Source organism: Zingiber officinale, chromosome 1A (genome assembly GCF_018446385.1).
Source record: "Zingiber officinale cultivar Zhangliang chromosome 1A, Zo_v1.1, whole genome shotgun sequence".
Taxonomy (NCBI): domain Eukaryota; kingdom Viridiplantae; phylum Streptophyta; class Magnoliopsida; order Zingiberales; family Zingiberaceae; genus Zingiber; species Zingiber officinale.
In genome coordinates, this window is record NC_055987.1 from 145,513,241 (window position 1) to 145,571,794 (window position 58,554).

Consider the following 58,554-nt stretch of genomic DNA (forward strand, 5'->3'; position numbering starts at 1 on the left):
GTTGCAAACATAATCCCACATTAAAAACACATGGGAAAGATCATGAGTTTATAAGAGAAAGATATCTCCATTTGGCATGAGGGCTTTTGGGGAGAGCCCAAGAGCAAAACCATGAGGGCTTAGGCCCAAAGTGGACAATATCATACCATTATGGAGATATCTAAATTCTTTTCGATCCTACAGTTAATATACATAAAATTCTCCGTTCAGATAATCAGACAACAAATGAGTTAGCTAAATTGGTCTCTATCATAATTCCTTGGAATTTGGATAAGCCTATGAAGCAATCATTATTGGTAGTTTGCATTGAGAGGCAGGTCGATTTAGAATTACAAAGCAATTGGAGGGCGCCAATTATTTTATTCTTACAACAAGGTATTCTACCAACTGATAGAGAGTAAGCACAAGTATTTAAGAAGAGAGTTGGCCGGTTCACTATGGTTTGGGACTAGCTTTATAAAAGAGCCTTCTCTTGTTCTTTACTTAAGTGCATTGGGCCAGATGATACACAGTATATTTTACAAGAAGTGCATCAAGGCTTTTGTAGTAATCATGTAGGAGGTCAATCTCTTGTCAGGAAAATATTATTGGCAAAATATTTTTGGCCCACTTTACAAGTTGATGCTGCTCAACTCTTGAAAACATGTTTATCTTGTCAGAAGCATCAGAATATTTCTTATCATCCCACTAAATTACCGGAGACCTCTATTGTATGTTGTGCTTTTGATCAATGGGGTATGGATATAATGGGATCATTTCCTAAGGCACTTGTTTAGAGGAGAATTTTATTGGTAGCTATGGATTATTTTTCAAAATGGGTGGAAGCTGAATCATTGGCCAGAATTACTGAACAAGCAATTATCAAATTCTTATGGAAACATATTATTTATAGATTTGACATCCCACATAAGCTAGTTTTTGATAATGGAAGGCAGTTTCAAGGTAGAAAAATTCAAGAATGGTGTTCGGGATATGGTATTACCCAGACGTTCACCTCTATGGCTTATTCACATAGTAATGGGCAAGCCAAGGTAACGAACATGGAGATTATCATATGACTCAAAACTAAATTAGATCATGTTGAAGGAAGTTGGGTGGATAAATTACCCAGCGTGTTATGGGAATATCATATTGTAGGACCGTTGGCAGCCGGCTAAAGGGGGGTGAATAGCCTTGACAAATAAAAAGAACCTTTCTCAAATTTACGACTTAATTAATCTAACACTTGCATAAATAAAATAAATGACTGAAAGAAAAGAGCCATGAAAGGGTTACTTGGTTGCAACCGGGGAGCTTGTTAATCCAAGGAAGTTGGAGCTCAGTAAATAATCTCCTTCAAGTGGAGAAGCCTCTTACAACAGTTGAAGTACTCAATTACAAAATAAAACAAAACTAGAATGAATCACAAGTGTTATTCAGAATCTCTTTAACCAGGGTTGTATTTATAGTCCTGGTCGGGGCGCCTGGAATGAGATAGAATTCTATCCCCGATGCAACGGTTAAACGCCATGTTGATTTGGGTAAAGTTTGGATTCCGGGCGCCCGGATGGTCCGGGCGCTCAAACCAGGAAAGTCAACACAATTAACATTTTTCGTCCGGGTCTTCCACTCCAGTTCCGCTCGCCTCAGTCCGGGTCTTCCGCTCTGGCTCCACTCGCTTGGGTGATTTCAGTCATCCGAAATAGGGTCACCCGAACACAACTTCTAGCCTTCTCGAGCAACCTTCCGCTCCAGCTTCTCGTCCCTCGGAAAGGTCACGCGCATCCTTCTCGTCCGCTCGCGTACTCTTCTGCAGCACCTCATCCCTCAGACGCACCGAGCCCATCAGCTCTCTCCCGTGTTGTCCTTCTCGCTAGCTGCGTCTTTTGCTCGACTTCCTGTGGTCATAAGTTCCTGCACACTTAGACACAAGGTTAAACCCAACAGGACCTAACTTAACTTGTTTGATCACATCAAAACTACCTTGGGGTTCCAACACACACAACTCTTCGAGAATCAACAAGTATAACTCCTTTTCATCCAGTTTATGGTGAGGAGGTCATAATTCAAATCGAAATTGGCATGGAATCCGATCGGAGACACTTATATGACAAAGATAATGCTGGTCGGTACGGTATCTTATGGAGCTCAACTTGATAGAAGAAGTACGAGACAAGGCAGCAGCTCAGCTTATTATCATATCGTCAAAAAATGAGATAAAATTATAATAAAAGGGTTATTCCTAGATTCTTTCAGGTGGGTGATTTAGGCTGGAAACGAATCAAGCCGGTCGGAGATGTTAATAAGCTGGACCCACAATGGGGAGAACCCTATAAGGTGGTACAAAAGCTCATCTCTGGTTCTTACTATTTAGAAGATGTTGAAGGCCGGAGATTAGATAGACCTTGGAGTGCCAATCATCTATAAGCTTATAGAGCTTGACAAGTACACTTGTAACTTACTTTTGTATTTTACTCAATATATTTAATGAAAAGTGTAGGCAAAATTATTAAAGTCGATGGATCGCGTCAGATGGCTAGAGACTTTATACTTTACAGTCAATTGGTCGCGTCAGACGACCGAAACCTTTAAACCTTATAGTCGATCGGTCTCATCAGACGATCGGAGATTTTAAACCTCACAGTCGATCGATCGCGATAAACAAACAGATGGCTGGAGACTTCAAACTCTACATAGTTAGTTTAAAGTCGAACCATGACTTTAAATCATATTCATTCCAGATATCATGAAATGTTTATAAATATCCGGTCTGTTTATTTTGTTCAGTATCATAGATCCGATCCATTTATTATTTAGTCCAGAAATTCATTATGGAGGTTGTTTATATAAATATATGATCTGTTTATTTCGCTCGACATCACAGATCCAATCGATTTATTATTCAGCCCAGGGATTCATCAATGAAATGTTCACAAATAGCCAGTCTATTTATTTTGCTCGGAACCATATGTCCAACCGGTGTATTATTCAGTCTGAGAATTCATTATACATTACTCATATATATCCGGTCTGTTTATCTCGCTCAGCATTATATGTCCGTCCGATTCATTATTTAGCTCAGAAATTTATTATAAAATACTCATATATATTCGGTATGTTCATTTCGCTCGGTATTATATGTCTGGTCAAAGTTATTATTCTGTTTGGAAACTCATACATAATATTCAATCAGAGAATCCAGTATGAAGAGCCAAGTGATTTTGTTCGATGTTATTCCTTCAATTGGTATATGAAGCAAGTGGGAGTATATTGGTGGTTCTGAAGATATGCAAGGATACAAAAAGGAAACAGGTTTCGTTGTTGTTGCGTGATAAGATAATCCTTAGCCTTCACTTCTTCGATTGCGAGGGACAGGGAAATTCATGTTTCCCTTTTAAAAGGATCATGACTTGGGTCTGACTCTCTATATCCAAATAGGCTTTTATCTTCAACGCTGTCTCAGCACGGACCCGAGATTTAGTGGCCAGCTAACATTCTTCAATTTTCCTTCGAAGAGAACATTAAAAGTCCTTCTCCTGTAGCGCCTCTGTGAGGGCTATGTCCTTCTGAGCGAGCAATTGAGCCATATGATCCAGCCGCTGATGAAGTTATTATAGTACATCAACCTCGAAGTTTGACACCATGAGCAGTGGATTTTAGTCAAATAAAGGGGATGAATATAACTATGGGTGTTGGGTCATCCTCTTTTAAAGGGAGAGTTGGAAAGTTAAATCTTCTGAAAAATTAAGTCACCCCTTTCCCGAGGTTGATAGTGTTGGGACCGAAAAGTAGCTAGAGGAGGGGGGTGAATAGCTCGTCGCGTGCACGTTGCTCGGCGTTGCTTGTTTCTTCAAAAATGCGCAGCGGAAAATACAGAAACAAATCACACAACGCTAACAAGGTTGGTTTACTTGGTATCCACCTCACAAGAGGTGACTAGTCCAAGGATCCACACCTACACACACACCCTCCACTAATAAAACTCTCTTTTATGGTAACTACCAAGGGTGGAGAAGCCCTACAAGACTCAATACAAGAAGAAAGGGAAAGGTAATGAAATACAAGCTTACAAGCTTACAATGAGAGCAAAAACCCTAACCCTAGTTTCTTCTTCTTGCTTTGATCCGCCTCTTGACTTGGAAGAGCCTTCAAGAACTGGCGATCTCGAGCTTGAGAAGAGCTGTGAAGAAGCTGGTGAAGATCTGAAATGAATCGGTGAAGATCTGCCGAAGGAAATGAACGCCTGCGGCTTAAATCGACGCTAACGATCAAATCCCGATCGATTGGAATGCTCCCAATCGATCGGGGAGGCTTTGGATCGATCCACGGATCGATCCAGTGCTTATCGGCGGATCGATCCACGGATCGATCCAGCCCTTATCGCTGAGGGCCCCCAATCGATCCATCGATCGATTGGGACCTGGATCGATCCACCGATCGATCCGGAGCGAGTGTGGACTCACCGGATCGATCGGCCGATCGATCCAGATCTTCTGGATCGATCCACGGATCGATCCAGATCTCTGGATCGATCCACGGATCAATCCAAACTGCTGGATCGATCCCGGATCAATCCACGGATCAATCGGCTGATCAATCCAGATCTTGGTTTTTACCCAAAACCAAGTACAAAGCCCCCTAAATCAACATCTAGTCAACCATGACTTGTTGGTACATAAGACCTAGCATGCGGTCACCCTTGACCAGCTAGGACTCTCTCACCAAGTGTCTGGTCAATCCCTTTGACCCACTTGGACTTTTCTCTTCTTGCCAAGTATCCGGTCAATCCCTAAGACCTACTTGGACTTTTCTTCCTCGTGCCAAGTATCCGGTCAATCCCTTTGACCTACTTGGATTCTCACCAGATGTCTGGTCAACCTTGACCCCTCTGGATTTCTCCTGCCTGGCTTCACTCACCAGGACTTTCCCAATTGCCTAGCTTCACTCACTAGGTCTTTCACCTGGCTTCACTCACCAGGATTTTCCTCCTGCCTAGCTTCACTCACTAGGACTTCCCAATTGCCTAGCTTCACTCACTAGGTCTTTCACCTGGCTTCACTCACCAGGATTTTCCCTTCTGCCTAGCTTCACTCACTAGGACTTTCACTTGGCTTCACTCACCAGGATTTTCCCTTCTGCATAGCTTCACTCACTAGGACTTCCTAGTCAAGTATCCGGTCAACCTTGACCTACTTGCCTCTTTTTCATCCAACCTGATCAGACCCTGATCAGAGGGGAATTACACCCCCAAATGCAGAACTGCATTGTCAAACATCGAAACTCAAACCAAGACTCAAGCTTGGTCAACCAGGTCAGCCTTAACCTGAGGGATATTGCACCAACAATCTCCCCCTTTTTGATGTTTGACAATACCAACACTATCACTTACAATACCACATGTAAGTTAGGCTAATCCCATAGCCTAAACCTGCTTCATGCCACTGGGCAATGAATACATAAGTTAAGCCCTTCATTCTCCCCCTAAGAGGGCAAACTCCCTCTAGGTAATGAAATCCTAACTTACTCCCTTTCATTCTCCCCATATTGGCACACATCAAACCATGCCCCATTTTTGGGCACACATCAACAAATTCACTTGTTGAAAACTCTCCCCCTGAAGAGTTGCTCATCATTGTTCACAACTTCACTCGTTGTGATCAACACGATAATGAAGGTCTCATACCCTTCATTATCCTTAACCCTACATTCTCCCCCAATGTAGGCAAATGCCCATCCTTGAGCATTATCCACTTGAAGCCACTTGAATAATGAGGATATCCACTCCCCATTAAAATTCAAACGCTCAACCTTGAGCATGTTCTTAACGGAAGGTTAACCACCTTCCAAGGTTCATGAAAAATAATTTTCATGTCTTTAAAGAGCCCCTCCCCCTAAAGACATGATGGTAACTTCTGTCATTGCACCAACAATGACTTGGAATCCTTAAAACTTTAGGAAACCCAATTTTAGAAGTTTTGAGGTTCAAATATTCAAAATTTGAAACAAACCTCAACCTAAACTTCAACTTAGCCTTCCTTAACCAATCCATCCTTCTTTTCCACACGAAAACACCCTTTTTATGTATACAAATGTATTTTCAGGGGTTTGGAATGGTTACCTAGACTAAAATAGGTTTAAAGATGCTGAAATCAGACCTTCCCAGCCAAAATCAGCATCTTCGATCGATTGGAGTTGGGTTCCAATCGATTGAACCCTGCTGAATCGATCCATTGATCGATTCAGTCTTCTTGGATCGATCGGCTGATCGATCCAGCGAGCTTCTGCTCGCTAGAATTGCCTTCTGAATCGATCCACTGATCGATTCAGACACTCCAATCGATCCATGGATCGATTCGAGCTCTGATAGTTGCTGAATTTCAAATTCAGCCAACTTCAGAAACCCCTAGAAAATTCTACAAAAATCTAAAAATCATGAAATTTCGTGTAGACATTATTTAGGGCATACTTTATCATGGAAAAATAGTTTTCTATGAAAATACATCATATTTTCAAAGATTGACACAAACTTGAGAACTTGCAAAAACTTTAGTGTTTTCTTTAAGTTTGTGTATAACTATTCAATGGTGATTACTATCAAAAGATAGCCTTCACCAAGGTTTTCCAAAATTATTTTTAAAAACATTTTCAAAACCAATATCCCACCATGTTCCTTGGGCTTAATGCACATGACTTGTACATTAGCTTTCCCAATGATGGGAAAACACATAACTATGTGTTTTGATGAACTTAAAACTCAAAGAAATGCACTAAATCAACATGTTGAGTTTTGTTCATCGTCCTAACATCTCACTTGTATCTATTGTGGACAAAACACATACAAGTCATCTTATAGGTCTTTGTGAGATGTAAACTTTGGTTTTGCCCTATTCTAGGGATCATGCTTATCTATCTATGCATTTTAGAGATATTAGACATCCACCTAGGATGTCACTTGTTAATAAGTGTTGTTAAATGCCATTTGTCCTTAATTACAAGGAATTAAACTTAATGCATGATTATGTTATGGCATACATAAAAAGGAAATAATTTTCAAAAGAAAATATCCTATAACTACATGATGTATGAATGTCATGACATGGTATTTTTGAATTTTTCATAATAAAACATGAATGCAAAAATAGACATGATGTCATGGCATATGATGGGCAAACAATCATGGCAAGGTTTAGCATAAATAAAATATACCTAGATTTCCTTTTTAAGTATCCTTAACCACTTAGCTAACTCAAAATATACTACTTGTTTTAACTTAAAACGTTAAACCTAGATTACCCTAAATGCTTCAAAGAAATGACAAAACCTAAATTGACATTTCTATTTCTCTTGATTTGTTTATGCCACTTAAAAATTAAGCATATCCTCAAATGTTTGCATATTCCATTTTTCCTCAAGAGTAATCACATAAATCAAGGTCCGGATTGCCTTAAATTTCTAAGAGAATACCAAAATCCCAACTTGGTATTTCTCTAGGTTTTCCCAATTTATGCCATTTTAAGATAAAATTAATTTTTCCACCATTATGCACATTTTACTCTTTCAAGGAGTAAATAATAATTCCATTTCATTTTCAAAGGTTAACAAAAACCTTGAAAATGCTCCTTGAGTGTCAATTTCCTCTAAGTTGGGTTAACTACCCTTCTAATCGGAGTTGACACTTTCTAACCCATCTATGGGGTAGAGAAGATGCTCCTAAGAACCCAACACCTATTTGTGCTCCTTGGATCCTTTAGGTACTCACTAGGGATAACTTCCCTAGATACCTTCCTAGTGACCTTGTTGGGCTTCTTAGAAGCCTTGGTCACATTTTCTAAGTCAACTCTAGGGATAGCCTCCCTTGTGACCTTGTTAGTGACTTTCTTAGACTTCTTAGAAGTCTTAGTCACTTTGGTTGCAAATATACTTCTAGGGATATCTTCCCTTGTATCCTTGACTTGACCTCTAGACTTAGGGTTTGTTCCATAACTATATGGAACCCTATGATAACTAGGCACATCATTTTTTGCTTTGGTTTTATATCCCAAACCTCTATGGTCATTTGATGGCTTTTGTACCCCTAAACCTAGGTTATGCTCATTTTGCCCTAATAGGATATTTTCCAATCTTTTTAGGGTCTTTTCTAATTTATCAAGTCTTGACCTCAAGACTTGATTTTCCCTCACTAAGTCCTTAGTATTTGATTTTTCATTTGATCCATGAGCATTTTTATTCTTGGGCTTGTATCTATTATCCTTAGTGTTCTTGCCCAAATGTCTATCTACCTTCCTAACCTTAGGTTGGGTAGTCTTGGCATGTAGGGCCACATGCTTTTCCTTAATGCCCTCATGCTTTCTATTCTTATGGTAAATTGCATTAAAATGATAAAAATTAGAACTATCATGCTTTTTACCATAACGTAAAGGGGTAGGCTCAATAAATGTTACCTTCTTCTTTACCTTGGAGGCTCCCCCTTGACTAGTGCCTCCTTGAGCCTTGACCATCTTCTTCCCCTTGGGGCATTGACTTCGGTAATGCCCTTTTTGTTGACACAAGAAGCACACAATGTGCTCCTTGCTCTTCTTTGTCCCGGGTGGTCTCCTTGGGCTTCTCCTTGTCACTTGACCCTTCTTCTTGGCCAAGTTGGGACATTTGCTCTTGTAGTGCCCACTTTTTCTACACTCAAAACATATTATATGATTTTTATTTTTAATTGAAACATTCATACCTTCTTGTGTAGGGATGGCACTTGCTCCTCCATTTGATATTTCTTGAATTTTGGAGGTGGCACCATCTTCTTCTTCTTCACTTGACCCGGATGTGGAGGCCTCTTCTTGCTCCGGGTTCATTGATCTACACTCCCCCTCAATCCTAGAGGTGGAGGCTTCATCATCTTGTACATGGAACAAGGAGTATGCTTCCTCCTTGTTCTCTTCATTGCACTCCCTTGAAGATGAAGCTTCTTCTTGGACTTCTTCTTCGGAGGTTGAGCATCTCTCAACCTCGGAGTCCTCCTCTTGGTCTTGCTCCAAAGAGTCACCCTCTCTGGATTCTTCTTGCTCTTGTACAGTGGAGGGGATCTCTTCATGAAGCTTGGCCAATTTACACCATAATTCCTTTGCATCTTTAAATTCTCCAATTTTGCAAAGGATGGTGCTTGGCAATAAATTGACCAAAAGCTTGGTCACTTTGTCATTTGCCTCGCACCTTTGGACTTGCTCTTGGCTCCACTTGCTCCTCTTGAGAACTTTGCCCTTTGAGTTTGTTGGAGTCTTGAAGCCTTCCATAAGAGCAAACCATTGCTCTATCTCCATCATAAGAAAATTTTCGATTCTTGATTTCCAAGAATCGAAGCTCGTGGAAGTGTATGGTGGAGCCACCCTCGTGTCGAATCCGAGCCCATCTCGGAATTCCATTGTAGAAGTTGAGCTTTTGAATTTCTTTGACTTTGACAATTTTGCTTCAACTTCTTCACCCTCTAGCTCTTCTTGTTATGCTTGACCCTTCCGGCGATGATTCCGGTGAAGAGCGGCCTCGCTCTGATACCACTTGTTGGGACCGAAAAGTAGCTAGAGGGGGGGTGAATAGCTCGTCGCGTGCTCGTTGCTCGGCGTTGCTTGTTTCTTCAAAGATGCGCAGCGGAAAATACAGAAACAAACCACACAACGCTAACAAGGTTGGTTTACTTGGTATCCACCTCACAAGAGGTGACTAGTCCAAGGATCCACACCTACACACACACCCTCCACTAATAAAACTCTCCTTTATGGTAACTACCAAGGGCGGAGAAGCCCTACAAGACTCAATACAAGAAGAAAGGGAAAGGTAATGAAATACAAGCTTACAAGCTTACAATGAGAGCAAAAACCCTAACCCTAGTTTCTTCTTCTTGCTTTAATCCGCCTCTTGACTTGGAAGAACCTCCAAGAGCCTTCAAGAACTGGCGATCTTGAGCTTGAGAAGAGCTGTGAAGAAGCTGGTGAAGATCTGAAATGAATCGGTGAAGATATGCCGATGGAAATGAACGCCTGCGGCTTAAATCGACGCTAACGGTCGAATCCCGATCGATTGGAATGCTCCCAATCGATCGGGGAGGCTTTGGATCGATCCACGGATCGATCCAGAGCGCCTCTGTGCTCTGGAAAAACGCCTGGATCGATCCACGGATCGATCCAGCGCTTATCGCGCGAAGCAGCAGCGTCCCAATCGATCCACTGATCGATTGGGACCTCTAGATCGATCCACCGATCGATCCAGAGCGGTTCTGTTCGCGGGGACTCACCGGATCGATCGGTCGATCGATCCAAATCTTCTGGATCGATCCACTGATCGATCCAGATCTGCTGGATCGATCCACGGATCAATCCAAATCTGCTGGATCGATCCACGGATCAATCCAAATCTGCTGGATCAATCGGCTGATCAATCCAGATCTTGGTTTTTGCCCAAAACCAAGTAGAAAGCTCCCTAAACCAACATCTAGTCAACCATGACTTGTTGGTACATAAGACCTAGCATGCGGTCACCCTTGACCAGCTAGGACTCTCTCACCAAGTGTCTGGTCAATCCCTTTGACCCACTTGGACTTTTCTCTTCTTGCCAAGTATCCGGTCAATCCCTAAGACCTACTTGGACTTTTCTTCCTCGTGCCAAGTATCCGGTCAATCCCTTTGACCTACTTGGATTCTCACCAGATGTCTGGTCAACCTTGACCCCTCTGGATTTCTCCTGCTTGGCTTCACTCACCAGGACTTTCCCAATTGCCTAGCTTCACTCACTAGGTCTTTCACCTAGCTTCACTCACCAGGATTTTCCTCCTGCCTAGCTTCACTCACTAGGACTTCCCAATTGCCTAGCTTCACTCACTAGGTCTTTCACCTGGCTTCACTCACCAGGATTTTTCCTTCTGCCTAGCTTCACTCACTAGGACTTTCACCTGGCTTCACTCACCAGGATTTTCCCTTCTGCCTAGCTTCACTCACTAGGACTTCCTAGTCAAGTATCCGGTCAACCTTGACCTACTTGCCTCTTTTTCATCCAACCTGATCAGACCCTGATCAGAGGGGAATTGCACCAGACAATCTCCCCAAATGCAGAACTGCATTGTCAAACATCGAAACTCAAACCAAGACTCAAGCTTGGTCAACCAGGTCAGCCTTGACCTGAGGGATATTGCACCAACAGATAGAGTAAATGATGAATGAATCGACTACACTTCTGAGGGTCTTGGGAAAGAAGTAGCATTTATAGTCACAAAGGAGGAGTGAGTGAAACTAGAACTTGATTCTAGTCAGTCGGTTATACCTTCTTCGACTAGACTTGAAGGGGAGGCTAGTGATATGAGTTGTAGAGAGTGAGTTCAGGAGAAAACATAGATATTAAAGTCAAAGTGAGGTGGTAGTCAAGGTTGTTAGGATGTATACTAAAAGCCTACCTTTTTGTATGAACATTTATTGAATGAACATTTATTTTGTAATAAGAATCACATTAGTCAAATGTCTACATTTATGTTAAATGTAGTTGTCCATTTAATTTATATTATAGATAACATGATATATAATGTCACACAGAATATCATGTTATCAGTTCCTTATAAATTATAAATAGTATGTCACAACCAAGATGGATTGGACAAATCATTGGAATAGTTGTAGTGTAATTTGGTATTAGTTTATCTTGACTATAAAATTATACTAGTACATTATGTGTGTATTGAGTAGGACCATTTGAGGTTGTTCCTTTTATACTGACTGCATAAAAGAACAGAACCTCTGTTATTATGGATGTGCACACTCTTAATCCCGATATAATAACAAGTACATATACTTAGTATTTATTTCTTTAATTTATCAATGGGTGAGATTTATTCGTTAAATCAATAGGTCCGATAAGTTGGGAAATAATATTATTTATATAGTGTGTTGTTAATTATAGAAGGAAACTATGTCCTAGTTATCTAGGTTGATGATGCCCCCTTGAGGAGTTCATAAGGATTGTCATGTAAATCATGCAAGTGGACTTAGCCCGACATGACAATAGGGTTGAGTGGTACTACTCTTGAAGCTAGATATTAATTGAGTTGTCAGTAACTCATTTAATTAATGGGCATTCGATATCTTAAACACAGGGAGACTAATGCACTCATAATAAGAAGGAGCCCATAATGTAATATAGGATTGGTGCGGTAGTTTAATAATAACTCTTTAGTGGTATGATTTATTATTGATGAACTTGAGTTGGGTGTTCGAGGCGAACACAGGAAGCTCAAGTTCATCAGAAGGTCATAACAAATTCCTCCTCTCGGTCCTGTTGTAGCCTCTATAAAGCCTTATATCCATCAAATCTACTTCTTACCCAAGTAATGAGTCGAACACATCCTTGCTTAGTGCAAGGGGTTGGCCAAGCATTAACTTGGAGCCCAAGAAGTGGCTGGCCAAAGCATGGCTTAGTGCCCAAGCTGTTAGGATCTTAGATGGCTAGAGGGGGGGTGAATAGCCTCTTTAAAAACTTAAGCAGAGAGTTCTACACAGAAACTAGTTAGCGCAGCGGAATAAGCAAACTAAAACAAAACGAAAACCAGCACACAAACACTGATACACAGATTTACGAGGTTCGGGGATAACTTGCCCCTACTCCTCGGCGTGTCCGTAAGGTGGACGACTCCTTGATCTTCGGTAGATCGCACCCCGGAAGAATTCCGGCTAAAGATCCTCCTTCTAGGTGGAGTAACCTTCCCACAAAGTCTCAAGAAATATCTAAGTTAAAGCACGAGACTTACAGAAGCTCGGTGGCAAAGGAGAATAAAAATGCTTACAACCACGCAAGGATCAGTAGCAGAACAGAGATCGCAGTTCACTCGAGAGCTCAAGAACTTCGCACAACAGCACAGACTTTTCTTTCAGGCTTTCTTGTTGTTGTTCTGTTCTCTCCTCTCGCTGTTTTCTATTGCTTCTCAAACCTGATCTCTGCTGTCACCGATCTGGTCCAAAACTGCGCAAATCAGCGCTGCAGCCAATCCCTCTTCCTCCTTACCTGGTTCTCTGAACTCACACCAATGATATCACAGTCCTGCCATCTTCCGAGCTCGAACCAATCCGCAGGAGTCAAGCGATCGCGGATCACGCAGATCCGTTGATGCCTCGAAATGCACCATGTGAAACCAAGAAAGACCATTTGTCGCATTCCTCTTATGAACTTAATTTGAAATTAGGCTTGGAATGATACCGTAACCTGCAAACTCAAAAGCTAACAGGCAGAGGATTATATCACATAAATGAATGAGGTATATCAAAAGCAATGAAGGAATCGCTGATACAACAAATCGAGTGTGGATCGGTCACCGATCGATCCATTGGACCGATCAGCAACAGCCTGATCGGTCTGAGATTATTCTGATCGGTCGCAGGACCGATCAGATTGAGTGTGGATCGGTCCACGCACCGATCCACCCCTTTTCTCTCTCGCGAGACTCTTCTCCCGATCGGTCTCACGACCGATCGATTACTCGTGCTCGAGTGTTTTCGATCGGTCCGCACCGATCGATTTCACTCGATGTGCACCGGTGTCATCCGATCGGTCATCGACCGATCCATGGAACTCGTCACCGGATCGGTCCGCCGACCGATCCATGCAGATTCATATGGATCGGTCTACCGACCGATCCAATGTGCCATGGAATGTCCACTTAGGACCCTCTCTGACCTAATTCGGAGAACGAGCTACCGTGCCCTCTCCGAGTCCATCAGGTCCAGAGAACGAGCTACCGAGCCCTCTCTGACTTCGCATGCCAAGTTTCCTTCTTGGACTTTTCAACACCAGATGTCCGATCACCCTTGATCCATCTGGATTTTCCCTTGCCTGACTTCCTCACCAGGATTTGTACCTAGCTTCACTCACTAGGGTTTTCACCTGGCTTCACTCACCAGGATTTCCAATCTGCCTGGCTTCACTCACCAGGACTTTCCAACTGCCTAACATCCCAGCTAGGACTTTCTCAATCAGGTCAACCAAGTCAACCTTGATTAGTAATCAATCTGAGTTAAATATCTGATACAAACTTAAATCAGTGTTAACAGCAAAATAACATCCAGGTCAGACTGTATCAACACAAGCTAGGGGCCGACCACTAGGATTAAAAGGGGATTTTATTTTTATTAAAATCTTTTCTTTCATAGTCATTCACATGGTTTTAAAAGAGAGTTTTAAATTTTAAAATCTTTCCTTTTATAGCTATCTACAAAGAATTAAAAGAGAGATTTTAATTTTGTTAAAATCTTTCCTTATTTGTAGTGTTTAAAAGAGAGATTTTATTTTTGATAAAACTTTCCTTTTTGTAACCATGATTTAAAAGAAAAGTTTTAATTTTAATCTTTCCTTTTTTGTACTCATCTACAATGTTTAAAAGAAAGAGATTAATTTTAAAACTTTCCTTTTGTTACCATCATAATAGGAAATTTAAAAGAGAGATATTTTAATTGTTATTAAAATTTCCTTTTATGTCATGGCCAAAAATTATAAAAGAGAGATAGAGGGTGCCTTATGGGAGACACACATCTCTTAATTCTCTTGCTCCATAAGGGTCGGCTCTTCCTCTTCCTATTCTATTTCTTGGTGGCCGGCACTCTCTCTTTTTCTCTTCTTTTTCTTTTTGCTTCCTTAGGGTCGGCGGCACATCAAGTGGTATCTCCTTGGTGGTCGGTTGCTTGGAGAGGAAGAAGAAGAGTAAGAATTTTTCTATTTTAGTTTTCCTTAGTGGTCGGATTTCTTAGAGAAGAAGAAGTCGTTTGGGTGGATTTCATCTTGGTAGATCGTCGCCCACACGACGTCTAAGAGAAGAAGAGGAATACAAGAGAAGGTCAAGAGGTCTTTAGCTACGAAGAAAGGTATAACTAATTAATTGTTTCCGCTTCAAATTAATTAGTTTGTGTTCTTTGTATGGATCCTGAAATACCAACACAAGAGGCTAGCGATTTCATGTTTCGGTTTTGTGTTTCGATTTAGTGTTTTGATCTTATGCTTCTATTGAGATCTTTGTAATTAAACCTAGGGTTACTGTAAGAAGTTTAAATATCCAATTCCTTTGAAAAGCTTTGTCTAGGAAGTGATGAATGATCTCATACCCAAGAAGGTCGAGTGTCTCGTCATGTTTAACCTGGAAGTCAATCCTTGAAATAGATATTTAATCAACTTTTGTAACATGGGATGAACTTGGATTAATAATGTTAAGTATCGTTTGCAATCCAAGTTTTAACTACTGAAGAACACATGAGTTGAACTTGAAGTAAAAAATGTTAAGTTCCGTTTCCAATTCAAGTTTAACTCATGAGGAACACATAGGTTATTAGGAAAGTTCTGTGCTTGTATAAATTTTTGTACAGGGGAAGCAGAATGGAATTCCGAGTAGCATCCAACAAAGGTTAGGACAAGGCTAAGCCCGGGTAAGCTTAAGGGTACTCAATCTTATAAAACTCTTAGCATACGATCAGTCGGGTGAAGGTCGAGCGAACGTAAGGTTGTTTGTGTGTGTTCGACTTTGCAAAGCCCAGGCAAGCTTAAGGGTACTCGGCCTTATAAAACTCTTAGCATATGATCTGTTGGGTGAAGGCCGAGAGAACATAAGACTTCCTGTATGCGCTCGACCGGGCAAATCCAAGCGAGCTTAAAGGTACTCAGCCTTATAAAACTCTCAGCAAACAATAGGCTTAATGACCGGTCAAAATATATTTAACAAAAAATATTCTCAATATACAACCGGCTTAATGACCGATCGAGATATATTCAATAGAAGGTATTCTCAATATATGACTGACTTAATAACTGACCGAGATATATTCAACAAAAGGTATGCTCAATACATGATCGGCTTAATCACTGACCGAGATATATTCAACAAAAGATATTCTCAATATATGACCGGCTTATTGACCAACCGAGATACATTCAGCAGACAACAGTCGACAACATTAGAACAACCTAGCAAATGATTACGAAGCTCTCCGTTAGTAAGGTACGCAAACATTGACATCTAAAGTCCTACTTTCTTGCACTTTTGCTACCATTTTTCTTCAACTTTTCAAGAGAAGAGACTAACTTGAGCGTCGGAGAGTCTAGCCAGGGATTCCCACCCCGATCTTAGGTCACTAACGCTTTGTTGGCTAGTCTGACTGTGCGTAGGATCGTTAAGGAGTTTCCTTCAGATCTCAAGAAGCTTATTGTTCGTCGATCAACCATCCATCGGAGCTAGCGCACCATCTCATCGCCTTCAGGCAAGATCAGTCGCTAACATATTTGTGACGAATTATTATGATTTGTCACAAAAAAAACTATTTGCGACGAATTATTAAAATTCGTCGTAAACTTAATTATACATTAGCGATGAATTTAAGAAATTTGTCGCAAATATGTTAGCTATGAATTAAAATCGCAGCTAAACTCTTAAGTTTCGTCGCAAAAATATACAAAAAAAAACCTAAATCCTCCCTTCTTCTTCGCTGTTTCTTTGCGCGATCTGGTCTACGGCGATTCTCCTCCGCTGTTTCTTGCTCTAACAATTCTCTCCTCCGTGCTAGTGTCCTCATCGGATTTTGCTTCGACAATCTATGCTAGTGTCCTCATTGGCTTGCTCCGACGATTCTCCTCCATGATAGTGTCTTTTGCTCTGACAATTCTCAAGTCATCATTACTCCTTTTCCCCTTTGGCTGATACTGTTATATATGTTTAAACACAAGAAAGGCATTGAAAATGACAAGAGTGATGTTTAACAAATTCAATTGAGCCTTGTGTGAAAGTGAACTTCTTTATCTATTTGACATCAATTGTGGGTTGGTAGATTCTTCCTTTTGCTTTTTAATACTCTAGATAGATTAGTTTCCTCTAGATATATAACTTAAGTTTATTGTAAGTTTTTTGTTTATGTGGTCTCCTAGGTCTAGATTTATACCAACTACCTATTGTGATACAAAATCATATTTCATTTTAATCACCCAAATTTTTTGTGGTTTGCTTATGCATAGAAGGATAGTCTACAATTGTAGAAGAGAGCCACCTTTTGGGAGAGCCTTACAAACCTTAGGCATTACCCTCTCCTATGTATTTAGGAGAGTTTCACAAATATTTTTTCTATCATTTAAGCTCATTTTTTATCTTGTTTATCCATTTAGTATCCCAATAGACACAAGGAGTCTTTTGTCTCTCTCTTGGCCTATTAACTAGTACCTCTTCTTTTCTCTGTATCCTTCCAATTTTATTAGATGTCTCCATGTTCACTTTTGTCAGTTTGGCTTAGGTGATGATACCTTTTTACTCTTTTTGCCTTCGGACTTCAAATCTTTGAGTCCAATTTTTTTTTTTTCCTTTGTTGACTTCAACGCTTAGATGATAATTTTATGGTTATTTTGATGTTATTAATTAATTTTAAGATTATTTTATTAATAATATGAAAATTTTATATTTAATTAGGTTATAAATATGCATAAAAGTTGAATAATGATTGAAAATCGGATTGAGCCTGAATATATAAATGGGTTAAATAAGTTTTTAAAGGTGACAAAGAATTATATGATAAGTTTGAATTTATCCAAAATTTGTTGTCTATGTCGAAGGTGTGCAATTTGTTTAAATATGAGTTGGATTATGTTTGAGGACATCTTTATAGGTAGGGATTTGATAAATTATATAAAATTTGGAACTTTCACAGAGAAACTGCTACTTCATCTATTAATATAAATATTGTCAATGAAGAGGAACATGATTGCGATTTTAAACAAGATGATTTTAAAGATATGTTTATTGATTTAAGAAATGCAGAAAATATCAATACTAGTGGACCTCAATTAAATGATATTAATGTAGATGATATTAGAGTAAGTTATACCTCAATGTTTGAAGAAGCACAAAAAGAATTGTATCACACTTGTACTAATTTTTCTGCATTCAGTTTTTTGGTAAGTTAATGCATGTAAAGGTGTTAAATGGGTGGAGCAATAAATCTTTTGATATGTTACTTTAGTTATTGCAAGAGGCATTTCCCAAACCGAATGTGATTCCAAACTCTCATTATGAAAAAAAAATGTTACAAGAGTTAGGATTAATATATGAGAAGATACATGCATGTAAAATGATTGCATATTATTTTGGGGTAAGTACGAGAATAAAGATATATGTCCAGTGTGCAAGGAGCTGAGATACAAGTATAATGAGATGAATAAGGAAAAGAATGCTCAGAAAATTCTTCTATATTTTCTATTAAAGCCCAAACTTAAGCGGTTGTTTGTTGCCAAACATACAGCAAAAAATATGAGATGACATAAAGAAAAGAGGGTTGAAAATATTGTGTATTAAGACACCTAGCAGATAGTGAATCATGAAAAGAATTTGACACTTCACATGAAATATTTGCTAGTGATCCACGAAATATTCGCTTAAGGTTGACTACTAATAGTTTTAATCCATTTGGAAACATGTCAAATGCTTATAGTATGTGTCCTGTCATACTTGTGAATTATAATTTACCACCATGGAAAATGATGAAGTCATCATACTTGATAATGTCTCTTTTAATTCCTAAGCCTAAATCATCTTGGAACGAGATAGATGTGACTTATGACCTTTGATCAACGAACTAAATGTGCTATGGGATGATGAGGTGGAAACATGTGATGCATCAGCTAAACAAGTATTTCAATTACATACTGTTGTGATGTAGATCATTCATAACTTTCCAGCATATGAAATAGTATCTGGATGGAGCACAAAGAGTTATAAAGCATGTTCAGTATGTCTTGATGAAACTAAATCTCATAGATTACGGAATAATATATGCTACACATGTCACCGTAACCACTCTGATATATCATAACTTTTTTTACAACGAACTATGATTGTTTAGCGATGAAAATAAATCGTAGCAAAGTGTTTAGCGACGAAATATGAGTATTTCGTCGCTAAAATGAGGATTTTAACAACGAAATATGAGTATTTCGTCACTAAAATGGAGGGTTTAGCGACGAAATATGAGTATTTCATCCCTAAACCGTAATGTTAGCGACGAAATACTCATATTTGGTCGCAATAATTTTATTTAGCAACGAGTAGTTTCACGTCGCTAAAATATTAGTAACACATTATATAATTTCATAAATATATGTGTTAATATTTGTTAACCACGAAAACATATGTATTAGCAACGAAAAATGTATCGCTAAATATCTATGTTCTTGTAGTGCATGTCCTCATTTTCGTCTTGTGGTTTCAATTTAGTTTGTCCTTAATTCGTTATCAATGTGACAAATTAGTTCTTTTAATATGTTTGTCGATCATCTTAAGTCGTCGTTGCGGCGTGAAATCGAGATTTGAGGTGATCGATTGAGTTGAATATCACGAATCGAGATGGTTTTGGACTTGTTGTATTCGTGGAGTTTGACAATTTGCAGTCGTAGGAGTTTGACTGCTCTGCCAATCTACTCCACATTCATGTTTCAACTTGCTTTAGTATTTATTAGACAGAAACGTCTCCATCGAAATATCGATCCCAGTTCAGAGATTCATTTCGATGTTTGTAGGCTTTATTATTATTTTTGGTTTTCTATTTATTTATTTATTTATAATTCAGGTATTTAATTAATTTTGAAGATGAATGAACTAACCCTACGAATCAGCTATTCATGTTAAACACGTCGTGTGAATGCGGCTCGCGTGTCCTCACACAACGCTCACAATGTGACTGTGAGCAGTACACGCATTCCTATTCGCTGGATGATCTGTCTGCATCTGATGCTAGCTTAAGATCGGCTGACCAAAATAATCACGTTGATGTTTGTGTTTCTGCGTTTCGTTTCCTGTGGAATTTTGTTTTATTATAATTTCGGATCTTTTTAATTATTATTTTACCATTACATTACGCTTATTATAAATTATTTTTAATTCTATGATATTATAATAGGTTGTTACTCAGATACTCACGATTCGATCCTTCTAGGTTGATCAACTCGTGCGCTTTCTAATTTATCCTAATGACTAATGAGAAATTTTTATAAACCATGCCAACAACCTCAGAAATAATCAAATTAGGTTAAGTGAAATTATTATTATTTTTTATCATTCTTTTTTTTGTGTGTGTGTGTGTTGTTGTTGTTAGAGTTAATTAGGGCATTTACCTTTTTTTTTTTAATCTCTAATATGTCATCTAAATTTATCGCTCTTGAACGGTAAATTTTAAATCTTATCTTCATAACCGTTTGAGTTTTTTAATTTTTTTATTTTATAAATTTTAAAAAAAAATCACTGAGATGCCCTAGATGACTGGCGACAGCCGTGGCGGATCTAGGAAGTAGTGGAGGTGTGCTTGAGCATCCTCTTACTTTTGAAAAATTCCACTAGTATACTATAATCTGAGGAGCAACGAGAAGAAAGATAAACTTGAGCTCTCTTTTTTTAGCACCCTCATCTTTTTTTTATTTAGATCCACCACTAGGCGGCAGCCATCATTAATTGTCCTACTCCAAATTTGCTTTCTGAGAAAAATTCAATGGAAGCTGGGGCGTTCCATGTTCCATCCCAAATGCAAAGTTAGATTCCTAGTCCCCATTAATGAAGTCAGTTGGCCCACTCAGTTAATTCAAATGACTCACCTTGACATGCCATTTGTAATAATACTCTCTATGCAAATTAAATTAGTAAGATTAAATTTATTATCAAAAATTGAGTTCCACTCAAGATGCACGTGTAAGACTTACATGAAGCCTAGATTAGCCAAATTGTCATTTTCTTTGATAGAAAGGAGCACTACACCCTCGGAATTTCAATATCGTTCATCAAATAATTATAGCTCCCCCATTCATCTTGAAAGTGCCATTGCAAAATGCAAAAACTATATGCGTACTAAAAGAAATGACAAGACTATATGCTAATAATTGTAAGATTATCCTAAAAATTATAGAGGAAAATTACCCCCTAAAGAAAATTACCCTCTTAAACCCTTCGTTCTTATAGATTATCTCTCAAATTTCAAATACTAATCTCTTCTATTGAGCCCTGATGTTTTGTAAGAGTTTCAACACGTTAAAAGTTCATTAGTATTTAAAATTTAAGATGTTCATATTTTAGATAATGATTGTTGATAAACTGCATGCATTTAAACGAGTCAATGTCATTTTTGAAAGATAGACTCGACATTTGACTCAATCGTATCTTTTTTTATTATGCTCAAAGGATGTCCATATATTTTTATAATGGTATAATATTATCTATTTTGGATCTAAGTCCTCATAACTTTACTTTTGGACTCTCCCTAAAAGACCCCATGTCAATGGAAATATCATGCATCCTTTTAATCTGATAATATTTACCAAATCTTTTTTAATGTGAGATTTTAATTGAACCCCAACAATCCTCCCTTCAAACGAAGGATCATAATTAGTCTTATGGTTCGGGCATCCCCACGAGCATCTTGTCATACTAACATGCTCTAGACCTCCCCGCAAATATCCACCCGGTCACCTTGACCTACTTCGGGCCTCCCCACGAGCATTCGGTCACCTTGACCTACTCCGGGCCTCCTCGCGAGCATTCGATCACCTTGACCTGCTTCAGGCCTCCCTGCGAGCATCCGGTCACTCCTGACCTACTCGCCTCCCCCGAGCATCTGGTCACACTGACCTGCTCCAGGCCTCCCCGCAAGCATTTGGTTACCCTGACCTCCTCCGGACCTCCCCGCGAATATCCGGTCACCCTGACCTGCTTCGGGGCCTTTCCCATAAGCATCCGGTCATCCTGACTTGTTCCGGGCTATTCATGAACATCCGGTCACCTTGACCTGCTTCGGGTCTCCCTACGAGCATCCGATCACTTTGACATGCTCCAGGCCTCCCCGCGAGTATCCGATCACCATGACCTGCTTCGGAGCCTTTCCAATAAGCATCCAGTAATCATGACCTATTCCGGGTCTCCCCGTAAGCAGCTTGATCCGGTCAATATGGATTTACTTCGGGCCTATCCATGAACATTCGGTCACCCTGACCTACTCGCCTCCTTGTAAATATCCGGTCACCTTGATCTACTCCAGATCTCCCCGCAAGCATCCAGTCATCTTGACCTGCTCCGAGCCCACCCTCAACTTCGTTCAAGGTCACCCCACATGACATCTAGTCCGGACCATGACTCTGATACCATTTGTTGTGCTCAAACGATGTCCACATATCTCCACAATGACATGATATTGTCCACTTTGTGCTTAAATCCTCATGGCTTTGTTCTTGGGTTCTCCCCAAAAGATCTCATGTCAATGGAGATATCATGTATCTTTTTAATCCCATGATCTTTATCAAATTTTTGTTTACGTGAAACTTTGATTGACCCCAACACTCCTTAGAGGGATAACTAGATGTTAAATTAGCGATGACTAGATAATATCCAAAAACTAACGCAGAGTCCATACCTGCAGATACTCAAAGATCAACACGGTGTGCATTTTCTCGTTCCAGTGATTTCAATTCGATGTTGACAAAAGCTGGATCAAACTGTAGCAGCAAGTCGCCGTCCACATTTTGAATTTACAGTTCGGTTTTGTGGGCCTTGCACTTCACAAGGCAGATATAAAGTTAAAGTTAGCAGAACGCACGAGGCTTCAACTGTAAATCGTAATCTCACCACTTGGCTGCCTTCCATAAAGTATTACATTTCTCCAAATTGCGAGAAAAAAACAGAAGTTTTTGGGTGTTAGCTCATGTTTCTCTGCTTATAAGCTCTTCTCGTATGAACTGAACTGGTCCAGGTAGAATGCAGAGCAGCTTGGAGGTGATGCAATCTAATAAGGTAGTCTTCTTTTCTTTTCATCCTTCTTTTACTTGTTTTGGTCGATTCAGTTATTTGGTGAGCCTGGATTGCATTATTGGGAGCTGGTTACAGAAATTGAATGCCTTGTCTGTTTGCATACGGTCAGCTCAAGCTTCGGTTCCAAGCGACGACCATTGATATATATAGAGAAGACTGTTTTGCTCAACCAACCATATGAATGAATGCCGCACTGGACCGCAGCTGCATTACCGTTCGTCCATTGGAGGAGTTTGCTAAACCACTGAGGTATTGAAGTCCGAGGCCAAGAATTACTAAGATCTCGTCGGGTTCCTGAGCTTTCTTTTTTTTTTTCTGTTGCTGAATCTGAATAAGGTAGTTGCTTGACATAATTACTGTGCTCGAAGGCATGCGAGCTTTTGGATTTGATGTTAGAATACTTTGTCCCAGGATTACGGCTCCAGTCGCTGCTGTTAGCTACATGGATCAGAGGGTGGGTTGGGGCAATCCAACAGCCACAAAGTCCAACCTTGATGCTTCGTTTCTGAGCTGCTCCAGCATTGAGATCCAAGCAATCATGTCATATTCAGATTCTGAGCTGATGGAATCAGGCACAGTGTGGAGTGATGGTCTTCTTTCTCAACCCTGTGCTGCTTATTTCCCACTTGTTGGGAGGCCGGAGGAGAATTTAATCAATGATGAAGAGGTGATCTCTGCTATCTTTTCCGGCGGCGGCGGCCGCGACAGCTTTTGCAACTTGAGTTGCAGCGGTGAGTCCGAGATAAACCATGGCTGCTCCCTGGACCAGCATCAGTTCAGCAGAAATGAGGCGGCCTCTCAGTTCTCCCTCAATCCTCCTCCAAGATCGAATTTTGACGCGAGGAGAAGGTTGGGGGAGCGTTTCCTAGAGAAGGATAGTCTTCAGGTTGTCGCTTCAAGGAACCGGAAGAGGCCGAGGTCGGAGAAGCACTCGGGGTGTATGACGATAAGCTTCGACGGAGAGAGCGGCCGCGAGTCAGACGCCGAGGTGAAGGAGATGATCTACCGGGCGGCGGCGCTGCGGCCGGTGAGTCTGGGCGCGGAGGAGGCGGTGGACAGGCCGAAGAGGAAGAACGTGAAGGTATCGAGCGACCCGCAGACGGTGGCTGCGAGGCACCGGCGTGAGAGGATCAGCGAGCGGCTGAGGGTGCTGCAGAGGCTGGTGCCCGGGGGAAACAAATTGGACACCGCAACCATGCTCGACGAGGCCGCAAACTACCTCAAGTTCCTAAAATCGCAGGTAAGAGTCCTAGAAACCCTAGGCAATCCGTCGAACACCGACGGCGCCACTTCCGCAGCCGCCGCCGCCGCCCCCGCTTCGATGCGGCCCTCTTTTCCACTATCTCTGAACCACCAGGCTCGCTCTGAACCAAGCTTCCACTTTGCAACGACCTAATCCAACCATCCTAAAACCCTAATTAATTACATGATCGTCTTCACCATTAGCTTGGGGATTAGGGCTCAAATCTTATCCTCCGTCAATCTTCCTGATCAAAATTCTGCAATAAAAGTTCAGCTTTTCTAGGCACCATAGCCACCTTTCCCTCTCCACAATAAAGCAATCCTGGCCTTTCTTTCAGAATTAACAAAACTGTGAAAGAGTTCAGGGCATGGAAAAAGTTCCAACTCAATTCGCAATTCCAGACACACTTTGGATCTCTCATTTCCTATTTCTTCAAAAACTGCGGACTCTCGTACAATTCAGAAGAGCGAATTCTGTAGGAACTAGTTCCAAAGCTGAATTTGAAGGCACAAAGTTCAAAGATGTTCAAGTTTAAAAATCGTTGGCAGCCATCGACAGTAATTCTCAGGGATGAAGCCCAAGATCATCACTCACTCTGTTACACAACGACCTCTGGGTTGATTGCATGTACATTTCAAGCAAATGGGAAATTCTAATTAATATCTGAGAGAAGGAATGTCAAATGTGGGCTGCTAGTTAGCTAGCTAGGGACAGACAATGGTCTTTGTTAGCTCTTGGTATCTTATCTCATCCTATCTCTATTCAAAAAAGGTGGCTTTTGTTATCCGGATTGGCTTCTTCTGTTTAATAATATGTTGCTGGCTTATTTAGATAGTTTTTCTTGTTGCTATTATTAACTGTAAGTGTTCAAACAGTCAGTCACAAGAAACAAATAAACACCAAAACTGGGGGTTGCATGTGTGTTGAATAAGGCAGGTAAAAATTGGAACTGCTACTGGGCATTCGACACTGCCAGAATACAAGATTTTATAGGCTGAATTACCTGGATCCGAATATAGAAGAAGCCAACAAAGATCTTCATGTGATACAACTGACTCAAATGGCAAACACTAAGGTTCGATAGGCCCAAATAACAGATTATGTCCATATGATCGATCACCTCTCCAATATAGTAGAATGTTTGCTATATGAAATGCTTTTGATTTATGTGATACTCTGGAACTCAAAGAAATAGGCCTTTAGTTAAAAAGGATCCTTGAATTAGATAGTTTTAGAATGAATTATTATAAAAATACGTTAACATGAGTTGGTATTATTAATCTACGAAGATGAGACACTAGGAATTCCAACTTACCAATAATGCATAGCAATTCATCAACGGATCATAAATGGGCCATGATGGGCCAAAATATGGAACTCAAACATCCCCAGTTGACCCATTTATCTACAAGTTTTATTATAATCAAGTTGATGCGTTTTATCGTCCATCCTTTGAGTATAACTTTTTAAGTTCAATTAGAGCTAATTCAATGTATCAAATAATGAATAAATTTGAACTACAAGAGGAAGTTTTGACTGTCGACGTATGAATCTCCCTGAAATCGCTCTTGGCAGTTAGATCCCTCAAATTGTTGATTAATTTGGATTTGATCGTGCAAATGCAATAGTTAGTCTGTATCCAGAGATCGCATGCATAAGTCAAGGGCGGCGTTGAGTTCATTCACAACGAATCAGAGCACTAAAAGAGGAGACCAACAAAACGCAGCGGCCGGTAGAGAAGAATAGGTGAATCAATGATGAACTAGAGACGAATACATGCAATAATGGAATATCTACAGTCCCACACCATCACAAACTAAATCGCGACCCCCAAAACCACACCCGACAAAGCATCGAAAACCCCCCCATTTCTCAACAGCAATGCCTCAACAAAGAACCTGACACGTACGTACGAGCGTAGGTAGTATACATCTAGATCACAAAATCCGGAGCGATCTGAGGAACGCTCGCGCTCCTCCACGGATCCGTCAATGGCGGAGGGATCCGGAGAGGAGGCCGACGGCGGCGGCGAGGAGAGCGACGACGAGCGGAGGAGCGACGGCTCCGGCGCCGGAGGTGGGGCTGGGCGAGGGAGCGTCGGCCGCGTAGGAGCCGCTGGCGAGAAGAGCGACGGCGACGGAGCAGATCGCTAGGGATCTGGATCGGAAGGAAGCCATGTCTCCGCGGCGAGATCTGAGGCGAGGGTTTTGGGGATTTGGAGGAAGAGGGTGGTTTATAGTGGGCGAGGAGACAGGCAGCTGGCAGTAGGGCCGACGACAACTGTCAAAGGTGAAACGTCGCTTTACCCGGTTAAGGTGAGAGTTTCGTTAATCTGATAGATTAGATGCTAATTAATTTATAAGAATGTTTTAACATGAGATGAGAATGTTTATGGAGGTAGCCAATTGGAATAGGGATCATTAGTTTCGTCAATCATGAAAATTGAAATGGGAAAGATTACTTAGTTGTCATACCACTACCAACCTAACATGGGCACCATTAATACATTATTTGAGAATTTTATACACATTACTTAGAGTGAAAGCAAGTAATATGAAAGTCCATTAAAATGTGAATAAGTTATGTTTCAGATTTAAATATTATCTATCTAATATATAAAAAAAGTATGGAGAGTGGAGAGGGCCAATAATTGAATGCACATTGCATGTTGGTTGTTTGGGCCACAACTTTGATTGTTTAGTGTCTTATGCTAAGTTCAAAGAGCTGTATGATATTATATTTGGAAGGAAATCATCACTCCCCATTAAATATTTAAATACTTGGAGTTTTAATTCATTAATTGAGTTCTATAGATAATTATTGGGATCGGACAATTAGTGAGGTTGTCAAAACCTTGGCAATGATGTTTCCTTTCAATTGGTGGCCAAAGAACACTTGTGAACAGAATGGATGGTTTATGATGCAATATTATTTTGAGTTTTAGTAGCCTGGTCGCTCTTATATTGAGATATTCCTAGAGGGTTTGATCAGATCTCAAGCCTTGCAATCCCTTTTGTTCAACACTTTTGTGCGAGCATAGCTTTGGGTTATTTGGTTAGAACTGAATGCTGAGATTTTTGAAGAAGGTGATCATCAAAGCCACAATCTTGAACATCTTTGGGGCATGGTAGTTAAGAATCTTGGGTGCAATACACTATGTTCACCCATATCCGCAAGTTGATAGCAACTCAGAGACAGTGACGTCGATGTCTAATAAGAGTACTGGTTAGGAAGAACTGGACTAAGACTCAACGATTAATCTTAAGAAGCCTTTTCAGTTAAAGTTGTGTTTGTCTTTTGCTCTTTGCTTAATATCATCGTTGATTTCCTCTTTTTGATCTTCGAATTGCATCACTATTATCGTGCATTTTATTTTGATTTTGATTTAAAATAAGATATGAATATATTTACATAGAGCGATATATAAATCATGGTCAATGTGCTCATCAATTATTTGGCATAGTATCCATCTTTCTTGGCGTCCTGTACGTATATCTCAACAATAAAGATTGTACTTTGGTGCACAACTTGGAATAATGAAACCTGTGTGTGCAAGACACGAAACGTTATTAAAGAGATAAATAAGAGTTGGGCTGTTAGGAATTAACCAGTTTTGTATCTTTTTCTCAGTCAAAACACAAGCACGATTGATCTGAATGAAAAGTACCTTAACTGGTTGGGCGTATCTCAGGTATCTGTTCTATGAGTTTCCCTAGATTCAAGGAGGATTTCATCAGTAGGGGATCAGACCAATCATTTGGGGAGACAACTGAGTCAATCATGAATGTTATGGTGGTGCTACAAGAAAATGAGAACTGATCTCTCTACATCAAAACTTGCGCACATTTGCTCTGAGTGACTGAAAGTGAGCGGAAATAAAATCGTAATCGGGAAGCTTTGGATGAACATGAGAAGACTTGTTGAAAGAGGATTCACGTGAAGTTGATTTCATAACTGAACTTGGCGTAGAAGATTTCTCATTTTCTTTAATGGAAGGCTGCCTCGACTCACCTTGAGACCGCTCGGAACGATCCCTAACCACAGACTGTCCAGTCTGTGACTGTTTCAGTGGAGGTTCTTGGACGAATGAGTATGATTGTTGAGGCTTGGAACTCTTTTCATCCTGTAAATCTCTGGAGTGTTTTATTTTAGCAGAGGAAAAATCACTTGCATAATTTAGTAGAGAGGTCTTTGACTCCTTCACTGGTTCTGAGATGTCTGGGACTTTATCTTCTTTAGCAACTGATGGTGTGGGCCTCAGTCTTCGAGAAAGCTTAACAATATTGTTGTTACCTGTTACAGATGCAGCTTGTGGCTCCGGCTCTTCTGCCTGTTTGTGATCAAAATTAGAGTCATAATATGCTCTCCCATGCGAATTCTGACTGTTGATCCACTGATTTACAACTTCAGAGTTAGTTGATTTCTGTGTGGAAGGGGAAATGTTTAACTTCTGATTTCTGGAGGTTGAAATACTGCCTCTTGACCCTCTAACCTCGGCAGTATCAGTTTGCTTTGCCCCCTTTTCTATGCTTATAGTTTTCGCTGGTGATCTTAAATTAGATTCCTTGTACCCCTTCCGTTCTTGTTGTTGGAGATGTGTTTTGAGAACTGGATGATTCAAATTTTCAGAACTTCTGGACTGAGAATAAATTGATCTTCCTGTTGATGCAGGATCATCTGATGACCTATTTGCAAGCTGCTCTTCACTACCAAGGCTAGTGTTCACATTGGTCCTTGAAGCTCTAAATTTCGTCCGGAAAGCATCTGTATGCAAAATTTCACTTGTTCTTTCCTCAGTCGTGACTTCAATACTTGTTGAAAATTCAGATGTACTGATGGTAATTTCTTCATCATTGAGAGAAATATCATCTGAATCCATTGTTGCCCTGGATGAAGCTACAATTATGTTTCCTACATTAGGTGGACGAGTGTAACCTTTGTTCCTGACTCCACTAGACAATCTGCGGATGTTCAAGATTCCACTTTCATATCCTTCATCTGATAAATTAGCATTCACTGATTCTTCTGTCCATCCTCTCCCTGTATCATTAGATTGAGATTTGCCAAGACTTCGAGTTTGGTGGTGCACACTGAGACCAGATCTGCAATCCTTATCATTAGAACCTCTTTTCACTTCAAGATTTTTCTCATTATGAAAAGCATCTTGTTGGTGCTTGCTTGCATCAAGTGCAAAAGTATCGTCCATGAGATGCGCTCCATGAGTAGGTAGTGCTGCTAGGAAACCTTTACTTGAGCTGTTGTTGGTGTCTATGAAATTTCTGGATCGCACATGTCCAAAAAGAATTGGATACTCCATCTCATCATCACTCTCAGAACTTGGTTCATCAGAGTCATATTTTGGCGAATCATATTTTGGTGGCACATTGCCATCAGAATATGAGTGAAGTTCATCCTTCTCTATCTTTTCTGAATGATCAGTTTCGTCGGGCTGTGACGTGATTTCACTATTCCGAGCATCATTCTCCTTATGGCTCCAAGAATCCATGTTTGACAAGTGACTAGAAGGTCCATAACTTTGTTGCGGCAAAAATGAATCCAACAAGTTGCTCTCACTTCGCCTCCAGTGATCATCATTATCACTATTGTCGTCATCATAATGTACAGCAGAAGAATCAACTTCACTTTTATCATCAACAGTAGCAGAATGCAATGAAGAAGGAAACATGCTAGGTCCATGTTCATAGTTCATACTGCCATCATCATCAACATTATCAGGATCATTATCAAAATTGAATGCAGGTCCTGGATCTGAAATGCTTTCTCCTGCATAATGATATGGTTTGGCATTATCTTCATGGAAATTATTCCCTGATGGCACATTAACAATCGGCGAGCTACTGAACTGAGCCTTCTCTGACATCAGATTTTCCCTAGAGGTGGTATAACTCTTTAAGGTTTGATCTTTAGTTAATTTGCTTGTTTGTATCAAGTCATCCTTGTGCAGATCTGGTGCCTTTGGGTTCACAGAATGAGAATCCTTTCGACTAGTATCCTTGGAGGCTTTTAAATGTGAAGTGTAATTGCTCTCCACATGAGAGCTTTTCATTGACTGAGGTCGTCCATTTTTGACAACATATGCTGATTGTTCATATGATCCACCTGAAGATTGTCTAGAAACATTCCCACGGCTTGCTAACTTGGCAGCAGCTCTAGCTGCCATGCTAGCCCTTTCAGCGGATTCAGCAGCCGCCTCAGCAGCAGCAGTTGCATCCTTAAACTCCATCTTCCAATTTGAGCTATGGAAGGAAGCACTCTCTTCCTTGTCAAGGGTTGATTTGACCACTAAGACACAAGAAAAACATCTCATTTATCAAACAATAATTGCTTTTGAAGAGAATACCAAGGGCAAAACTGATCTCATTAAAACGTGTATTGCACAAACAAGTTTAGGCATGTACTGAAATGCTAGTATGGGTTAAATTCATGAAGGAAAACTTACAATACCTTGTGGTTGGGCTGCCATATTATACCGAGAGGCTGCTGATTCATTTTTTTGGCTTCCAACAAAAGAGGTTTTAACGTCAGAGGATTTAATTTCCACTCTTTCCACGCTACTGAAAGAGGATGGTCCACTCTGTTCAGGAACAGATTCATTAAGCTTAGACTTAATTGCATCCTTAGGCTTACAGTAAATGAATGAAAAGCCAATGAACATAATTTACCAGCAGGTCATCCTTAGGTTTCTGAACTTCCTCTTCAAATGTTTTTGATTCCCATTTAATGCCATGTTCCTTAGCAACTTCATTCAGGACTTTAACCTTTGTCTGAATATCAGGTGCATTTGCTGATAGTTTCTCGACCATCTGAATTGAATGCATAAGCAATATTAGCTACTCAAAAAAATAAGATGGATGTTGGTAGCCACCAAATGTAAAAGGGAGAAAGAGATAAAGAGGAGACACTGCCATCTTGTATTTTCTATTAACAAAGATAATGAATTGAACCTTACCACACGGCTAACTCCACAGTCTGGTCGAATTTCAAGAGCAGCCTTAACAAAATCTTTACCATACTTTGCTGTAAAATGTTTGTTAATATCCTTAAGTTCTGGAATATCTGCACATCTCGGGGATGCAAATATTACACTAGTTACTGCTTCCTTCACGTCTATGGGGCAGCTCCTACAAGATGAGCATTTTGCAAGGTTTGAACAATGTCAAGGATGGCCTCTTCGAATAATTATTGTTATTATCAGAAATCTAGTATATAGCTTCGGTAACCAATGAAGAAAAGCATTATAAATCTGCAACAAAAGACAAACAAAACGCTTTTGCTTAAAGAAACAAAACAAATCATTAGGTTCCTAAATCAAAAGGTGAAATCTAGAAGCATACTTTGAGATTTTATATTAATGATGTGATCTTAGTTGTTATTTATCATCCTCGTCATCATCATCACCAAGTTGTGCACATCCTGAGCATTTCAAGTCTACACGGATCCACATTGAACTCTACGCAAGAATGTACCAGTACTCTAGTAACAGGTATTTGCAGTAACTATGAAAAAGAGATTCTATTCAATTTCTGCTTCTCTCAGATTATGATGTAAGTGATGTAAAAATACTTATTTGGAGTGTTAAGAGGCAGCACAAACTTAATTGGAAGAAGTATTTAAACCAATGAGACTCTGAAATTGATTTAAATTTTAAAGGATAATTCATAGTTGTCAATACCAGCTTAGGTCAGCTCTGGGTTTGAATTAAAACATTCCAGATTTTGACTTGACATGCATTTAAATTAGAAAAGTTTATTCACTTAAACAACAAAGAAGCATATTGGGGATTAGGGCATCAAAGAAGCATAGCTGCTAAGTTACATACTTCTGTGCCTCGATTATGGGCAACCTTGAAACAATGATCTCGCAGTATATCTCAATGAGCTCATACGCTGACAAAGTCTTTTGTTCCCTAATAACATGTTCAACCTGTAAGAATTTCAAAGATCAGCATGGTCAAAATACTATTTATTTGAAATTAGGGAGCTGATAACTGATAAGTGAGAATAATCGTAGGGACATGTTGATTTTGAAATGTATAGGGGAAAAGGAAAGGACCCGTAACCGAGCGGTTTGTTCCTGCCCAGTCTCCAAGATTTGAGCCAAATCCTGTCGCATCTGTTTCAGCAACAACTCCTCCTTGTTCCTTAGCAGCTTTATCCGAGATGCCACCAGCTTGAGAGACGTCTTGCTGCAAGGAAAGAGGAAAAAAAAATCGAGAAGGCAAACGCTAATGCAACCACCAAAAAATCCCATTCAGACTGAAAAGGCGCTCACCATTTCTGCGGGTCGAATCTATTGGAAAGCATCTCCGGAATTCTGGACCGGCGGCTCTTCATCTTTCCGCTGCCAGAATGAATGCCCAGGTAGCTGAGATCAAAAAAATCCACCGGATTGAAGGATTCTCAACGTGTTTGGCGTAGTCGAGCAGCCTCCTCTGTCTCGTTTCCGATGGGAGACAGATAAATCGAAGCAAGATGACGCTGCGTGACGAAACTACCCCCAACCCCGAAAAGGAAAAAAAAAAGCAACATGGCAGGGGTATCCTGCTTGAACGTAACCGCAACTACCTCGAGGGCCCACGTATTTTTTGGGATCCACTTCGATGGTTACGACCGAGGGATTTCAATCCGACGCCAGCCGGAGAAGGTTTGTTTGTTTATTTGTTTGTTTGTGATCCAAAAATGTGGCGGCCTCTTCGAAGAGACAACGAAGCAAAGGAAGACTTTAGGGAACTAATCAGGAAGTTGAGCGAGACAAATGCTGTCGAGCGGGGGCCAAAAGTCATTTCAGCTTTAAAGAGCGCGCTCGGTAAGAAAAGGGGTACGAAATAGACGCTTCCGTCGGAGTGAGAGAAGGTATTCGTTCTCAGGAACCAACGCTTTTTTTTATTTGCGTGTCAACGGGGATCTGAACCTAGCTCCAATAATTCGGATCCAGTTGTTTTATTGGCAAGAGATGTTTTAGTCAGCGGAAACCCAAAGGATTCCCACTACGTGTTTTAGCCAACTTATTTTCAGTTTTACTCCAAGATACCATAATCATATAATATGATCGTGTCACAAAATTAGAAAGATAGGTAGTTGAAAATATGACTATTACATTGATTGAATATAGACTTCATTTCATTGTACAATACAAGAAATGTTAATATTGAGTCGGAAAAAAAGTTGTTGATATTAGTCTTCCGATACTCAAGAAATCACCGAAGAGGGAAGAAGACGGAACAATAGTGAACACAAGTGTGAATAATGAATAATATGTATCTTTGCCAGTGCATGAACCCCCCTTTATATGGTGCCCAGTAGGCGACGTGCACGCTCCTCAAGGCATGGGCATGTTCTCCAATTTGTCCTATAAAAGGACCTGTTAAGAAAGTACCTTTGACATCATACCTTAACAGAGCATGTATATCCCTGACAAGAGAGTAGAAGTTTCCGTCATACGATCCGCCTGTTGACCATGTCTTGTGTCAGCGATACTATCTCCCAGAAAGATATTAAGAGGTACATTAATGATCCCTCAACTCGACCAAGCAAGATAGCCGCTCGGCTGGGAACTCCTCTACTCGGTCAGACTCAGATGCTCTTCCATGCGATGACTCGACTCGGTAGCTTGTTTCCGCCCAACCAGACTAACGCTACAGTCGTCCCAACGTTCCTCTGCTCCATGATGAGCGCTTGATGATCTTCACTGTACGAGCGTTCTGTTTGGACCAACCTTTGTCGGTTAGACGGTTCATGCTCAATTGGTCATTGCAGGAGAGCTCCCTTGGGTGAGCCCGTTGGTTTTCTAGCATTGACCTCCTTGACTTTGACTTCCACGTCGACTTCTAGCTCTGTCCTTTGACCTATACTTAGTGGGCCCCCTTTATCATCGCATCACAAGCTTTCCCTTCAAGTCTAGTCGAAGGAGGTTGCAAATCTGATTGACTAGACAAGTAGCATCTTTGGTGGCCTCCATGTCCGATCGGACCTTCTTTATCCTCAAGCTCCTGATCGGATCACATATCTTCGCCGTTCAGTTTCATTTTCCTGACCTGGGTGTGTAGCTGCCACTTGGATGATACCTCATAAGGCTGGTGGTGGATCAGCTGCTTGGCTATATTATAGTCAGATATCTGTGCTGATCTGGATGGTTGACGACAACACTTAGTGAATTTTTCTACACTTTCTCGGATGAGCACCCAATAATAGTGGCTGACATCATCTCAATTTCTAGAATATCATGTAAATCTTTAATTATTATACCCGAGCACGCCGCCTATATGCTTGCTAATAAAGTCCCATTAATGCTTTCCCGTAACCGGCTGCGACATGCCCCACTCACTGCCACTGCACGCTCGACGTGACAGGCGGATATCCGCTGATGATATGACAAATGCCTTTTCAAATTCTACGGTAAGATCTTATCCTGATTTTGAGCAATCCTTGATCGGATGGCTCGGAGCGATCGACCGCGAGATTTATAAAATCTCATTTGCTCGTCGTCTCCTTCACATTGCCTTCCGCTTTCGTTTTCATTTTTTAGCACGCTCTGTGACGCTTCTCCTCCTCATCTTCGCCGACGACTTTTCTCAGTAAGGTTCTTCTTTCTTTTCTTCATTGAATCCATGCATCACTTCTTCTCAATTTCTTTGTTTTCGATGGCCTATTCTCCGTAACCTCCTGTGTCCGTCCCTGGAGTTTGGTACACTTCCACCGAGTCTAAATTTAATAGGGATGAGATAGACCAGATGAAATCTAGCTATCATTTCCCCTCTGATTATCAGATAGTCATTCCCTCTGCCTATGACCGGCTTTATGAGCCTCTAGCCGACTTCCTGCCCTTCTTTAAGGATCAGTTTTGTGTCGGTCTTCGATTTCTCCTTCATCCTTTCTTTTTTGTCGTCTGTAAATATTTTCATATTTCCCTGCACCAACTGGTACTGAACTCCTTTAGGTTGTTGTTGAGGGTAGTCGTGTCGTTTAGTCTGCATGACATTCCCTTAACAACTCGGGTATTCCATTAATTTTATTATCCTAAATTGTCCGAGCCAGAGACTTTTTTATTTCAAGCTCAAGTGGACTTTGTCTTTTTTGACAAGATGTCTTCCTCCAATAAGCACTGCAGTGAGCATTATTCTTTTGTTCGCTTTCCCATTTGCCTAGACTTCCCGACCAGCTGGCAGATAGAAGTGATGAAGCCTCTGTCACTGAGCAGATACCGAAGCCGGTTAGACTATCTCCAGACAACCACTAGTTTGGCCGATCAGAAGTATCACATCCACCGGCTGTTGTTGGAGAGCGTCTTATACGTGTTCGAAGTGAGCCCGATCTGAACATGGCTGCCGTCCAGCCTAGGTATTCTATTTCTTCTTCACATTTTTGAATCTAACTAATATTTCTTCTTTTCTTGCAACTCAAATCATGCTAAGGGCACGTCTAAGCTCAAAAGCAGGCTTGCGGACGTCGAAATCAATGCTGCGGGCATGACCAAGCTGGAGAGTCGTGGCCTATAGCCGATCACCCACTCCGACGATCCGCTCGACGAGGCTGGAGGGACACACACATTGGCCAGTGAGGGTGGAGCGAGTAAGACTATGGCTAGCGATGCCACGGTTGCTACAGTAGATCTGCCTCCCGAACGACCTTCCATGTTACCTATTGTGATGCCCCCAGAGTCGGCCACATCAGGCAAGCCTCTGATACGACCCAAGAGGCATCGCAGGGAAGCTTCTTTCCGACCGACTACTTCCGCCTTGCAGACCCCCGCATGTACTGGTTCATGCCTCTCCTCCGAGTAGGGTGAAACTTCATCACCAGCCTTTCTTGAGCCGATGGACGTCGCGATCCCTACATCCATGCCATCCGACCGGACACCATCTCTGTCTACGTTGTCGTTGGGGACTATCTGTACACCGCCATCGCATTCATGCCACCGCACTCCTCCCCAGCAGCACAAGTATCCATCATCCGACCATCCCCAATGCCCAAGTCCACGGGCAAAGCAACTTCTAAGCCCTCTGGTCTGAGCGGCCAGAGGTATATAACAGTCATTATCCACTTGCCCACTAATGAGTGGCACCACCCAGATGACGCTGAGGCTCGTTCCCTCGATCATCAAATTCGGATCCAAGGATCACTAGCACAAGTGTGGGTCGATGCTAGGGCCCACGCGGTGGTCATCTCCCCGGGAGAGCTCACGGACAACCATATTCGGATGGCCACTGGAGTATGTATATTGCTTCTAGATTTACTTGCTTGTACTCCGCTCGACACTTACAATCTTATTGCTACCGCAGTATTAGGTCGAGTGCTTGGTAATGTGCTAAAGGCTAGTATTTTAGGAGCATGAAGTCCAGCAGCTTCGCGCCCCGAGCGATGTCTCTTGTGCCTCCCGTGCTCATTTTAAAACAGCTGCTTGCCGAGACGGCTTAGCTAAAGGTCGATCTGCAAAAGAGCTCTGAGCTCCTACAAGCAGAGAGGAGCAAGAGTGTCGAGCATGCCTCACAGTTAGAGCGGCTCAACAAGCAGGTCAGCTCCTTTGAGTCCAAAATCAACTCCACCAATACTAGGAAGATTCGAGCCATCGAAGACTTGGAGATTAAGAATAAAGAGGCTTGTGTCTTGGCTCAAAATCTGAAAGAGGCTGAGGCTGCTTTGATCACCGAGTGGGAGAGTAGATCAGATGAACAAGCCTCAGTGAATGTCCAGCTCACCACCAAGGATGTCGAACTGGCGTCGTTAAGGACCGGGTTGGAGGCATCCCAATCAGCCTTCAAGATCTATCAAGAGGGGGAGATCAGTCGGTTCGAGGTTCTCAAATGTGATTATCTCTACTCAAACCCCTTCAACGATCAGCTCATAGACCGAGCGCTCTGCCTCTTCAACTTCGGCATTGATGGGACCCTCGACCAGCTAAACGGTGGCGGCTATCTCCCTACCGCAGTGACCAACAAGATTATCAATCGAGAGAAGCTAACCGAGCCGCTGCAAGACGACGTGCTGGATTATCTCGAGTGACCTCCCCTTTCTGCTTCGCATGCCTCCTTGTGTGCTACCTCTAGATGTTATGTGTAAAATTTTTCAAGTATTAATGAATGAAGGCCCATTCGGCGGTTCTTCTTTCAGTCAGATTCTGCAAGTGTTAATGAATGCATCGTTGTTCGGCTCAAGTGGGGCTACGTACCACTTAGCGTTTTGCGAAAATATTCTAAGTATAATTCTCTATCATCCTGATCATAAATGTAACTGGTTGCTGAGATGTCCCAATGATCACTTTAGCGTGGTCGAACAACCATATTTTAGCAAATAACTGTCACCCTGAGCCTTAGCTTAGCTTCTTATCCGCTTTATTCTTGGCTTGTATAGTCATCGATCAGCTTTATTTATTGTAGGCTCGAGTTTATAGTCACCGCTCGGCTGTTGTTGGCGTAGACTCGGGTTTAAAGCCGTCGCTTGACTATTTTTGGTGTAGACTCAGGCTTATAGTCATCGATCGACTGTTGACATAGATAAGGATTTATAGTCGACACTCGACTGTTGTTGGCATAAACTCAAATTTATAGTTGTCGCTTGGCTGTTGATGAAAACAAGGGTTTATAATCGTCGCTCAACTATTGATGTAGATAAGGATTTATAGTCGCCGCTCGACTATTGATGTAGACAAAGGTTTATAGTCGTCGCTCGACTGTTGACGTAGACAAAGTTTTATAGTTACCGCTTGACTGTTGACGAAGACAAGGGTTTAAAATCATCGCTCGACTGTTGACAACACTCAACTGTTGACATAGACAAGGGTTTATAGTCGCCGCTTGATTGTTGACATAGACAAGGATTTATAGTCACCGCTCAAATTTTAACTTGATCGATCGGTACAAGTCTTGAAAACTTGTGAATTTTATTCATTGTTCACCTGCATTCACAGAACTCATGCTTATACAATCTTATCTAAATTTAACTACGCACCTCTCACCCGGTCCTATAAGGCTGGAGATGGTTTGCGCTCCAAGGTCGCTCTAGCCTTCTCCCATCCTTGTCATACAGGTAATAGACTCCCAAGCGAAGCTTCTGAATGACTTTATAGGGTCCTCCCCATGGAGCCTCTTGCTTGGTGGCGTCACCGACTAGCTTCACCCTTTTCCACACCAAGTCACCGACCTAGAAAGACCTAGAGATCACCCTCAGTTGTAGTTGTGCTTCATGCGCTGCTTGATGCCATCAACCTGACGATAGCCTTACCTAGTGCTAGGATGGATTTGGACTTCCTCCTTTTCCTCATAGACCAGCGCAGGAGACTAGACTTCCTCCTTTTCCTCATAAACCAGCGCATGAGGTTCCTCTATGATGGCGTTCACCTTCAAATGTCGAATCTTCAGTGTTGCCCTCCCCTCTGTCTTGACCATCTCGACGTAACATCGCCGAGCGACCAAATGGTCACCTTTGACTTCACCTATCTCATTGTCCGCCTGGAACTTTATTTACTGGTAGAAGATGGACACCATCGCTCAGAACTCATTGAGGGCTGGTCGCCCCAATATGACACTGTAGGCGGACAGTGCGTCTACCACAATGAAGTTTGTGGTCCTTGTCCTCTTGAGCGGTTCTTCTCCGAGCGATATGGTAAGTCGGGCTTGGCCTATTAACAATACTTCATTGCCTGTAAACCCATAGAGCGGGGTCGTTATGGGCTGCAGTTCACTTTGGTCGATTTGCAGCTAGTCGAGTGCCCTTTTAAATATTATATTCACAGAGTTACATGTATCAACAAAAGTATGATGAATAGTATAATTAGCTATCACCGCATGAATGATCAAGGCGTCATCGTGCGGGATCTCTACTCCCTCCAAGTCTCGGGAGACGAAGCTAATCTCGGGTCCCTCGACCTTCTCCTTGCTGCATCCAACGACATGTATTTCTAGTCGACGGGTGTGTGCTTCCTCTCTTGATTGGAATCACCACCTGTCTGTTGGAGCAATCTAGGTGCCATAGGTTTTGATGTTTGGACAAAGGTTTAAGTTAGGTTTATTGTTGTATTTGATATGCATTGTGAGTGTGCAGGATACAGGTACAACAAGGAAAGTCCAAGTGTGATCTTGGCAAAGGAGGAAAGTCCAAGGATAAGTCTTGGCGGTGTAAGTCCAAGTATGTAGTCTTGGCAGTGTAAGTCCAAGTATGTAGTCTTGGCAACATAAGTCCAAGTGTGACTTGACAATGGATGAAGTCCCGGAGGCGCGACCTCTTGGCAAAGGAAGACCCGACAATAATGACAAGACCGATGGAAGTTCCAGAAGGCAAGACGTGAAGGATGGGGAGGCATCCGAGGGACGCAAGGCTGATGAAGGAGGCTAGAAGGCTAAGTCTAGGTTGGTCGGGCAAGAACGAGTGCTAAGTGAATGTACTCGAGGTAAAATCCTAAAATTAGGGTTTACTGTAGCAGTACTGTAGCGTTACTGTAGCAGTCGACTAATGACTGTAGCAGTCGACTGGTGCACTGTAGAGAGCCGTTGAGAGAGCCATTGGGCTGGCACCAGTCGACTGGTGCAAGGACCAGTCGACTGGTAACGGGCAAATCAGCTTACTGATTTGCTCCAAGCTCTATAAGAAGGAGCTTGGGATGGCCGGCCAAGGTGACGAAATTAGACTTGGTTAAAGCCTAATTAGTAGTCACCAAACGTGCTCAAGGTTCTCTTGTGTCCAAGTGTTCTTGGTTGGTGTTGTGGTGAGGTTTCTCCACCCACAAAGAGTTGCTTAAGTAGCCGGAGTTTGCCGGGGCTAATCCACCGAAGGATCGGGATCGTCCACCTTACGGACAGTCGTGGAGTAGGAGCAAGTTATCTCCGAACCACGTTACATTGACGTGCATTGGTTTGCATTTCCTTTCTTTGTCTTTAGCTTTCATATTCGTATTTAGTTTCATATTATTCCGTTGTGCAACTAACGAATACGTAGGAAGCCATCTATTTGGGTGAGACGCTATTCACCCCCCCTCTAGCGGGCACATCAGTCCCAACAATTGGTATCAGAGTGAGGGCGCTCTTCTATAGAATAACCGCTAAGAGAGCAAGAAGCTAGAGGAAGAAGAAGATGGAGTCCGAAGGACCGCTCGGATGGGATATCCGAATTCCACCTCCGTATGACAAAGAAGACTTCAATTATTGGAGGAAGCGGTTGGAGACATGGTTCCAAATGGATTGGAACCAATGGGTTGTCTTGAGTGACCCATTTGAAGCTCCTACGAACAAAAAGGGGAAGCCCCTCCGACCTCGACATTGGACCGAGGAACAAAGGGAGCAAGCGGAGGCGGATAAGGAGGTAACAAAAATTTTGTTAAATCTATTACCTTCTAATATCATTGTGAGTGCAGGTGAATGCACAAATGCATGTGATCTTTGGAAAAAGATCATTGCCTATCATGAAAACCCGTCACAATTCCAAGGAGTGGAAGAGCCCAAGGAGAAGGGTTCATTAGTCCAAGAAGAGAAGGACCAATTGAATGTTGACACGAGCTCAACATCCGAGGAGGAGAAGGAAGATGAGGAGGTATCATCCACATCATCAAGGGAGGAAGAAGTGGAACCGTCCACATCTTCAAGTGAAGAGGAAGAAGAGCAATCCAAGGAAGAGGAGATCTTGGAAGCTCAACCCTCCACCTCAACTACCAAGAAGAGCACAAAGGACCACATCAAATGCTTTGAGTGTGGTAAGATGGGGCACTACAAGAGTAGGTGTCCTTCACTCAAGAAGGTAAAGGAGGTAAACTCTAAACTCACTAAAGTTAATTTAGAAACTAATGTGAGTTGTAGGAAGAAGAAGAAGAAGGAGAAGAAGCACATTAGATGCTTTACATGTAGTGAGTGGGGTCACTACCACACAAAGTGCCCAAGGAGAGGAGAGCTCAAGAAATTAGCGCACTTAAAGAAGTGGGAGAAGAAGAGAGCTTCAAGGGTAAAGGAGGTAAACCCTAATTTGAATGCTAGTTCAAATTTAAATCGTTATAATGCTATTTATCATGAAAATAGAATGCATGATAAACCTAAGGACAAATATATACCTCCTCATGCTAGATCTACCATACCTAAGGTTAGGAAGGTAGATAACTACTTAGGCAACAATTCTAAGGACTTTAGATATAAGCATAAGGCTAGCAATGCTCATAGGAATCAACAAAAATCCAAATCTATGGATTTAGTAAGGGAAAATCAAGTCTTAAGGTCAAGACTTGATAACTTAGAGAGAACCTTAGCAAGAATGGAAAACTTGCTTAAGGGGCAAAGTGAGCACAACCTTGGAAAAGCTAGACAAGAGTCATCCAATGGCAATAGAGGTTTGGGATACAAACTCAAAGCCGAGAAGGATGTGACTTCCTTTCATAGGATTCCATATAGCTATGGAACCAAACCTAGGACTAGTGGTCAAGCTAAAAGTATAAGGGAAGTTGTCCCTAAGAGTACTTTTGCAAAGACCAATGTGACTAAGGCTTCTAAGAAGTCTAATAATGTCACAAAGAAGGTCACAAGGGAGGTCATCCCTAGAGTTGACTTAGTAAAGGTGACTAAGGCTCCAAAAAGGTCAAACAAAGTCACAAATAAGGTTACAAGGGGAGTTAGCCCTAGAAGTGACCTAGTGGAAGTGACCAAGGCTTCTAAGAAGTCTAGAGAGGTCCTTAGGAAGATATCTAAGGAAGTCATCCCTAGTGAGTACCTAGAGCATCCAAGGAGCACCAATAGGTTTTGGGTTCCTAGGAGCATAGTCTCTACATCCTAGATGGGAATAGAGAGTGTCAACTCCAATTGGAAGGGTAGTTAACCCAACCTTGATAAAAGTTGACACTTGAAAGCATTTTCAAGGTTATTGTTAACCTTTGAAAATGAAAAGGATTATTAAGTGTACTCTTTAAGAAGAGTAAATTGTGTCAAAATTTGAGGATTTGAGTTTAACTTAAATTGACACAAATATGAAAATACAAGGAATACAAGTTGGGATCTTGGTCTCCTTTTGATGGGTTAAGGGAGATTTTTAACCTTAATCCAAAGTAATCACTATTTGGAAGAACAAAGTATGTCAAATCTTAAGGAATTGAAATACATGTAAATTGGCACACTTGAAAAGGATTAGAAATGGCTAGTTGAGATCTTAGCATGTTCTTAAAGGATTAAGAGCAAAATTAAGTCTCAATCTAAATGTTTGATCCTTAAAGAGAGTAATATGTGCCAAACAAATATTTGAGGATTGAATTCTTAATTTCAATTGGCACAAATAGAAAAGGGATAAAAGAAATGCCAAGTTGGATTTTGGCATTCTTTCAAGAGATAAGCAATCTAGGCTTAATTTTAAGGTTTTAGCTAAGGTTTAAGGATACTTAGATAGATTATCTAGGTATATTTTATTTATGTAAAATACCGTGATTGATTGCATATTATATGTCATGACATCATGTGTTGCATTCATTTTATTATGAAAAATATAAAAATATCATGTCATGTCATACATACATCATGTAGCTATAGCATGCTTTGCTTTTGAAAATTACTTATTTTGATGTATGTCATTAATCATCATGCAGTATGTCAATTTCTTATAATAAAGGACAAAAGGCATTTATTATGTATGGAAGTGTCCCAACAAGAGGGATCATATCAAGTGGCATCATAGATGGATGATCATGATTTTTACAATGCCTAGATAGAGATGCATGATCCCTTAGTTTAGGGCAAGACCAAATATACATCTCACAAAGAACTATAAGGTAACTTGTATGTGTTTTAATACACGTTAGATACAAGTGAGATGTTAAGATGGTGAACTAAACTCAAGATGTTGTTCTAGTGCATCTTGTTGAGTTTTAGGTTCATCAAAACACATAGTTATGTGTCTTCCAATCATTGGGAAAGCTAATGTACAAGTCATGTGCATTGAGCCCAAAGAACGTGGTTGGATATTAGTTTTGAAAAAGATTTCAAAATACTTTTGAAAAACCTTGGTGAAGACTATCTTTTGAGAGTAATCATCATTGGAAAGTTAGACACAAACTAGGAGAAAACATTGAAGTTTTCAAGGGTTTTCAAATTTGTGTCAATCTTTGAAAATAGGAAGTATTTTCATAGAAAACTATTTTTCCCTGATAAAGTATACCCTAAATAATGTCTACATGAGTTTTCATGATGAAAACAAGTATGTATTGGTTAAGAAAAACCAAAGTGAAGTTTCGGTTGAGGTTTAGTTTCATTATTGAATTTTGAACCTTAAAATTTCGAGTTTTGGTTTTCCTAATTATTTAGGAACCCCAAGTCATTGTTGGTGCAATGATAGAAGTTTGACCATATTTTTAGGGGGAGTTACTCTTTGAAAACATAAAAATCTTTTCCAAGACCAAAAGGAGGTCAAGTGTTAAGATAGCACATGACATTGGTATGGGAGGTGTTACCAAGGATAAGGGAGAGTCATCCAAGGCCAATAAGAAGGAATATGCTAGGGTAGCATATAATTAAAGCAAGGATGAGGTGTCCAAGATTAAGGACAAGAAGAAATTAACCAAAGACAAGGTGTCTAAGGTTAAGAAGGTGAGTTTAGTAGGCTAAGTGTCAACCGAGGTGCACCGAAGTGGCCTAGCCATAGTGGATGAGTCACCAAGGGAGGTGACTAAGGTTAAGATTCCTAAGGTTAGGAAGAGCCTTTAGGACCCATGATAGATGGGTTATCAAATGTGTCAAGTGGTTAGGAGACAGACTTAAGTCTCTAACCTAGTGGGTTGACACAATTGGGATGTGTTTCGTGCATAGAAATATGAATTGGGTTCATATTGCATGAAAATTAGTTTTTGATGTATAGATGTCATATAAACCCATGCTAGGAAAGTATTGTGGTTTAGTATGGGCAGATACATCAAGAGGAAGCCAAAACTAGGACTTTAGGTCAAGGTTCAATTGAATTATTTAGCTAGTTTTGAATTTTATGTCAATCTTGGGATCGTGATAAATATATTTTTATATATATTTTTTCCAAGTAGATATGGATAAAATAGACCTCTCCACAAAATTTGGAATTTTTTGGAGGTCTGTAGAATTTCTGGTGCATTTCTGAAGTTGGCCAGAAAAGGTTGATTTTTGCAGAAATAGGGTACCAGTCGACTGATATCTTCACCAGTCGACTGGTAACAGTATTTTTGAGCACAGAATGTTTCTGTAAGCTTTTTTGATAAGGGCAGTCAACTGGTACCAATACCAGTCGACTGGTAACAATATTTTTTGACCACAGAATGCTTCTGTAAGGTTGTGTCGAAGGGGGCAGTCGACTGGTACCTAGTTCAGTCGACTGATACCAGCTTAAAAGTGTTTTTCAACGTTGTTCTTGACCGTGTCAACTCATTTAAATGTATAAGAACTATGGGGGATAAATACATGAGTTTAGGGTTAATTTGGATGACATGTTTTCAACAATTGGGATATTGTTGGAGCTCTTTTTGATGTATGGCAAAGGGGGAGAAGTTTAGGTTTAAATGAGAAACCTATACACCTTTGCAAGAAATCCTAGCTTGAGGGGGAGCATAGGTGAAGGGGGAGCGATTGTTTAGGCAAAGGGGGAGAAGTTTACCTTTGCGGGAAATCCTAGCTCAAGGGAGAGCTTAGGTGAAGGGGGAGTCTAGGGATTTAGGTTCCATTATTTATGCATGAGTTGATTTGCATATTTATTTGCATATGTATTGTATTTATGTTTCTAAACAGGTTGCCAAACATCAAAAAGGGGGAGATTGTTGGAGCAATCTAGGTGCCCTAGGTTTTGATGTTTAGACAAAGGTTTAAGTTAGGTTTATTGTTGTATTTGATATGCATTGTGAGTGTGCAGGATACAGGTACAACAAGGAAAGTCCAAGTGTGATCTTGGCAAAGGAGGAAAGTCCAAGGATGAGTCTTGGTGGTGTAAGTCCAAGTATGTAGTCTTGGCAACGTAAGTCCAAGTGTGACTTGACAATGGATGAAGTCCCGGAGGCGCGACCTCTTGGCAAAGGAAGACCCGACAATAATGACAAGGCCGATGGAAATTCCAGAAGGCAAGACATGAAGGATGGGGAGGCATCCGAGGGACGCAAGGCTGATGAAGGAGGTTAGAAGGCTAGGTCTAGGTTGGTCGGGCGAGAACGAGTGCTAAGTGAATGTACTCGAGGTAAAATCCTAAAATTAGGGTTTACTGTAGCAGTATTGTAGCGCTACTGTAGCAGTACTGTAGCAGTCGACTAATGACTGTAGCAGTCGACTGGTGCACTGTAGAGAGCCGTTGGGCTGGCACCAGTCGACTGGTGCAAGGACCAGTCGACTGGTAACGGACAAATCAGCTTACTGATTTGCTCCAAGCTCTATAAGAAGGAGCTTGGGATGGCCGGCCAAGGTGACGAAATTAGACTTGGTTAAAGCCTAATTAGTAGTCACCAAACGTGCTCAAGGTTCTCTTGTGTCCAAGTGTTCTTGGTTGGTGTTGTAGTGAGGTTTCTCCACCCACAAGAAGTTGCTTGAGTAGCCGAAGTTTGCCGGGGGCTAATCCACCGAAGGATCGGGATCGTCCACCTTACGGACAGCCGTGGAATAGGAGCAAGTTATCTCCGAACCACATTACATTGATGTACATTGGTTTGCATTTCCTTTCTTTGTCTTTAGCTTTCATATTCGTATTTAGTTTCGTATTATTCCGCTGTGCAACTAACGAATACGTAGGAAGTCATCAATTTGGGTGAGACGCTATTCACCCCCCCTCTCTAGCGGGCACATCGATCCCAACACTGTCGACCCACCGGCGATCATTCCAATCTCTTCCAGAGCGGAGTTGTTTCAGTTCTCCTCCTCCTGAGCCAAGGTCCTAGTCCGCTCAGCAGAAGCTTGGACAAGACTTATGTTATTTCTCCTTTGAGGCTGATGATGACGCTGCTCATCCGTCTACTTGTCTTCTTCTCTTCGCTCGGCTGATCGGCGTTTATAATGTTGATTGGAAGATGGTGACCGACAACGATATCTGTTAGTGCAATATCCCCTAGGTCAGGTTGACTAAGCTTGAGTTGGGTCAAGCTTGAGTCTTGATGTTTGGCTTTCGATGTTTGACAATATGTGGAGATTACAGGTGTAATCGTCCGATTGGGGAGATTGTTGGTACAATTCCCCTCTGGTCAAGGTTTGACTAGTTTGATGTGAAAAAGAGTCAAGTAGATCAAGGTGGGCTGGATACTTAACTGAGAAAGTCCTAATTGGAGGTTAGGCAAAGACAAGTCCTGGTGAGTGAAGCTAGGTAGTTGAAAAGTCTCGGTGAGTGAAGCCGGGCAGTGGAAAAATCCTGATGAGTAAGCCAGGTAAAAATCCTAGTGAGTGAAGCTATGTGAAAGTCTCGGTGAGTGAAACCAGACAGTTGAAAGTCCTGGTAAGTGAAACCAGACAGTTGAAAATCCTAGTGAGTGAAGTTAGGTGAAAGTCCTGGTGAGTGAAGCCAGGCAGATGGAAAGTCCTAGTATGAAGCTAGGCAGATGGAAAGACCTGGTGAGTGAAGCTAGGCACGTGGAAATCCAGGTGGGTCAAGGTTGACTGGACAACTGGGTGTTGGGAAGTCTAAGTAGGTCAAAGGAGTGACCGAATAATTGGCACAAGGAAATTCAGATGGGTCAAGAGTGACCGGACATCTAGTGGAAGAAAGTCCAAGTGGTGCATGGAGAACCGGACACTTGGCATGAGATGGTAAGTCCAAGTGGGTCAAGGTTGATCGAACACTTGGCACGAGGAGAAAAGTCCAAGTGGATCAAATGATTGACCGGACATTTAGTGAAGAAGTCCTAGTAGGTCAAGGTTAACCAGATGCTAGGCATGAGAAGTTCCAACAGGTCACGGTTGACCGGATGTTGGATTTGGGAACCCTTGAACTTGAGTTAAGCAAGTCAAGGGTGGTCAATCGATCAACTGATCGATTGGACCGAAGCTCAATCGATCGATTATGAGAGTGTTGTGATAAACAGTAGCCCAATCGATCGACCAATCGATTGAGAGCCTAGATCGCAAGCACAGAAGCCTCCCCAATCGATTAGTCGATCGATTGGGCATCGTCAATCGATCCAACGATCGATTAGGGCTGAAAATCTCATGCAACGCAAGAAAGACTAAATCGATCGAGCGATCACTTCAGGCCTTTTTCAGCAAAGCACAGAGACGCTCTGAATCAATCGACCGATCGATTCAAGCCTCCCCAATATATTGACCAATCGATTGAGATATGATCGTTGCACAGGTAGCGAGCGATGGACGACTGCGATTCATGGATGTGACGTGGCAATCGATTGAGAGTAAGTCCAATCGATTGAGAGCCCTAGAAGCGTCGAGTATAAAGTTGTGGCGAGCTTTCTTCTCTAGAGTTCTTCCGCTCGAGCCTTATTCAAGCACGCGATCTTCTCCGATACTCTATGCCAATTTTTGGAAGCTCTTAGGAACAAGTAATGTTGCACTTCCAATGTTCAAGAGGTGATCTACATCAACAAGGTCAAGCAAGAAGTGGTTTTTTACTTTGCATTCTTGTATTTTCTTCTTGCGTGCATTATATCTTGTTGTGTGAGTTTGTACGAAATTTCTCCACGTTTAGTAGTTACTGAGAAGGAATATTTTTCATAGTGGAGAGTGTGTCATGTGTGAATCCTTGGATTAGTCACCTCTTCTTGGGGTGGATACAAAGTAAATCCTTTGTGTTAGCGTTGTGAGTGTTGCTTCGAGTTCTATCCGTTGCATATCATCATCACGAAGCAAGCTAACGAAGCACAATGAGCTATTCACCCCCTAACTACAAATCGACCCTAAATATATCCTTATGGAGTCAGCTTGCTTGCAATGGGTGTTAGGTTGTAGCTGTTGGGACCGAAAAGTAGCTAGAGGGGGGTGAATAGCTCGTCGCGTGCTCGGTGCTCGGCGTTGCTTGTTTCTTCAAAGATGCGCAGCGGAAAATATAGAAACAAACCACACAACGCTAACAAGGTTGGTTTACTTGGTATCCACCTCACAAGAGGTGACTAGTCCAAGGATCCACACCTACACACACACCCTCCATTAATAAAACTCTCCTTTATGGTAACTACCAAGGGCGGAGAAGCCCTACAAGACTCAGTACAAGAATAAAAGGAAAGGTAATGAAATACAAGCTTACAGGCTCACAATGAGAGCAAAAACCCTAACCCAAGTTTCTTCTTCTTGCTTTGATCCGCCTCTTGACTTGGAAGAACCTCCAAGAGCCTTCAAGAACTGGCGATCTTGAGCTTGAGAAGAGTTGTGGAGAAGCTGGTGAAGATCTGAAAATGAATCGGTGAAGAGATGCCGCAGCCATCGCACGCCTGCAGCTCAAATACGATCGATTCGAAAACTCCCAATCGATCGGGGAGGCTTTGGATCGATCCACGGATCGATCTAGAGCGCCTCTGTGCTCTGGAGAAAACGCCTGGATCGATCCAGCGCTTATCGCGCGAACCAGCAGCGTCCCAATCGATCGGCTGATCGATTGGGACCTCTGGATCGATCCACTGATCGATCCAGAGGCCTGAATCGATCCACTGATCGATCCAGCTCTTGGTTTTTGCCCAAAACCAAGTCCCAAGCCTCTCAAACCAACATTCGGTCAACCTTGACCTATTGGTATATAATGCCTAGCATCTGGTCACTCCCTTGACCTGCCAAGACTCCCCACCAAGTATCCAGTCGATCCCTTTGACCCACTTGGACTTTTCTCTTTGTGCCAAGTATCCGGTCACTCCCTTGACCTACTTGGACTTCCACCAGATGTCTGGTCAGTCTTGACCCATCTGGATTTCCCCGTGCCTGGCTTCACTCACCAGGTCTTTCACCTAGCTTCACTCACTAGGATTTTCACCTGGCTTCACTCACCAGGACTTTCTTCTGCCTGGCTTCACTCACCAGGACTTCCAATCTGCCTAGCTTCACTCACTAGGACTTCTCTTCTGCCTGGCTTCACTCACCAGGACTTTCTTCTGCCTGGCTTCACTCACCAGGACTTCCAATCTGCCTAGCTTCACTCACTAAGACTTCTCTTCTGCCTGACTTCACTCACCAGGACTTTCTTCTGCCTGGCTTCACTCACCAGGACTTCCAATCTGCCTAGCTTCACTCACTAGGACTTCTCTTATGCCTAACATCCCAGTTAGGACTTCCCAGTCAAGTATCCGGTCATCCTTGACCTACTTGACTCTTCTTTAATCAACCTTGTATTGTCAAACATCGAAACTCAAACCAAGACTCAAGCTTGGTCAACCAGGTCAACCTTGACCTGAGGGATGTTGCACCAACAATCTCCCCCTTTTTGATGTTTGACAATACCAACACTATCACTTACAATACCACATGTAAGTTAGGCTAATCCCATAGCCTAAACCTTCTTCATGCCACTAGGTAATAAATACATAAGTTAAGCCCTTCATTCTCCCCCTAAGAGGGCAAACTCCCTCTAGGTAAAAAACGCCTAACTTACTCCCTTTCATTCTCCCCCTATTAGCACACATCAAACCATGCCCCATGTTTGGGCACACATCAACAAATTCACTTGTTGAAAACTCTCCCCCTAAAGAGTTGCTCATCGTTGTTCACAACTTCACTCGTTGTGATCAACACGATAATGAAGGTCTCATACCCTTCATTATCCTCAACCCTACATTCTCTCCCAATATAGGCAAATGCCCATCCTTGAGCATTATCCACTTGAAACCACTTGAACAATGAGGATATCCACTCCCCATTAAAGTTCAAACGCTCATCCTTGAGCATGTTCTTAACGGAAGGTTAACCACATTCCAAGGTTTATGAAAAATAATTTTCATGTCTTTAAAGAGTCTCTCCCCCTAAAGACATGGTGGTAACTTCTGTCATTGCACCAACAATGACTTGGAATCCCCAAAACTTTAAGAAACCCAATTTTAGAAGTTTTGAGGTTCAAATATTCAAAATTTGACACAAACCTCAACCTAAAATTCAACTTAGCCTTCCTTAACCAATCCATCCTTGTTTTCCACACGAAAACACCCTTTTTATGTATACAAATATATTTTCAGGGGTTTGGAATGGTTACCTAGACTAAAATAGGTTCAAAATGCTGAAAATATGCTTTCCCAGCCAAAATCAGCATCTTCAATCGATTGGAGTTGGGTTCCAATCGATTGAACCCTTCTGAATCGATCCACTGATCGATTCAGTCCTCTTGGATCGATCGGCTGATCGATCCAGCGAGCTTCTGCTCGCGAGAAATTCCTTCTCAATCGATCGACTGATCGATTGATGCACTCCAATCGATCCACTGATCGATTGGAGTCCTGAAATTGCTGAAATTCAATTTCAGCCAATTTCAGAAACCCCTAGAAAATTCTACAAAATTACAAAAATCGTAAAAATTTGTGTAGACATTATTTAGGGTATAATTTATCATGGAAAAATAGTTTTCTGTGAAAATACTGTAGGATTCAAAATAATTTAGATATCTCCACAATAGCATGATATTGTCCACTTTGGGCCTAAGCCCTCATGGTTTTGCTCTTGGGCTCTACCCAAAAGGCCTCATGCCAATGGAGATATCTTTTCTCTTATAAACCCATGATCTTTCCCATGTGTTTCCAATATGGGACTATGTTTGCAACCTTGCAACCCCAACAATCCCCCCCCCCTCAAACAAAGGACCATAGGCTTCCCACGTCTGATCCTCGACCCACCAGGTCTTCCTGCCCCTCGGTCCACCCGACCTACTAGGACTTCCTTGCCTAGCCGCAACTAGGACTTCCTGCCTGGTGCACCCACCAGGTCTTCCTGCCCGGTGCACCCACCAGGTCTTCCTGCCCCTCGGTCCACCCGACCTACTAGGACTTCCTTGCCTAGCCGCAACTAGGACTTCCTGCCTGGTGTCTGGTCCTCTTGATCCGAACATAGGAGCCTCCACTTTCTTTGTTTGAGGTCAATATTGTACCCACATGGTTCAATCAGACCATAGCTCTTGTGCACAGTCGGCGGTTAAACCTTCTGGCAGTCAGGGCTCTGATACCAATTGTAGGATTCAAAAGAATTTAGATATCTCCACAATAGCATGATATTGTCCACTTTGGGCCTAAGCCCTCATGGTTTTGCTCTTGGGCTCTACCCAAAAGGCCTCATGCCAATGGAGATATCTTTTCTCTTATAAACCCATGATCTTTCCCATGTGTTTCCAATATGGGACTATGTTTGCAACCTTGCAACCCCAACAAATACATCATATTTTCAAAGATTGACACAAACTTGAGAACTTGCAAAAACTTTAGTGTTTTCTTCAAGTTTGTGTCTAACTATACAATGGTGATTACTATCAAAAGATATCCTTCACCAAGGTTTTCCAAAATTATTTTAAAAACATTTTCAAAACCAATATCCCACCATGTTCCTTGGGCTTAATGCACATGACTTGTACATTAGCTTTCCCAATGATGGGAAAACACATAACTATGTGTTTTGATGAACTTAAAACTCAAAGAAATTCACTAAATCAACATGTTGAGTTTTGTTCATCATCCTAACATCTCACTTGTATCTATTGTGCACAAAACACATACAAGTCATCTTATAGGTCTTTGTGAGATGTAAAATTTGGTTTTGCCCTATTCTAGGGATCATGCATATCTATCTAGGCATTTTAGAGATATTAGACATCCACCTAGGATATCACTTGTTAATAAGTGTTGTTAAATGTCATTTGTCCTTAATTACAAGGAATTAAACTTAATGCATGATTATGTTATGGCATACATCAAAAGGAAATATTTTTCAAAAGAAAATATCCTATAACTACATGATGTATAAATGTCATGACATGGTATTTTTGAATTTTTCATAATAAAACATGAATGTAAAAATAGACATGATGTCATGGCATATGATGGGCAAACAATCATGGCAAGGTTTAGCATTAATAAGATACCTAGATTTCCTATCTAAGTATCCTTAACCACTTAGCTAAACTCAAAATATGCAACTTGTTTTATCTTAAAACATTAAACCTAGATTGCCCTAAATGCTTCAAAGAAATGCCAAAACCTAAATTGACATTTCTATTTCTCTTAATTTGTTTATGCCACTTAAAAATTAAGCATATCCTCAAATGTTGGTATATTCCATTTTTCCTCAAGAGTAATCACATAAATCAAGGCCCGGATTGCCTTAAATTTCTAAGAGAATACCAAAATCTCAACTTGGTATTTCTCTAGGTTTTCCCAATATATGTCATTTTAAGATAAGATCAATTTTCAACCATTTAGGCACATTTTACTCTTTCAAGGAGTAAATAATAATTCCATTTCATTTTCAAAGGTTAACAAAAACCCTGAAAATGCTCCTTGAGTGTCAATTTCCTCAAAGTTGGGTTAACTACCCTTCTAATCGGAATTGACACTCTCTAACCCATCTATGAGGTAGAGAAGATGCTCCTAAGAACCCAACACCTATTGGTACTCCTTAGATGCTCTAGGTACTCACTAGGGATAACTTCCCTAGATACCTTCCTAGTGACCTTGTTGGGCTGCTTAGAAGCCTTGGTCACATTCTCTAGGTCAACTCTAGGGATAGCCTCCCTTGTGACCTTGTTAGTGACTTTCTTAGACTTCTTAGAAGTCTTAGTCACTTTGGTTGCAAAGATACTTCTAGGGATATCTTCCCTTGTATCCTTGACTTGACCTCTAGACTTAGGGTTTGTTCCATAACTATATGGAACCCTATGATAACTAGGCACATCCCTTTTTGCTTTGGGTTTGTATCCCAACCCTCTATGGCCATTTGATGGCTTTTGTACCCCTAAACCTAGGTTATGCTCATTTTGCCCTAATAGGATATTTTCCAATCTTTTTAGGGTCTTTTCTAATTTATCAAGTCTTGACCTCAAGACTTGATTTTCCCTCACTAAGTCCTTAGTATTTGATTTTTCATTTGATCCATGAGCATTTTTATTCTTGGGCTTGTATCTATTATCCTTAGTGTTCTTGCCCAAATGTCTATCTACCTTCTTAACCTTAGGTTGGGTAGTCTTGGCATGTAGGGCCACATGTTTTTCCTTAATGCCCTCATGCTTTCTATTCTTATGGTAAATTACATTAAAATGATAAAAATTAGAACTACCATGCTTTTTACCATAACGTAAAGGGATAGGCTCAATAAATGTTACCTTCTTCTTTACCTTGGAGGCTCCCCCTTGAGTAGTGCCTCCTTGAGCCTTGACCATCTTCTTCCCCTTGGGGCATTGACTTCGGTAATGCCCTTTTTGTTGACACAAGAAGCACACAATGTGCTCCTTGCTCTTCTTTGTCTCGGGGGTGGTCTCCTTGGGCTTCTCCTTGCCCTTTTGTGTCACTTGACCCTTCTTCTTAGCCAAGTTGGGACACTTGCTCTTGTAGTGCCCACTTTCCCTACACTCAAAACATATTATATGATTTTTATTTTTAATTGAAACATTTATACCTTCTTGTGTAGGGATGACACTTGCTCCTTTGGATCCGGAGGTAGAAGCTTCCTCTTGATCCGAAGATGATACTCCTCCAATAGATTTGACTTGACTCGTAGAGGTGGGAGCTTCTTCATCCTCTTCTTCTCTTGACCCGGATGTGGAGGATCCTTCTTGCACTTGATCCGGTGTCAATGAAGATTGCTCCCCCTCACTCCTAGAGGTGGAGGCTTCATCATCTTGTACATGGAACAAGGAGTATGCTCCCTCCTTGTTCTCTTCATTGCACTCCCTTGAAGATGGAGCTCTTTCTTGGACTTCTTCTTCGGAGATTGAGCATCTCTCAACCTCGGAGTCCTCCTCTTGGTCTTGCTCCAAAGAGTCACCCTCTCTGGATTCTTCTTGCTCTTGTACAGTGGAGGGGATCTCTTCATGAAGCTTGGCCAATTTACTCCATAATTCATTTGCATCTTCAAATTCTCCAATTTTGCAAAGGATGGTGCTTGGCAATAAATTGACCAAAAGCTTGGTCACTTTATCATTGGCCTCGCACCTTTGGACTTGCTCTTGGCTCCACTTGCTCCTCTTGAGAACTTTGCCCTTTAAATTTGTTGGAGTCTTGAAGCCTTCCATAAGAGCAAACCATTGCTCTATCTCCATCATAAGAAAATTTTCGATTCTTGATTTCCAAGAATCGAAGCTCGTGGAAGTGTATGGTGGAGCCACCCTCGTGTTGAATCCGAGCCCATCTCGGAATTCCATTGTAGAAGTTGAGCTTTTGATTTCTTTGACTTTGACAATTTTGCTTCAACTTCTTCACCCTCTAGCTCTTCTTGTTATGCTTGACCCTTCCGGCGATGATTCCGGTGAAGAGCGGCCTCACTCTGATACCACTTGTTGGGACCAAAAAGTAGCTAGAGGGGGGGTGAATAGCTCGTCGCGTGCTCGGTGCTCGGCGTTGCTTGTTTCTTCAAAGATGCGCAGCGGAAAATACAGAAACAAACCACACAACGCTAACAAGGTTGGTTTACTTGGTATCCACCTCACAAGAGGTGACTAGTCCAAGGATCCACACCTACACACACACCCTCCACTAATAAAACTCTCCTTTATGGTAACTACCAAGGGCGGAGAAGCCCTACAAGACTCAGTACAAGAAGAAAAGGAAAGGTAATGAAATACAAGCTTACAGGCTCACAATGAGAGCAAAAACCCTAACCCAAGTTTCTTCTTCTTGCTTTGATCCGCCTCTTGACTTGGAAGAACCTCCAAGAGCCTTCAAGAACTGGCGATCTTGAGCTTGAGAAGAGCTGTGGAGAAGCTGGTGAAGATCTGAAAATGAATCGGTGAAGAGATGCCGCAGCCATCGCACGCCTGCAGCTCAAATACGACGCAACGGTCGGATCCCGATCGATTCGAAAACTCCCAATCGATCGGGGAGACTTTGGATCAATCCACGGATCGATCCAGAGCGCCTCTGTGCTCTGGAGAAAACGCTTGGATCGATCCACGGATCGATCCAGCGCTTATCGCGCGAACCAGCAACGTCCCAATCGATCGGATGATCGATTGGGACCTTTGGATCGATCCACTGATCGATCCAGAGGCTCTCTGTTCGCTGGGAAAGGCCTGAATCGATCCACTGATCGATCCAGCTCTTGATTTTTGCCCAAAACCAAGTCCCAAGCCTCTCAAACCAACATTCGGTCAACCTTGACCTGTTGGTATATCATGCCTAGCATCTGGTCACTCCCTTGACCTGCCAAGACTTCCCACCAAGTATCCAGTCGATCCCTTTGACCCACTTAGACTTTTTCTCTTTGTGCCAAGTATCCGGTCACTCCCTTGACCTACTTGGACTTCCACCATATGTCTGGTCAGTCTTGACCCATCTGGATTTCCCCGTGCCTGGCTTCACTCACCAGGTCTTTCACCTAGCTTCACTCACTAGGATTTTCACCTAGCTTCACTCACCAGGACTTTCTTCTGCCTAGCTTCACTCACCAGGACTTCCAATCTGCCTAGCTTCACTCACTAGGACTTCTCTTCTGCCTGGCTTCACTCACCAGGACTTCCAATCTGCCTAGCTTCACTCACTGGGACTTCTCTTCTGCCTGGCTTCACTCACCAGGACTTTCTTCTGCCTGGCTTCACTCACCAGGACTTCCAATCTGTCTAGCTTCACTCACTAGGACTTCTCTTCTGCCTAACATCCCAGTTAGGACTTCCCAGTCAAGTATCCGGTCATCCTTGACCTACTTGACTCTTCTTCAATCAACCTTGTATTGTCAAACATCGAAACTCAAACCAAGACTCAAGCTTGGTCAACCAGGTCAACCTTGACCTGAGGGATATTGCACCAACAGTAGCAGTCGTGCATGTTTTGCGTCGCTGACTGATGGAATGAGCAAAACAATGGCATCCATGACTTGCCTTTTGCAGCTTTCGAGCGACCTCCTGGTGTTGTTGTGCTCCTCCCGATTGGGGCCCTTTGGTCGTTGCTGGCTACTCAGTGGTCGCTGCTCAGGCACTCCTGTGGGTTTGGCAAGCGCCTCATTCCTTCTCACCTCTTGGGCCTCTTCCACGTTTATATATTCCGTGGCTCTCTTGCTGGTCAAAGTCTTTCGGCGGCTTCTGGATGAGGGAGCGGAAGAATTCCCCTTCGGTGAGTCCCTGGGTGAAGGAGTTCACCAATATTTCTGAGGAGACTGATGAAATATTCATGGCCACCTAGTTGAACTGCTTGATGTAGGCTCTCAATGCCTCTTTGGGTCACTGCTTCAATGTGAACAGATTAATGCTTGTCTTTGGTAGCAGCGGTTGTTGGCAAAGTGGTACAAGAATGTCGCTCGAAAGTCTTTGAAGCTATGAATCGAGTCGATCGGCAATCGCCTGAACTAGCACTCTGTTGATCTGGAAAGGGTAGTGAGGAAGACCCGACACTTCACTCTGTCAGTGTATTCATGGAGTATGACTGCATTATCAAACATGGTCAGATGGTCATCCACATCGGTCGTTTCATTGTACTCCCCGATTGTTAGTGGGGTGTAGTGTCTTGGTAGAGGGTCATCCAAGATCCCCTGAGAGAATTGTTGGTTGATCCGCTCGGGCGAATCATCGTTCCTTGGTGCTTTCCCTTTCTGCGCGTCTCGAATGGGTGCATCATCCGAGGAGGATCCTTGTTCCTTGTCCGTTCGGCACTGCTCTTCTGATGGGGTATGGAACAGTTCCCGATGGAAGGGTATCGGCGAGTTGGGTGCATCCCTGTATATGTCGGTTAACTTCTTATTCTACCCCCAAATGGATACATGCTCCGCTCGATCCCTATATCCGGCCTAATGGCTCGCTATTGAGGTCGCGGGCTCATGCACTTGGCACTCGAACAACGCTTGCTGCTGTTATTGCTCCACTATTTTTACTGCTCGGTCTTGTATCAGCATATCTAGCTCTTTTTTTTGTTAAAGTCACCATGGTGAGTCACCCAGCGTCTTCCATCTTCACGTATCAGATGCAGGCTACATTCCCACAGACGGCGCCAATATGTTCCTGTCTGACAATCCGAAAGATGGCTAGCTGGGGATGTGGCTGTTGCATTGACTGGATGTAGACTCCACTCTACTGTTTGATCGAAACGCGCTAGAGGGGGGGTGAATAGCGCTTGTGGCTTTCACTTTTCGTATTCGGAAAACTTACGAGTAATTGCAGCGGAATAATAAATAACACACGCAGAAAAGATGTCAAGATTTACTTGGTTCGGAGCCTAGGGTGACTCCTACTCCAAGGCTCATGCTCGTCGAGCGTTTACTTTGGGCAACAACTATAATAGCGCAAATGTTTACAAGAAGTGATTACAAAATAATATTAAAAGCTATACTGACAACAAAGATTTAAAGTTTCGTAGCTTCGGGTTGTCGGGATCTTGTTGTAGCTTAGCTGGAACGTCTCATTAGTCACGCGCTGAAGAAAGAATGCTTTCGAATTGATGAAAAGTGCTACTGGTCGAGACCTCCATATAAGGGCTGTTGAAGGCGCCTCCAAGCCCCTTGAGGGTGCCTCCATCACGGCCGGATCCGTAGTGCAGATAAGCTCTGAAGCAGTTTCGCCTATCCACTTGAGGGCTCCTCCAATCCCCTGGAGGGCGCCTTCAATGCCGTCCGAGGTGTCTCAAGCCTCCATGAGGACGCCTCCAGCTTGGCTTCCTGCGTAGCTCAAGCACCATGAAGGGTGCCTCAGGTACTGTTCACCCAAGGCAAACCTTGCTATTTTGTCCCTGCAAAATATGTTAGTCCACAAAACAACAACATATCCTGCAAAATAAAGTTAGCACATAATAATGACATAAAAATAAATATATGACAGTCACCAGACTGTCCGGTTCTGACTTCAGATTTCCGACCGGAAACCCTAGATCGAACCGACGCCTACTGTTCCCTTTGCAAGGAGCGTGTCCTCACCTACTCCACTTAGGAGAGCATACCTACTGCCAGTCCGGTCCTCCAGACCGACTGGACTTTCTGTCCAGGGTTACCACCCCCTAGAGTTTTCCACCACCTAGGGTTACCTCCCCCTAGGACCTAAGGTTTTCGCCCCTTAGGGTTTACCGCCACCTAGGGTTACAACCCCCTAGGACCTAAAGTTGTCACCCCTTAGGATTTTCCATAACCTAGGGTTACCACCCCTAGGGTTTTTCTCCTGCCTAACCGCAGTTAGGACTTTCCTGAAAACTCATTCACACATATCAGATAACAATTAACCTTAATTTTGAATCCTTTGCCATTATCAAAACTTGGGTTATATCGTCAGATGCTTCCCGCACCAACATCTACAACACAAGAAATGTGAGTGCCGAGCCACGGAAAGGGTCCCCGGCGTTGGCTCTCCGACGCTCAAGTCAGTCACCGGAAAGAGGGAAGAAGACGGAGCAACAGTGAGCACAAGCGTGAATAGTGAATAATGCGTACCTCCGTCGATGCATAGATCCCCCTTTATATAGTGCCCCAACGGGCAACGTGCACGCTTCTCAAGGCATGGGCACGTTCGCCAATTTG

At 41.9% G+C, this 58,554-nt stretch overlaps 2 protein-coding genes across 5 annotated transcripts; one reads left to right on the forward strand and one right to left on the reverse strand.

Moving 5' to 3' along the window:
* Positions 1 to 22,645: 22,645 nt before the first annotated feature.
* On the forward strand, positions 22,646 to 24,897 carry LOC122037565 (transcription factor bHLH87-like). 2 transcript variants are annotated; one of them, XM_042597082.1, is made up of 3 exons: positions 22,646 to 22,783; positions 22,911 to 23,050; positions 23,213 to 24,897. In XM_042597082.1, the coding sequence occupies exons 2-3, from the start codon at positions 22,983 to 22,985 to the stop codon at positions 24,195 to 24,197; spliced, it is 1,053 nt and encodes a 350-aa protein (XP_042453016.1). In that variant the 5' UTR covers positions 22,646 to 22,783; positions 22,911 to 22,982; the 3' UTR covers positions 24,198 to 24,897. The 2 variants fall into 2 exon arrangements, with proteins under 2 accessions (XP_042453016.1, XP_042453027.1); XM_042597093.1 differs by lacking the exon at positions 22,646 to 22,783 and having other exon boundaries at positions 23,001 to 23,137; positions 23,213 to 24,896.
* A 2,702-nt stretch (positions 24,898 to 27,599) lies between these two features.
* Positions 27,600 to 32,533, reverse strand: LOC122037572. Of its 3 annotated transcripts, none has more exons than XM_042597115.1 (7): positions 32,337 to 32,533; positions 32,125 to 32,250; positions 31,885 to 31,988; positions 31,015 to 31,186; positions 30,728 to 30,868; positions 30,510 to 30,639; positions 27,600 to 30,347 (listed from the first exon to the last, which is right to left on the reverse strand). In XM_042597115.1, the coding sequence occupies exons 1-7, from the start codon at positions 32,337 to 32,339 to the stop codon at positions 27,874 to 27,876; spliced, it is 3,150 nt and encodes a 1,049-aa protein (XP_042453049.1). In that variant the 5' UTR covers positions 32,340 to 32,533; the 3' UTR covers positions 27,600 to 27,873. The 3 variants fall into 3 exon arrangements, with proteins under 3 accessions (XP_042453049.1, XP_042453041.1, XP_042453035.1); XM_042597107.1 differs by having other exon boundaries at positions 32,118 to 32,250; XM_042597101.1 differs by having other exon boundaries at positions 32,118 to 32,533.
* Between the last annotated feature and the right edge of the window lie 26,021 nt (positions 32,534 to 58,554).

Bases quoted from the DNA above. Each gene is read 5' to 3' on its own strand.
- LOC122037565 (XM_042597082.1), top strand. From the start codon at position 22,983: ATGAATGCCGCACTGGACCGCAGCTGCATTACCGTTCGTCCATTGGAG. The intron at 23,051-23,212 runs GTATTGAAGTCC...ACTTTGTCCCAG, and splicing joins GAGTTTGCTAAACCACTGAG to GATTACGGCTCCAGTCGCTG.
- LOC122037572 (XM_042597101.1), bottom strand. From the start codon at position 32,315: ATGGGATTTTTTGGTGGTTGCATTAGCGTTTGCCTTCTCGATTTTTTT. The intron at 30,869-31,014 runs GTAAGGTTCAAT...CATTCAATTCAG, and splicing joins ACTGTGGAGTTAGCCGTGTG to ATGGTCGAGAAACTATCAGC. The intron at 30,640-30,727 runs GTAAATTATGTT...GTTCCTGAACAG, and splicing joins AACCTAAGGATGACCTGCTG to AGTGGACCATCCTCTTTCAG.